Genomic DNA, 53,860 nt, shown 5'->3' on the forward strand with positions numbered 1-53,860 from the left:
CAAAGTCTCAGCCAGAAAAAGAGGAAGCCCACACCAGCCTCAGTCTTTCAGGGTAAGCCACAATATTGATTTTATTTTTCATTCATTTTTACAATTCTGATGTAAAAGAAGCTTAACATTTATTTTCTTGATGTTTATTATCTATTTTTATTAACAATTAGTATCTGTATTTCAAAGCAAACCCCTGCTTTACGAAGTAGCAACAAAGTTAATACAGCTAACACAACATTTCAGTTTGGTTTGTTTGATTACTGCCTCTATGGTTAATAAAACTAACAGTTAACAGATCTTATCTTCTCAGCTGACATCTGCCACTGCAATATGGCACTTTGTGTAAATAAATACAGATAAGTGGCTACAGCAAGGGCTTCTCAAATTTGTGTAGAGTCTTATCTTTTATCTTTATTTTCAATGAACATAAATTAATAGTCTTGAGATAAAAAAAAGTCCAATTCTATTAACATTGAGCATTAAGCATTTCCACCTTGCTTACAACCACAGCAACCAGATTCCACCAGATTATCTCTCTATATACCTGGCACAGCATCAACGACTGGCAGGAAAACCCAAAATAAAATTTGTGGCATTACCTCAAGTCTATCATCTAAAAATATACACCGTAAATCGAGTTTCGACCCTGTTTAATGCGAGGACTACGTTTCCCACAGTTCCGTTGTTCTTGTTTAACTGTCGGAAGCAAACATTTCAAAACAGGAAGTATGTGTTTGTAGTTTGAGAGCGCTTTGGCCGCAGTAGCATGAGGGAAAGCGAGTGCCATCAGGGCTGTCTGGGTAAGTACTAGGCACTGTTAACCTTAATAAATGAGACAGACACCGAAGTGTTCTGATGGTCATCGTAATGGCGTGTTTTCGTCTTTTTTCGTTTCATTTCTAGCTTAATGAACCAACGCCAGCTTTTACAGTGAACATTTAGCTTGTTGTTATACTAACTACTAGCGGGGTGCGTGCTAACCAAGCTCACTGAGCAGGATTGTGACATATTTAGCTGTCTGGCTTTACTGTTTTTCTTTATGGAAATATGAGTCTTTTTCCTCTTTCAAATTTCCCTCTTGAAAAGTAACTGACTGGCAGTCTGCAATGATAATCTGAGTGTAAACTTTGTAGCAAAAACAGGTTGTTATAATAAAGGAAACGTTATTCTTTTATTCTTACTTTTTTGTTTAATGGAGCCAATAGTCAAGTAATTTATAATGGGTTGTAATTAGCTATGAGGAAGCAGTTTTGTAGTTGGAGGTGAAAGTCTGAATCAGTCTGTAAACAACAGCTTTGCCAATTGGCATTGTCTATTCTCCTGCAGAATCATGGGGGTTCAGGGACTCACAAGTTACGTGGAAGGAAACAGGCAGTTTTTTAAGGAGCTGAAGTTAAGAAACACCACGCTGGTCATTGACGGCTGCAGCTTGTACTTCCGCCTGTACTTCACCTCAGGCTTGGACCAGCAGCACGGGGGCGACTACGACTCCTTTGCAGACCTCGTCCGACAGTTTTTCGATGCCCTCTCCGTCTGCGACATACGCGCCGTTGTTGTCCTGGACGGCGGGATCGACTACACTGACAAGAAGTTTGCTACGCTGAAGCAGCGGGCCCAGAGCAAGATCAAGGAGGCCCACGCCCTGTCAAGGGGGGGGCACGGTTCCGTCCTGCCTCTGCTCACCAGAGAGGTCTTCAAGCAGGTCCTCACCAGCCTTCAGGTGCCCTTCATCCAGTGCGTTTCGGAGGCCGACTGGGAGATCGCCTCCCTGGCCAACCAGTGGAACTGCGCCGTGCTGACGATGGACAGCGACTTCTACATTTTCGACCTGAAGGGCGGCTACTTCCCCTTCACGTTCTTCAACTGGCAGAACGTGGGCGTCTGCAAGGGCTCGTCGGAGCGGTACATCCCGGCCTGGCGCTTCTCCGTCAACAAGTTCTGCGCACACTTCAACCACATGAACAAGGAGCTCCTGCCCCTCTTTGCCGTCATCGCCGGGAATGACTACACCAACCTGCGGGCCATGGAGACCTTCTTCAGCCGCGTCCACTTCCCGCCGTCAGCCCGGCCAGCGCACGGGAGGACGCAGGCCCGCATCGACGGCCTGCTCCACTGGCTGGCCCAGTTCCCGGGGCCTGAGGAGGCCCTGGACGAGGTGCTGAGGGTGGTGGGGAGTGGGCCCCGAGGCCCCATCCGGAACCTTCTCTCCTCGGGGATGCGGGAGTACAGGCTCTCTGGCAGCAGCCTGGCCCGCTTCTTCACGGACGGCGCCGCATTGTCCGCGGCGGTCGACCTCCCGGAGCCCGTGAGGGCGCTGCCCGACTGGCTCCTCCAGGCGCTGTCCAGGGGCCAGCTGCCCTCGCTTGTCATCGACGTGCTGGTCCTGCAGAGGGCCCTGCTGATCGTGCAGGTGGAGAACTGCCGGCTTCCCAGCAGCCACGCCGCCTCCCTGCCCCTCCGTCAGGTCCTCTACGGTCTCCTGCTGGAGGGGAGGCCGAAAACGCACCTGGGGCCAGCCGGCAGGGGACCGGGGAGGTCGGGGAGGCCGGCGAACCCGGCGGACAGCGGCTCGGCGCGCTGCGTGCAGGAGTTTGACAGGCATGATCTTGACCTGAGGCAGTCGTCCGTTCAGACAGCTCTGCCAAGATCCCCCCAGCAGCTGTCTCTGGAGACACTGAACAAGGTAACTGACTCCACAGCACTGCAGCTTTTACCACATGCTCAGTCTGCAGTTATTCAAGCACTAGTTGAGCATACTGTTGTCTGAGCATTAACTTATATTGGTATGTATAATTATGTAAATATGTAGAATATCGTGGTGTCACACTAGCTGAGCATTAATGAGCACTTGCAACACAGGTAACTGGAAACAGTTTCACAACATGGGTGGGTGCTGTGTCAGTTGGACTGAGATAAGAGACATAGCATTACTTAAGTGTACTTCATTCATTTCATTTACATTTACATTTATTTATGTAGCAGACGCTTTTATCCAAAGCGACTTACAAAAGTCCGTACAGCAAGTATAGCGACAGTACGGCGACAGTACGGGGACAGGATGTGTACAGTTCCATTTCAGAAGCATGCACGCAGACTGTCATGTGATTGAATGCTTTTGCAGAAATGGCACTCAATTGCATAACAATGCATAGCCATTTGAGTAATTCCAGGTCCTGCTAGGAGCCTGTTAGTGTCCTCAGTGGAAGCTGGTGTCTAGTAAGCTTCTAGTAAGACCTGAATGGCTCACACTCAATTTTTTGAGAGTGTTTCAGTCCCTGGAATGTTACTTTTTCCAACATTCCCCTAAGACTGATCTCATTTAGTGAACCACTTGACCTAAACACAGTGCCAAAAGATCCATTTTATTGATTTGCACCAAGCCCTGTGCACTGGGACTTTATTTAAGGGTTTCCTTGTCTGATTGTTGGAAGTGAGTAAAGGCATGGAGCGTACAGATGCATTGTCTTCAGCCCAGCTCCCAAAGGCAGAACACCTGCTGTTGACACTGTTTTTCCCAGGTCGTTGATTGTGTGTGCGCTCCGCCTCCTGTGTTGCGTTGCAGGTGCCTTTACCGGCGCGGCTCCAGGTTCTCCTGGAGAGTCTGGGAGTGGACGAGCGCGCCGCCGGAGCCGTCCCCCCTCACCTCAGCTTGCCGGCGTGCGTCACCTGCTTCTGGCTGAGCAGCTGCAAGCCCAAACCAGCCCTGCAGCTCCTGCAGGCCCTGCTGCTGTGGATTGTGTTCGGGGAGCTGTGCAGGCTGAGGGGCGGTCAGAGAGGCGCAGCAGGTATCAGCCATAGAAGAGCGCTGTGTCTGTTAGCCATATAAGGGCACCTTGTTCATCATCCATGCCAGGGCACTTTGTCTATCATTCACATAAGGGCACCCTACCTGTTGTCCATGTAAATCCATAATGGCATCCTACCTATTGTCCATATAAATCCATATAAAGATATCCTATCTATCGTCCATATAAACCCATATAAGGGCATCCTGTCTATCAGTCATACAATATGTAACTGCTTGTAATTCATACAAGGGAATATAGTCTGTAATTATAATGCATCACATTGATTGTGTGATGAGCAACAGTGTAGCACAGTGGTTAGGAGCAGGACTCGTAACCAAAAGGTTGCTGGTTCGATTCCCCATTGGGTCAGTAAGTATCCAGCTACATAAATGGACATCATTTAAACTACAACCTATGTAAGTCGCTCTGGGTAAGAGCACCTGCTTACTGACAGTAATGTAATGTAATATAGGAGGGTATACAGGGTATACAGGAGGGTATACCAAGCGCTACTGTGTCATCATTTGTGAAGGTTTTGTCTGACCCTTTCCTCCATGTACTAGGGCCAGCAGCCGGGCATCCAGACATGAGGGCCGTCTATGACAGGCTGTCCAAGCTACGGGTCAACAAGGGCGAGAGGAAGGGGCTGGACCTGGAGGTGGCTCACGCCTACAGCCAGTGGCAGTCCTGCATGTGGATGGGCTTCTACCTGAACCAGCTGCTGTGCTGCCCTCTCCCAGAGCCAGAGTGTGCCTGGTACAGTATCTGCCACCCGCTCCTCCTCCACCAAGGCCTCTTAACCGCAAGCACCCGGTCCTCTGAAAGCTGGAACACGCTGAACATGAAACTTTCAGTAAAGAGAATCGGCCTGGTCAGGAGAAACATGAGTGCACAGCTTGGTGCAGCGGGTGTTCATTCGTTCCTTTCTAACTCCTCACAATCAAATAAAAATGGATAAAATCCCCAAATTCACATGCTCCAGCTTTCATTGGGTAAAGTCCACCTTGCATGACATCGTGGATGTTGCGATCGAGAGTTTCAGGTTACGGGCGGAACTTTCCGTAAAGCCACATGTCTAGGCACTTGTGCGATCGCTGCAGAAGGTGCGACCTTCCTCAGACCCCTGTTTGTTTACTGTTGCTTGCTGACCTTTCTAGAAGGGAACAATTCAGTGAATGCTGTTTTTGGAGGGGGGGGGCGGGGGGCGTGGTAGTCATTGTCTACATGTGGGACGATTCCCTGTTTCTCTGGGACAGGCTGTACAGCGGGACCTTCGTGCACCGCGCCGTGAGGGAGATGAGGGCGGGTAGCAACCCGGAGGCGCTGCTGGCGGGACCCCCTCTTCCCGGTCGCCTCTACAACGACATCCTGGGGGCGGTGGTGAGCTGCGTGGGCGTGGACTTCTTCTCCGCCCCCGCCAAGAAGAACAGGAGAGGGCGGAGGCCGGCGCAGCAGGGCCGGGGGCGGAGGAAGGGGAGCGGGGCCACACCCTCTCACAGAACCCCGCCCACCCAGGACATGGTCAACAGGTTTGGACTGCTGGTGTGTGAGGATGAGGACGAGGAGGAAGACGAAGAAGAGTAAGAGATGTAGCCACAGCATGGATCTGCACTGTGATCAGCACACTAAAATTCCATTTTTAATTAAAGCTCAGGAAACGCTTAGCTTCTGTGTCATACTTCAGAATATATTTTAATAGAACAGTGAGAAAAGATTTTATCTTTTTTTTCTACCTAAACAGATGTATAGTGGAATTGAGCCCTTAAAAGAATTTGTGTCCATTTCTGTTTATAAAGGTTATATTTTAAAACCTTAACTATTGGAACCTTGTGGCAGCTAATTGCAGTACTGCAGGAAACGCCTTGGAAACCACATGTATAAAAAGAGTAAGGCTATTTATAAATCACTGACAAAATGCCTTGCACTAACATGCTGTTAGAAATAGATATTGTACAGGGGACCACGAAATTCAAAGTTTAACAGTAAATTTGGGCTTTTATCACATGTATTTTTGTACTATTTTTTGTATTTGTTGGGGACTGATGCACTTTCCTGTTTAAATGTCATAAGCAGCTTTGCATATAAATGTTTTGATTTTAATGGTAAAAACGTTATAACAGAGCAGAAAAACTGCAAATGTTGCACCTGTTAAATATATTCATGCGGACTGCCAAAGCTGCAGAATTTCTATGAAGCCAGTGTCTTGTCTAATGCATGTGTTTTTTAACCATTGCAATAATGCAATAAAATGCGATGCAGTAAAAAAAATTCCCAAGAAACATTTTTCCATGCTTACACTGTACACATTTTAGATTTTGTTCATCCTGAGAAAGAAAGATGCACATATGATGTTGGTCCTCAACAATATCAAGATACATTTATAGATGAAAAAAGTACAGTCTGCAGTTTGATTTTACTTGCTTTGACAGCAGAGGTTGTACAGAGCAGCTATGAGAGATTCTGTGCCTGGGGACAAGGTCAAGCTCTCAGACAGCCTCATTATTGCTTATTCTGAATAGCACACAACTTCGACACTGAAAGTATCTGAATTATTTGGAAATAAACTCTGGTAAATAAAACCTGGTTCCTTAAATGAAAAAAACAGACAGAAAGACACACCTAAAGTCTGCTGTTTTTTTTTCTTTCTCAAGTGGGATACTGCAAGACACAAGTAAATTGTGGAATTTAAATATAAACAGAAATATTGGAGTGCTGGAGGCTTGGATATTTAAAATGTTATTTTAAAGGACATGTAGGGTGTTCATTTATGTTCAACTATGATCCTTTTAGATGCTGTAGATGCTGTTACTGGGGTGGCAGTGTAGCAGAGTGGTAAGGAGCAGGGTTTGTAACCAAAAGGTTACAAATTAAACTTGTTATAAGTAAGTTGCTCTGGATAATAGTGTCTGCTAAATGACAATAATGTAATGTAACATCTGGGTCCTGGAAAGCATCGTATGTTCAAACCCTAAGAAACATCTTATTATTGGAAAAATGAACTTTGTAGCATTTTATTCCCTGAATCCAACGGCAAGTAGTTGTGTTCAAGATGCAGTGTGTTCCTGTGACTGGATTGAGGCCTGCACTTCGCCATTCAGCAAGGAGTTCTTATAAATGCCCGCTCATTGAAATTGTAGCATTTCTGACACCTGGTGTACAACATGAGAAGCGCGCCCTCAATTACTGCCAGTGCCATCTATATCCTGTGTAATTTTTCTCTGGCTGGTAAGCATTTGATTATTATTTTGTCAATCCTTTTGTCAATCCTTGTTAATCCTTGTTAATTTAAACATCTCCATATAAATTGTACAGGTAGCAAAAGGATGCTTAAAATCAGTTATTGGCATATTGTCTTCATAGGCATGTTACACAGCCTCAAGTCAACCCTTCTGAAGTCACGTTGACACATTAGGTCAGCGTATTGAATCACCAGCTGGCGGCCCACGTCTGATTACTCTGTTGTTGTCATTCCCTGCTATGTTGACATGTCTGTTTTGATGCTGACTCATCTGCTCTGGTTGGCCTGCGTGTGCCTGTTGCCATCGGCTAGGAATTACAGCCTTAATTGGAGTCATAGGACAATTTCAAAAACATCGGCCGCAGCTCAGAGCAGCAGACTCTGTACAGGGAGCTTTCGCAGCTGAGGCTGAGGCCCAGGGGGAGAGAGGTGCGGGAGTGGAAGTGTTCGGGCCTGCAGCCACGGCAGGTGAGCACCAGACGCAGGGGATGAGGACGGCTCATACCTTACAGTGGCTGCTTGCACGGCGTCAGGCATCCCTTTTGCCGCTGCCAGGGACAGATCTAATGAGAGTAACACAGCTGTGAGACGCAGCGGGGCGGATACGCCTAGTCGTTGCACATTCGCACATACCTGTGCTTATTTCACTTCTGTGACACTAACAATAATCCTTTTGGCCCTGCCTTAACAAACCCGTTTTTTATGTATAGAGCTAACTTGGCAGTTTTAAGGACAGTCAGGTACTCCTCCAGTGCTGTGTCCTTTTAAGTTTGTGCAGATGACAGACACACAGATCACAGGGACCAGAAATGATTAAATCCCTCTGTCTAAATTATTAACTGTGAGGGAGGGAATTCTTGTGTTTTTTTTCCCTAGAGACAGAATCCTGTGTCATTAAAAAAAATGTCAAGGCCTCCCCTTTCACTGTGAAACCACAGCTCCCCTGCCTTTGTATTTATGTTTGTTTATTTGCGCTTGGCGGGGCCTGCTGCCTGCCCGTTTTCAGTAAACTCGCTACGCTGCAATCTGCCTCCACAGGGTGCATGCCTACCTCGAGCACGGCACTTAAACCCAAATTGCTTCACTAAAACACCAAGCTACATAAACTGCTGAGAGGTAAAATGCAGGCCATGGGAGTCAACCCGGGTAAAAGTGTCTGTTAAGCGTGTAAATAAAGCGAAGCTCCCATATTACCGTTCCTGGGAAGGGAAATAAAACAAGGTGGGGCGGTGATGCAGTGAAAACCAGTTTATTACTGAGAACAGGGACATAAGTGGCGGAGAGAGTCCACAGTTACCATAACAAGACACTGAAGGGGGGGGGGGTGTATGGGTACAAGTTTGCTCCCTGCTCTCTCAGTAGATCGCAGGAAAGGAACACAGAGGGGGCAGCACGGCACACGGGAACAACCGCGGGACAGGCGGCAGCGTACGACACAGCTGTCCTGACAATGCGAGCTGATGATATGGGCGCCCGGAGAACTGGGCCGCGTAAACGAATGCATTTAACATCAGGTTCCTAGGCAGGAAAAACACAGCGACTCAGTGCTTCACAGCTCAGCCCTGGTCATTTCCTCTGTGCTCGTTTTTAACGTCTGCTCGTGGGTGTGCCTTCCTCCCCAGCGGTCTGCGCAGTTCCCGAGTAAATACTTATTCCACAGCATCGCCGTGCAGCATTCCACGTCTCTTTGTGCTAAAGAGAGCTCCTTGAGCAATCTGCTGTTCTTCCGTTGAATATTGCTTTGTTTAAATAGTGGAGGGGAGGTCTCTCCTTGTGCCGTGGCCCATGGAGGGGTTTGTAAGTGCTGCCCAAACAAAAAAAATGCCCTAACGCCCTTATGTCAGTTTTCATTCCATTATTCCCATAATAGCTGGGCATTATATTGGGAAGGGAGGGGGTCACTTCCGCAGGCCCGAGAGAGAAGGGAACAGGTGGATGGTGATGTGGTGAGTGGGCTGGAAGCTTGTTTATGGACTGAGGAGAGTCCAGGAGTGGGAGTGAGGGCCTCATCGGTCAGTCTGTCATCCCTCCACCCAAACACACACACACATATAAACATACATATACAAACACACACATTCACAAACATATTCACACACACATGCACACACATGAATACACACACACAGGCAAATTCACACTATCAAACACACACACTCTCTCACACACACACTGCATCTTAAAGCTTTTTCTACTGGTAATTAGGAGTGTAGATTTTGTTCATTTAGCTTTGCAGGTGATTAATCAAATGCCTTATTTCATTTCATTTTATCATGGAAGTGAAATGGTTGTGCAAGAGTTCGGGGTAGGGGATGAGTGAGAGGCAATTTTGGCACATAATGTGGTCACCTCAAGAGCTTCAGTCATTCCAGGTGCAAAAGCCCCTTTCCGTCTGCGGAGCCGGGTGTTCATCTCATCTCAGAACGACAGCCGAGAACAACGTTATTTACAGTGAGCGTTCCGACGCGTCGTCCTTTGGATCGAGTCCATGAGTGCGAGGGCGGCTGGCACAGTTCTGCTGCTGGCACACACACGAGGGGGCGAGGGGGGAGGGCGGGAGGGGGGCGGGAGCCGGGGGCGGTGACGGGGGAGTGTCCCGCTCTCAAACCCCGTTGACCAATAGCGCGGGGGGAGCGGGGCGCTGGGCCGCAGAGAAGGTGTCCTGCTCAGAATCTGCAGAATGCTCCAGGGACATGCGACCGAAGCGGCTCTCCAGGTTGGTTCTTTTCTTGGCGGCGTTGCTGGGGCCGTCGCTCTGTTCACCCTCAGCTCCCTCTGCCCGGTCTCCTGAACACACACACACACACACACACACACACACACACACACAGAGGCACAAAGTTATTAAGAGCACACACACACCTTCAGAGCAAGAGCTTTTACATTTGCATTACATTCATTACATTTTTACTCTTATTACTCTGTCGCTATTCTGTTCACAGACTAGTCCGTGGTCTGTATTACAGGTACTTTCCTCTGACCTCCAACAGCCTCTTCCTGTAACTCAAATGGAATGATGTGTTTGCCTGAACTTCTGCTTCACTCAGTCTTTCCCTCTCAGGTGAGGATGCCAATTCCCTTCCGTATCACAGGGTCCTGCTCTCTCACACACATGCATGTGTTTAATCTCATCTCTCTCTGGGTTTCTCTCTCTCACTCACTCACTCACTCACTCACTCACTCACCTCGCTCCAGGTCGCACTCCGGGGACGACGCCCCGCTGCACTCACTCCGTGGGCCCAGGACAGGGGACATGAGCCCGAATGCACACAAGGAGACGGGGCCCGGCAGGTCCAGACTGCTGGGTCGGGGCGAGGAGGAGGGCGAGGTAGAGGGCGAGGCGGGGGCCGAGGCTGGGGGCGAGGCGGGGGGCGAGGCGGGGGAGGACGTGGAAGAGGGACACGGACAGGGCAAGTCCGGGGGGGAGGTGGCAAGCCCCGAGCTGATGCTGCATGTGGACCGGGTCTCATAGTCCTCCTCTGACATGCCACTGTTACAGCTCTCATCCTCGAATGACACCGACACCACTGCAAGACACAAGAGAAACATCCATTCAGAGGACCTGGCAAATCTCTGCAATCTCATTGGTTGAAGGAGGAGCCCCACCGTTACATCACTATAACCTACAAAGACCCACAATTCAGTACTTTTGTGCACAACTTTCAGTACAACAGAGTTTTGCCAAAGTCAAAGACACCACGTCACGAATGGAATAGGTCTCTGGGGTATTTATTACCAAGGTAATTCTCAATACATCTTGTAACACATTTGTTAAGCAAGTGTCCTTCTCCGGAGATGATTCCATAAAATGCTGGTCATAAATCTTATGCATTCTGAACGACTGACCTTCAAGTGAGGAATCATTAACTTTGCTGTGAAGCGGCAAAAATTCACAGAATCGAAGAGCATTACCCTTCAAACCCAGACATAAACAAACAACGCTGTTTCGAATGGCCCTTTCACCACGACATCACTCTCAGCTGTCATCTGCTAGCTGTCAGCTACCATCCACAGAGGCAAATACAGAACCAGTAGCTGCTGAAGCCCGGACGTAGTGACTCAGTATGTCACACATGGTGGAAGGGGCTGGCCGCCCTACTGTCGTGACACTCACTGGATATACCGTCCGACTCCATCTTGAAGTTGGCGATGTCGTCCCCGGAGACGCCGTCGCCCTCGGCGCCCACGCCCCGCCCCCGGGGCCCCATGGCGGAGGAGCGGCGGCGTTCGTGGATCTCGTCGGAGATGGTCTCCAGGTTACGGAGCGCCGTCCGGTACTCGGCCTTGGCCAGGGCCAGCTTGGCCTGTCGCTCGTCCACCTTCTTCTTCAGTTGCTGGAGGAGGGGACGGGGAGGGGGGATCACCACAGAGAACCGCACAAAGAACAGTAATGGATACAAGGGGAACCCGTATTGGGTTAAGACACCACACCCAAGGGGATGCATGGTCAAAGCCCATGTGTGACATCAAGGCGTTTAATGCATACTGTTGCAGTAATGATCCAGATGCATTCCTCTGTGTGTATATGCGTGTGTATGTATGTATGTAAATGTGAACGCACCAGGAATGATATCATTCCATCTCAAAAGACTTGAGCCCAACAACCATCATCTCAGAACTTCTTGCTCCCTCATTTATTATGTTTTGAGGTCTCATTCCCTGAAAACATCTATTTGTACTGTAACCAGGTGTGTCCACTAGATCAGCGTTTCTCAAACCTCTCCTGGAGTACCCCCTGCCCTGCATGTTTTAGATCTCTCCCTGCTCCAACACAGCTGATTCAAATGATCCACTCGTTATGAACTCCTGAAGCTGCTTAATAACAAACTGATCATTTGAATCAGCTGTGTTGGAGCAGGGAGAGATCTAAAACCTGCAGGGCAGGGGGTACTCCAGGAGAGGTTTGAGAAACGCTGCACTCGATGATGCTGCCTGGAATTGGTCATTTGAAAGACAACAAAATGAAGGTATGTAATTCTCTTCACAGATAAGTGTAATCGTGACAGTTTTGGACCCAAACAACATGCCATGTCTTTAGAGTTTAATTTGAGGAGTACAGCTCCATACTAATGGTCAACATGGTCAAAATGATTTACTTGTGTCTATGCAAACATTAAACATTTTCACAAAAAACAGCATAAGATGTCCCCCCCAACCTCGTGATACAATGGCAGAAAGTTCTGAGATGGGTGGTGTCGAAACCTCTTCTCTTTACATCGTTTGCCATAAAACGAGCCTCCTCTTTAATGTAGAGATTACTGTATTATTAGCCTGCTGAAATGATTTAGTACGGTCATGTGTCAGACTCCACCCGAGAAGCAGAGCAGGGCGGATGATGACAAACACAAGGCGGCAGGATGTTCTAATGTCTGCGACCTTCTCGGCACCGCCCGCATCGGTGCACTGACGCAGCTGGTGTTTTCTCTATTACAGGCACATATGATGCAACCATCAGAATCCCCGCGAGGTCAGACACATGTGCACATAATAATTAAGCACCTACCTCAAGCTGCAGATAGTATTTTGCCTTCAGTTCAAAATAGGGCCTAGAGAGAGAGGGGGAGAGAGAGAGAGAGAGAGGGAGAGGGAGAGGGAGAGGGAGAGAGAGAAAATTAGTGTGATTGAAAAAACCCTGGAATAGTACAGTATGCGTCACCATGGCAACCGTGGACCTCGGAAAAAACACGTTCCATCACAGTGAGCCGTCACATTCCCTGGGCTCCCCAGGGGGAAAAACAGGGCCGAGGCTGCCAGAGAGAGCGAGAGAGCTCTCGTTTTCCTCCAGAACCCAGAGGGCCGTCTCACATCTGGCCTGCATTAGTCCCAGGCGCAGCTGGCTGCCAGGGAGCCATTCAAATGTAAACACCCAGCCCTGGCCTCCAGCAACAGCAACAGCAGCCAAACCGCCCAAACCCAGGCCTCCAGCGGAGGAAGGCAGTCAGAGCCCCCGGGGCCTGGAAACAACACTTCTCCTGTTTCAGATACCCACTTCTTCAATCACCCCTACAGCCACACTCCATTTTTCACCCAAACGAGCACCATTGACTATTTCATGTGTGAAAGGAGAACTGAAATGGCATTTACATTATATTATATTATTGTCATTTAGCAAACACTCCTATGCAACTTACATACAGTAGGTTACCAATTTTTATGCATTTATACAGCTAGATATTTACTCAAGCAATTCTGAGCTAAGTACCTTGCCCAAGGGTACAACAGCAGTGCCCTTGCAGGGAATTGAACCAGCAACCTTTTGGTTACGGATAACGCTGTAAATGACATCCAGCGGTCAGCGTCCTTCCGTGGGCGGCGGCCGGCAGACCCGCTCACCTCGACTTGTTGATGGTTCGCTTCAGCTTCTTCTCCAGCTGCTTCATGTGGCCGATGGCGCTGTTGTATTTCGCCGCCGTCTCCTTGTGCACCAGCTCGCTGCGCGCCTTCGTCTGCTCCGCCTCCATCACCTGCAGCAGCCAATGAGGAACAACTGTCAGCCTCTGAGCTGTTTTTTTTTTTTTTTTTGTTTTTAGTCTCTATGGAAGCCTGACACTTTCACCCTCATTCAAGAGGAAGAGGTGAGTCAAAACAGTCATTGAATTTGAATATTACATACTATTATTATTACTGTTACTATTCCTACTGCTAGTCACCTATGCAACAGCAAAGACTAAACTTGCAAAGGATGAAATTCTGAGCACTGGATTATGGGTACTACTGTTGGAGGAACACTTTAAGTGATGCCTAACCGCTACTTACCCTCTGGGTGGCGTGGTTGAGCATCTCCTGCCATGCCGAGTCAAACTGCCGGCTGTCCTCCTCCAGCAGTCTCTGCTCCGCCAGGGATATGGTCTCTTTGGCAGCACGCAGCACCTCTATGGCCCTCTGGTAGTCCTGTGTGGCTCTCTGAGCCTCCAGCTGGGCCTGCACACACAGGGGAGAAACACTGCCTCAGGATGGACGTGCGTCACCCAGGCCCCCGGTCACAGTCAACCAGACACTCGGTCACAGTCAACCAGACATTCAATAACAGACCCTTAGTCACGGTACACCAGACCCTCAGTTCTGAGGCTGAGTGACAACCAAGACAGTCTTCTTGCCAATGTGGGCTGTCAAAGAACCAGTCTGCCACCAACCGCCCCCCCCCCCCAATCCCTCCAAACCCAGCAGCTGTGCTGAACCGAGTGGACAACTCACACAGCCACAAACCGAGCCACAAACACAACAGACAGCATCACCTCAGCACAAATTCCTATTTGAGCAGTAAATATGTCACCAGGGCAGGGAATTTTGGAGCAGGTCGACCTGCAGGTGTGAGAGAAGGAGTAACACCCTCTTCCACCTTGAACATCCATCAACGATGCTTGCGAAACAGAGTGACCTGCTAACACTAGATCTGTCCTCCAGAGCAACGCACAGGACACGCACAGGACACGCAGCTTTCTCAAGGAGTGTGCCAGCTTCGTACACACATGCTAACCAAATATCAGCCTGTTCCTGCCCAAAATAGCTGAACACATGCAGTTGTCATGTGTGTTTTGAAACATTCCTGGGGGAAAAAGCAACTTAAGGAAACAGCAGGTACCAAAGGTCTAAATCGTTGACCATGAATTATGGTATTACATAATGTGCTTGTGTAAGTGAAGGGCTAGTTATGTCAGACCTGACCATTTCACATATCTGGTCAAGTATAAGCTGTGCATGTGAGGTCTTATGCATGGGTCAACAACATTATATAGGACACAAGTGAAGCCCTGGAGGACTGCACAACACCCAGCAAGCTTCAGGGTAAACTACAGATAAACTTAGAAAATTACATTGCTACTCTTCATCGTCCAACCTTGAGACACAGGCATGGTTTAAATGGCTATACCTAGACACATCACCTTCGTGTGCATGTACTACTGAAAGACAAATCTTTGCGATATCACCGTGGATTCCCTGCCATTACAAAAAACAGCTGTGTCACATGACAAATGAGTTTTCGTAGATGAAATGGAGTGTAAATCTAAACATGGTTTTCCCCTTAAATACACTGCAGTACAGACTCAAACCGGTAGTCTTTCCAAGTTTCCCTTTAGCCCATATCTTCAGTTTGCATAGCTGTGAGGAACCACATCAAGAGTTATAGCCCTTTCGGTTTTGTTTTTAACCTTTTCTGTCATTATTAACGACCAGGAGACCTGCTGGTCAACATACATACAAATGCAGACTATTTACTTACTTGTCACCTACTGTATATGAGTAAATAAGATCTGCTTAACCACTTGAAACTGCCTGACAGCCCAAATCATAGGGTGTTTGAGGTTAATAATAATACAGGCTAATATGAAATTATGAAGAGCTTTTTTTAGATCAGTGAAATTTCATGCTGTGAGATACATGCTTAAAATGCATTTTACAAGGATGAGTACTCCTGGATAAGTTTTGAAACTGAAATCCTCCTCCACGTGGATAAACTAGACAACAATATCACACAAAGGGGTAAGTGAACAGGCTACACAACCGAGTTTCTTCTACATACAGTTTAATCCATGGGCTTCATTCATCCTCAAGCGCATGCACAAATTTGAGGTTCAGATGAGTGTACACACACAGAAAGCCCACATCTCACTTGTGTCACTTCCAGTTGCTTATTTTAACACTGAGAGTCGGTGTAACGGCCATCGTGTGTTGCCATGGGGTTCCTTAGTCAGGGCATTACTCATCCACCCCGCCCTGCCCAGAGTAACGGCAATTTCAGCGTTTTGCCATGGGAGAAAGCTCAAATTTGATTACGCCTGCCAGCGCAGCACATTCCTCCAACAGCTCGTCCCTTGTTCTCTTCACATGACGGGAGCCTCATACAGTACGTTGAAGACACTGTCCTGTTTGTGACATCTCATTCCATTGTAGCCACACGCAATCTCATCCGGGTGTTTACATGCGAAAATCGGCTACATCCCCCACCGTAGTGGACCGTGGGGGAACCATTCAGCATTGTGGGAGTGCATGTGCACAACAGAAATTCTACCCAGCAGGATCGTCCCTTGAGAATCTTCAACAAAGATGTCGGTCGCATGGGGAGAGCAGACACTGACGCTAAAAGGACACACTTATGGTACAATGGATACACTTATGTTCTACTGGGCTGGAAGTCGCTCTGGATAAGAGCATCTGCTTAATGAATAATGTAAATGTAAAATGATGCTTCAGACAAAAGGCATACAGTCTCCTCATGTGCATAATAAAGAGTTTAATATGATAAAATGACACATGACACTCAATGTAGTTGCACCCACACCTAATAGATGATGGACACCCCACCAGGACTCCTCCAACTTCCTTCCTCCTTCATATAAAGCCAGGGACTCACGGCACATATAAGATGCCACACTTCTTTTTTTATCTGGGACTGCTATTTTTAACTTTGCTTCAAAGATAAAGAAAACATCAAAGTGTGGTACTTCTTCCCAGCTGTCTGATAAGAAGCTGCATCTGAACAAAGGAATGTGGGCAAAGAGGGGTTGAGTCAGTCAGTGAGTCCGAGCCCGACAAAGCGTGGAGTGTTTCAGAATTCTGGGTATTTCCGTGCCACTATGTGAAACACAGTCAGTGCCTTCTCAATAATTCAACCTTCTTGTTGGAAATATGTCCACATCTGCAGACCAGGACTCAGGCTAAGGTTAGAACACAGGGCTTTCTGATCACCAGCCCCATTTAAAAACCCACCTCTACAAGTCAACACAGTTTCCTCTCCTTCCATGTATCTACTCCAATTCTGGGAAGAACATTGACTGCGAGGCCTTCTGAGCATCAGGCTGTGGCCTGACTGGACAGCATTCTCAGCCCAACCAAGACCAAAGAGCAAACCATACGTCAGAACGAAGAACGCAGCCACAGTGATGTCTTTGTGACTTTGCAGAAACGCACCCCAAAACAAATATCTTGACCTGACTGCTGTCGTTTTCTTTTTTCCATGCCCTACTTTTCTGTTTAAAACCCACGGAGGAAACTTTGTGAGCCTGTTTATGACTGTTAACGGAGCCATTAGAGGCCGGCCAGGAGACATGACTCACAGCTTGGACAGCGGGACTTCCACTCAGAGCTCCCACTGAGAGCCTCCACCAGGAGGCCCATCATATAAAAACATTCAATAACGGAACAAGAATGCAATAATGTTGTGGAGTTTGAGTTCACTTTAAATCCCATTTGATAAAACAGGAGATTAATATCAAAAGATTTTGATATAAGTACTGCTTGTGAAACTGCTTGTGTCACAGGTTGACACAGATATCAGTTCACAGAAGATTACAGGCTATAGTGTATCTCCCTGCTAGACTATTAGATTTGTATGATAGATTTTTCCAGTTGCCAGGGACAAACATTTTCTTTGGTCACAAGAGGGAAGGCCAAAATGGTCCCCCATGGGGAGAGAGAGAGAAGTAACCAGATCCTAACCAGTCTTCTCACTCCACACATTCATCACTGTGTGGCAAAGCTGGCTACAGACGTGCCCGGAGACTTCTCAAGGGAGAATGACGCCATAACATGACTTCATTCAAGCTCGTATACCGTGGCCCCTGACCCACAGGCCGTGCCATCAGCTGTGGGAGTCTGAGAATGGAGGTGATGAAATGTTACTGTTGGCCGTGACCAATATGTTCTGTGAGGTAGGAAAACAGGCCTGACTTCACCAACAACAGTGAGTCTCAGTTATGGCAGCAACAAAATCCAAATTTGCATTTAATCCACTCAGATGTTACAGCTGTTCATTAAAATGCATAATGAGCTTAACAGTGAGACAGTGTGAGATGAAATTAATTAATAACCATGTTTTTATTGACCTCATATCTGAGAGCCAGTAAGATTTAACCCCAAATTAAAGTTGAGAGGCAAGTTTCAGTACCACACAGAATACATACAGACCCTTTTTGTTTTTAGTTTTCTGTTGTGAATTCAAAAAGAATAACTCATGGTTACCTTTTGTGTCACCTGACTAGATCTCACTGACATTCCCACTGACACTGACTGTTATTCTTGAGCTCCATAACAAAACTGCAGCCCAAATCTCAAATTTTAAATCAGTCAAAAATTAATTGCCCACAAATGTCCTCACAAAACTGCTGTGACACATGCACCATTACATAAACACTATGGAGACAAAAGCCAAAAGTATCAGATGGCCTCACAGGAGCAAAGGACCCCTGGCTCTCTGCTTCAACTCAAACGCCAGTCTGACGCGGACACAGCGCCAGCCCTGACGTGTCATATATCCCACCGCAGCTGCTAGAGTCCTGATCTGTGACGCTATGGTTTTGGAAGGGGGGAAAGGGGGGGGAAAGGATGCAAAGCTGCTTAGCAATCCCCCGCCCAGCACCCTCAGCACAGCCATACTGTGTCATCGCTGTGGCGGGATGTTGAATAATGGCGCCTGGCGCCATTCGCTGCCGCGTTTGCGTAACTCTGCTGACCGGAGTGCCCGCAGATCACCGGAGCATGGTGAAGTATCTCAACAGCCCGCAACGAGCAGCTCCACACGCTGCGCCCTGACCCGCCGGTCTCTGGTGGCTCTGAGCTTCCCAAGATGGCCCCCATGGGGGAAAATGCCAAATTTTATGGCGTCGTTTTGGAAATGACGCTGGTTCCAATTCCCGGTAATCCCTGGATGCTTCTGTCTTTATTCTGTTTCTCATAGAGCTTATTTGTGAGGGACTGCTTTAACCATTAACCAGATTTGTAGCACATCACCACCACAATCCCTCATTCCCCCTTCACCCAACCCCACCCCAATCTTTGGCCACTTTTTAAACTTTTTTCTAACTTTCTAAGTATTGTGAGTGCCCTGTACAAGAACCACCAAATAAAAATATTGGCATTAGTATTGGTATTGGTATCAGTATCTGTATTAGTATTCCCTTCGTAACATTTCTGTTTTAGTATGGCCCATATGAACCCCTCTGACCAGTGGCTGCTGTACAGTGGCTGCTCTACAGAAATAACTCCCCAGGTGGATTTGTGCCCAATTCGTAGAGTCATCCCACCTGCCTACAAAACAGTAACGGCAGTCGACTCAGAGGTGGCTGTGCTGTTCTATGAACTGGGTCTTACGGAGCTGCTCAGGCAAAGCGCAGCACTCTGCAGTCCTGGGGAAGCTCGGGCAGGGCAGCCAGCGCAGCACAGCTTGAATTTTAAATTGGGCGTTGTCCTCCAAAAAAACAACAGCAGACTGCCTGACCTACTTCATTCAAGTCCCTTGCTTTCGATGACGTGAGGGAAAACAAGGTAACAATGTATATTTAATGAGAAGGAAGGATACAAAAACCCAGCTCGCACTCTATACTGAAAAAGACTAACTGCACAACAAACTCCAGTGACCCCACACCTATTTCTGACCCACGATCTCTGACCTATTTCCTCCTCAGCTAAAGACAGCAAGAATGACCTCACAAAAGAGGTAGTTTGCCTGAAAACCCTTCACCCTGAGAGTCATATCTGTTGTAATGTGATATTATAAACACTGTGAGCTGTAAAGCTTGCTTTTATGGCACATATTTGGAGTGCCCGGATCAAAACAACCATTTAGTTCCTCAGCCCTTCCTTAGCGCTGATCACGTTATATTATATGATTACAGACATTCGTCAAGTCTCCTGTTTACCCCAGAGGTAGTTATACGCTCACAGTGTCTTCTACTTTCAAAATCCCATCTATCATAAATATGACACAGCTGTTCATAAAACCACATGGGAAAGTACAAATGCTGCCAAAGATTCCTTAGCCACAGCAACTAAATGCATGATTAAATGTTTAAAGTGAATTAAAGTTGAGTTTCAGCCCCTCCTTTAGACAAAAGGCTGGTATGTTTTGGTACAATGGAAACCACATAGGAGTTCCCTACATCTCCCTGAAAGTCCCCCTCATTGGAGGACAGCAAACAGCAAACCGCCAGCAAACAGAGACAATTATCATGTTGCATAATTCATTTCAGACTGGCTTTTTAAATCTCCCCCGTCACCATCCAGGGAACCCAGCACAAGCACCAGCAATTAAGTTGATCCAGTCCTGCCTGGACCAACGTTCAATAGCAGCACTCCATGTTCAACAGTCCTGTGTTTGAATGAGCGGTATTAGGTAATACTAGCGTGCAGTGTCAGTCCAAATGTCCTGGAGAACCTTAACATACATGCCCTACTTTCTGTACATATAACATTTCATCACGGAAAGATTGTCTAGATTGGCAGGGGAAACCTTTCCAATAGGATGAAAATGACTGGAGATTAAATGTTATTTTAACATAGGCTATATTTATGTTACTTAAACAACACAATTAATTCAAAGGTATTTTCTGGTATTGCACTATCCAGTGACATACACAAGAGGTGGATGTCAGGACTGATGCTGGATATGGAGTCTGAGGGAAGGCTATGAGGTTGTTGACTCCTCATTCCCACCAATCACAGAGCAGGACAGTGCAGAGGGAAGAGAGCTTTACAGATGGGAACCAGGAGGCATATGGAGGACAGCTGACAGGAAAAGCTGCAGGTATGTGGTCCGCTAGAAAAACAGGTATAACCGGGAACCATACAGGAACTTCCCAACCCCCCCCCCCGAAAGTTCAATGAAATCTCTATCATGTTATCACTTCCGTGTATATATTAAAGTTGCAGTAAATTCTACATTAGTAATTTGACAATGTATTATGAAAAATGGTAAAATTTTTTCGTAAGGTCTGCCTCGCCAAATGCTTTGAAAGCACTTACGTTGTGTTGCCATGGAGAAAACCACTTCACAGAAATGGAACTGTTAGCAATTTCCCAGCAGACGGCTTGATGGGAAAAGTGTCACTAACATCTGTGCTAAAATAGTCCACCGCAGCCAAAACACTGGTTTAATGGGGAGCAGGAGAGCAGCTTCTGTCCTGGGCACACACAGCAAGAGAGGATTGTGGGATTGATTCGGAGACTCCCAGGAATACCCCACAGGATCGCTCCCCGTTTCTCAGCCCTGGGGGAATGAGACTATCAGGAGAGGGTACAGGGGGTGGGTATAGTTTTTTGAACTGGGAGGCTGTTGCAGGGCTTTCTCCTCCTAAATGACCAGTCACTCTTGTTTGTTTGAGGCAAATACTTCAGCCACTGTTTCTCATTGGTGGATTATCAACTGGATTATTTCAGGGCCCGGTTCCTTCTTAAACACTCTTAACTCTCTTACTTAATACAAGGAGCACTACCTACAAAGGAACAGTTAAGCCCTGCTCACGCCCGAGTCCCTTCCATCCTATTAGCAATCACACTCACATGCTGTGACCTCACAGGGCTTGGGACAGCTCTCTTCACTGGCAGTGAAAACGCAGCGCTGCCTATAACAGAATGGCATTCATATCATCTATTCTTATCTCGTTTCCATGCCCGTGCCCACTCACACTCCCCCCACCCCACCCCGTCCCCACCTCCCCAGCTAAAATAAGCAGTTTAATTAGCAGGTTAATTCAGGTTCGTCCGGTGTGAGAAATGTGGGCCGTGCCTTGCGGCCACCCAAAATGCTGATCCAGCGCGGGCCTGTGGATTGCGGGAAGGACGCGTGCGCCCATGACCCTGGCAGCTGGCAGCCCCCGCAGGTCACGCTGTGTCGGCGACGAATCAGCACAGAGAATGCGGTGGGCGGACCTCCAGTGGGCATGCCAGCTGGGAAGTCAACCCGATCCTTTGTCTGCAGACTGGGCACGTGCGGGGCACAGCGTGTTGAGCAAGTCTCGTCTTTACAGGAATCCAGACAGAGACAATCGCGCGCGGTCACACGGGCCCCCTCTCGGTGCCGCTCGCAACAAACCAGACTGTTGACTGTCCCCAACACAGCCTGCGCCCTCACAAAGAGTCTCTTCAGGGGCGAAGAGCTGAAGAGGGGGCGAAAACAGTATGGGGAAATGATGACAATAGCCTGGGACTGACCCTGTGAATGGGATCTATTTTTCCCATTCCCATAATGGGAATGCAGACTCAAAGCTTTGTGCATGACAAAGTGCCTACTCAACAATGGCTGTCCAGCTAGCTGGGTTACAATGAGTCTGTGCACAGGGGATGTAGCATGTAATGTGGCATTGAATTTTTAAAAATAGGACTCAGAGTCACCTTCCTCAATCTGCTGGTGACACAAATGCAACATTTTCAACTCTATCAGGTGGCCATGACAGCAGTGGTGATTTCCAGACAAGTAACTCTCCGGGATTCATTCAAAACCAGCGGGCATTTTAAGAGTCGCCTCACTTAGCAGCAGTTCATTTAACTCCATACAGTAAGACTGTCTGTGCATGGCAGACTTGAAATACAATAGGTAAACAAGAGTATCTTAAGAGGAATTGCTATTCAGTAAAAAAAATAATAAATCAGGTGCCATATTATGACTTCTTCCAATTACAATGGCTTGATGGTCAATTGCCTCACTTATGAACACTTACTTCACACTCGGCTGAAGCAGAATCTACACTGGATTTATTGTTGTGATTGTAAATAATAATTATGACATCATTATGATTTCATCAAAATGTCCCTGCTCCATATTAGTCATCTACAATCCTGCTAGTGCTACTACTATTTTTGCTACCGTTACCATTTCTGTTGCTACCACAGTCATGCACAGATGACAATATGTAGCAAGATATATGACACAAGGTGAGGTAGTTAGAAAAAACCATGAAATAACACAAATGGCACTCTAAAATAGCTAAAAATATTGTTAATAAATATATATAATATATAATATTGTTTAAAAATATTATTTTTTTTGAAAGAAATTCATACCTAGGCATCAAAGTCACTGTGAGTATTTATCTAAGAAACAAATTTCAAGGATTTAAGCATTAGTCTTTACATCAAAAAGGCTTTGTATGCATGTTTCTCATTATCTGAATCAGGAGTGTACAAACTTTTGACTGGTACTGTATATGCATTTCCATGCTGGGTTTGAATATAGTTTACACATCCAGTATGACATTGACAGACTAGCTAGCCTAGGGCCTGCCTTCAGTGCCTAGTCTAAGACTTGTGCCAAGAGCGGGGGTTTTTACAGGATCTGTATCATAACCGCTGGTGACTTGTGTAGGGATTGTGAAGGTTTTCGGTTCAAATCTCACGTGCGGCTCTCCCGCTGAGAAAGCAACATTCCCCGAGTGGCCCCTGCAAACATCCAGCTGTGTAAATGGATGATACATTACAATGCAAGCTATGCGAGTCTCCCCGGGTACAGGAATCTGCTGAGCAAATGACAAACGCAATGTAACTCTACCCTGCCCTAATGAGAGACCGGTTGCTTCACTACAGCCATGTTCTAATAATACTAATAAATGGGGACATTTATGCAGACAAGAGGGAGAAACAGCTCTGCTTCTGAAGCAGCATTCCAGACCATAACAGATGTATCAAAGAGCGGAGGGCTCTTTCAAAAAGATACGCCCAGAAAGCAACTTCTTTTCGCAACTGACTCACTAGCTATTCCCGAGGGACTGGTACATATGTTTGCAAACAAGCAAACAGGCACACCCCCTCAAACTACACTGAGCCGCAAACAGAAGGTTAACACCTTGTTATTTGAATTGCTCTTAAACTGATTACATGCAACCTCACCAAAGATGGAAAAAAGGCTAGAAAGTGTCTCCACTCAAAGTTTCAAGTAATTTGCAAATACAGAGTCAAGGGTCTATTTTGGTTTTCCGCTCAACACTTTGAATTAAGGAAGCAAAAACATCTAGTTTGTGTATGACAAATCATGTTGAGAACACCAGAAGCCTACATTCAGATTAGGAGAGGCTGTTATTGGTTCCTCTAAATCGGAGATCTTTCCATTATAGCATAACAGATATGCTTCACAGTGGTTAAATATACCAGGCATTTAGAATGAGGAACTGAAAAAAGTGTAATAATTGGCTTTACTTGCAGTTAGTGTGATCAGAATGAGCTGTGCTTGGGGCCAGAAATGCTTACATATCCATAAGCTTATCGCCACATATGCTTCCTCACACAACCCAGCACATGCAGTGTATTAGCCCCACACCGCAATACACCACATGCACTCCATTTCACACACAGACACAGGCACGGGCGCACACACACACACACACACACACACACACACGCGCGCACACACACACACAAACATCCTCACTCACTCCTTCTCTCTCACACACACACACACACACACACACACACACCAACACCACCACACTAATTCCCCAATGTCTGTTTCTTGGTTCAGCTGAGAGGCTTTGGAAGAGACTTTAATTCAGTCACTTTTACCCTAGCTCAACAACTTGTAAATAAGTAGCTGAATGAGCACTAACTTGCAGGGTAAAAAGTCAACTCCACTCTTGAAAAAAATGAGGGAATCTGTTTGGTTCCGTGTACCATGCATGTGGAAATCAGCCTTGCAAAGGCTGTCAACATGGTGTCTTCTTGCTACACTCAGCTTAACCTAAGTTTATTCTCAGATTCACATGTTAGCCAATGATGAAGGTAGAGAGCAGTCAAAGGTGCTTCTTAATCAACTGTCTGGGTCATCAAGTCTGCCTTGGCAATAAAAAAGTGCTTGAACTCTTCACCCTGCCTGCCTAAGGCAGAGGTGTGCACAGTGGTAAGGAGCAGAGCTTGTAACTCAAAGGTTAGCAGTTTGACTGATTTGATGTAGGCTACTGTTTTACCCTTGGGCAAGGTACTTAACCTGAATTGCCTGAGTAAATATCCAGCTGTATAAATGGATAACATCTCAGAAAAATTGAGGTTAAGGTCTGTAACTCGTTATCAATAACACGTGTCTGCTAAGCAAACGTAACATAGCATAATGCAATTTCTATGCCATCTAAATACAAAAAAGGGAGATTTCATTAAGATTTTCACTAATGCTACAATAGCCCTGTGTTTGGGCTATGATGTCTTCTGATCTAAACATTAAAATCAACTGTAAACTCAAATATGTCAGTATGTCACATGCCATTATAATCAAAAATTTCATTACTGTGAATCCACTGCAGAGACTACACTGCAGACATCTGTTTGTAATTGAATATGGGATTCTGAAAGGACCCATTAAAGGAAAAAGCTATATGTCATTCTGGAACCAAAGCAGATTAAATGGTGGGTATGAAATAGCATTGCATGTCAATAGAGCAATCCCTATCCAACACGGCTGGCTCCAGCATGCCTCAGTTTGATTGTCCTGTCACAGCACAGGTTGGCCCAGAAGTCTGAGGCAGAGAAGCAGTGGGCGTGGCCTCCTGGGCCCTCCCACAGGTCGTGTCAATCTTTACCTGCCGGGCTATTCGCCGGGCCTCCCAGTAGGGCTTTGAGTCCTCCACCGGCTTTCCAATCTTCTTCACCAGCTCGTCCAGCTTGACCGTGGCCTCCACTAACACAGCGCGGAACCTCTGCCGTGCATCCTGGAGGGGGGAGAGGAACCAGAACCAGTAATGTGACCGTTACACCATTTGGTCAAGCTGTCAGGGGGGAAAGCACCATATAATCTCATAGAAGAAAGTACACAAAGACCATCTCTATGCACGCCCATCCTCGGTCAGAGTCGCCAGCTGCAGCACAAGACCCATGTTTATAGGGCCGAGTTTGGAATGTGGCTCTTGTCTAAAGAGCGTGCTTGTGTGCTCATCCACTTCACTTCAGTTCTGGCACTTAAAAAAAGCACGGTAGTCACAGAGTAGAGCGGTCTCCTCTAACTGCATTTAGATGTGATCACGTTAATAGGGTGTCTACGACAAAAAGGCCTCAGACACAAACAAGCAGGAAGTCAAAACAGAGATCTTCACCAAGCAAGCAAACATCTGCTTTCAGCAGTCTGCACTGTCAAAGCTGAGCATCTTACCAACAAATAACTTACTGTGGGGTTTTCATTTTTTGTAGGTCAAATATCTGCACTATTAAATCTGTAAACCACACGAAGAGCATCAAGAAATCATCTTGGAAGTCACTGACAGATTAATGCAAACAGCAGCCAGCTGAAATGGCAAATATATCACCTTAACGTCTTAATTCCTTTTCTGGTAACACTTGCTGCAAACCCTCAATTCCACCCTGGTAATTGTACCTGGATCTCTACGGACACCAGCCTGCCAGTCAGCTAGGTCTTCATATCTAAAATTAGACTGTAAGATCTGTCACCTGGTCAGAGTGCAATGCAAACTTAAAATATGAATTTGAGACTGACTATAACAATCTCCCCACTTACAACAGTGCTGTGGGCAAAGATAATGGGCGTGAAATGGGCAAGAGGAAATAGACTTCCTCTGACATCACACATCCTGCTTAGTGCCAGCAACAGAGGGGAACTGCAAACAATTCCGGAGAGTGTTGTGTTGTGGGTTACTGTCGAGGAATGGCAAACCCAGGGAAAATGTTTGGTTGGACATACAAAGCTATATAAGTTCATAATGCATCACCTTGCAAGGACCATTTATTTAATGACAGCTTTCCTTAGGGTTCATTATGTTCATTAAGTTCATTATGTAAAACCTACCACTCTAATACCACCTCATATCTTACAGGGAATGTTAAACTATTATATATAGTATATACATGTACAATAATGATAATAATGGTAGGATAAACTACTGATTCTATGACGGATTACTGATATTCATTTAAAGGTGAAGTTAATAGGATCAGCCTGGCTGGGAGCTAAAATGCGCCTTCTCTCCCTGTTCTCTCCCATTTCTGCCAGTCTCACAGGATGGAAGCTGTTCCAGGACAGGGGCCTATTCTGTTGCCCCACTTTGTGTTGAACTTAATATAATATAATATTTCAGCTGGGGGAGTATGGACAAGAACTGACAGCATGTGTGAGAACTGATGTTCATTTTGACCGATTTTGTCATTTCAGATAAGAGGATATGGAGAAAAAATGGGAGCATTTTTCTCTCTGTCTGTTTTATCTGATAGTGGTTTTGGATGATGCCTGAAACTGGATGCGTGTAAGTATTTAAAGGTACAGAAAAGTTTTAGAGGTCTGAACAAAGAAGTAAAGCAGACATAAAGCTGAACCCTTCAAAGGATCAGGGATATCCTAATATGGACACTGCATGAGTGGCCCATCGTGACTCTCATTGTGCACATACTTTGGCATAGCAGAGTGGCAGAGTGGGAAAGCCTGTCAGATGGTCAGTGAAGGGAATATAACATATCAAACATATTATAATACATAATATCAGATGAAGCAGATGTGTCATTGTTATAGTCAAGAGCAAAATTCCTTGTACTTTCCTTCACATGTTTTTGGGTTGCTCCGTTATGGCCAGTCTTTAGAAATATGCTAACAATGTGTTATCTAAACAGATTAGGTTACAGATTGTGCCTGTCTATGCCTGCTTACTGATGATTCTGATCTCAAGATGAACTCAGCATAAATTCCTACGTGCTGGGGTTTACATCTCCTAAGACGACCACTGAACAGGTACTGGCTTTAAACCCTTCAGAATAGTTTATTTAGAATGCACTACTACAAGACTGAGTAGAGCACAGCCTTCCACAGCGCAGGCATCAGCTGAGACTGATCAAAAAGCTATGCCAGCTATAACTGGACAAATATGTCACAAGAATGCCTTCACACCAGCTCTATTGGTCAGAAAAACAAATCAAAATGGCATGCGATAATATTTCCAAAGAACTGATAAAGTCTGGTGCTTTATGCTCTGATCTTCATGCGAGCTATCAACTTACTTTTGGTTATTTTTCAAAATACAGTTGTCTTCAAGAAGATATATGAGGGCCTCTGAATCCTTAGCTGTGTGCCAATTCTTAGATTATGCCGTTTGAAAACCTTATAAAAACTCCCTCTTACTCCACTGAAAGTTGTGGCACTTTACTGTCACTTAACAGCATCCAAAGATCAGCCAGGAGAATACAGTTTGTTCACCTGCAAAGAGGTCATACTTCACAGTGTCACATGAGCAATATTTGAAATTCATATCCAGCGCCACCCACAACTCAGATTTTGGGAGTTATTTGCAATCTTCATAATGAAAATATGCTCATGTTATATTACACATTCTTTCCCAAGGCTATTCAAAACAAAAAGCCGGGGCTGAATCAACTGAATCAACAAAGACAAATACTGAATGGTCATAGGGCAAAACGCCATCTGCAGATAGGATATGGTTTACAATATACCAGCAATGAAACAGACAATTAAACTGTTTGTATAAAAGCAGGATGTGATGATGTTTTTTTGTTAGGTCACTATCAGTGCAATATTTTTCCAAATTGTAACTTACTCTGCTTTGAAATTCATAGACAAACAGATTGTTTGATTCACAAGCATAACTTAGCTCCTGGCCCATTACTCAACTCTGACCATTCACATTAAGACAACTAAAACATCTTAATTTCAAGATGTGTTACATAATGTGGGCAGTCAGCATTTTTATTTAAGAGAGTCATCTTACTGGAACCCACTGCCTAAGAGTATCAAGATTTAAAACATGGCTACATACACACAAACATGCACACACTGCAACTTTCTTGTGCTATACCAAAACACAGGGTATTCTTTCCCAGGAATTTCATCCAGCTGACCAAAAAAAAAAAAAAAAAAAAAAACAGCTACAGTCTCACCGCCCCTCAAAAACTTAACAAAATGCAGTCAGCCTACCTCCAGTTCTGTCTCCCATCTATTGATGTCATCTGTGGACTGATTCAATTTCTCTAGTTCACCCTGTTCAGAGAAAATGGAGAAAACACAGGAGAGAGCAGGGAGAGAGGGACAGGGAGAGTAGGGAGGGGGGGATGAGGCAAGTCAGCAACATCTGGAGCTTGTTAAGCTTTGTGAAGAAAGTCTTTTTTTTTTTTTTGAAGAAAAACAGCCATCTTTATATGCGTGACCCACCCGGGCCTACTTCCACTCTTGAGGTTTCATAGGAAACAAATTACTTATGTATGAGAATAATTGTGTTCTTTTCAAAACACTACTTAAACCCCCCCAAAAAATCCAAACCACAAGTAATTTGAAACAAACCAACAACAATGAGCCAAATAGCTTCACAGTGAATATGCTGTGCAGATATTATTATGGAGATAAGTGCATGCGCCAAACCATGGAAGAAGGATTTTGTTTATTCACTTCACTTGAACAAGAAGGTGTGATGTTTAATTTGCTTCCCTTTAAACTATAAAAATATGCAGACGCTAAAAGATATGTGGGGGGAATGGTGATACGTGATGTAGAGCTCAAATTCAGACCACCGGGGACACAAGACTTTCTTTATGCTATATATAATTCTTCATCTGACATCCGCAACATGACATATACATCTATACACCAACATTCATAATAACTGTTTCTTAACCTGCTGCTGCTAGTCACTATCACCTAACTTTGGTAGACTACGAAACGCCAATCATCTGAAACTGCCGCCCTGAGGGTCTATGCCACCAGATAACCTTGGCTGCGCCCACATGATCACGTTCACACTCCGGCAGACCGTGGAAGCTACGCAGCCATCTACACACACTCTAGCAGCCAAAATGTACAGAAAACCAGTGGCTAGATGTCCGACTAGGCTGCCTAAAAAGTCCTCAGCGGTAATGTAATGCAGAAATGTAGCTGACTAGACGGCGCACACACACTTTCCCCTTCAAGTGCACTTCGCGTTTCATTGTTTAATCTGTAGTCGTTTTCCCTCGGTTGCTCGCTTTTACCTGTATTCTGGGATCCACCTCTTCTTCCTCCGGTAATTCACAGTCTTCGTCCGATTTATTTCCCTTTTCTAAATTGTCCATTTTGGGCAGTTTATGTCAAATGATGTTGCCTGCTCGGAACAAAAGCTAAGTCCGTCTGCGCTGCAGCCTCAGTGTATTCTGACCGATTCTTTCCCGATTCCACATGAAATGCGTTGCTCCGTTGATGAAGTAGCGTGAATCCACTGCGAGTCTCGGGAGGATATTTACTGCGACGTTTGATCAAACGATTGATGAAAATAACAGACCATAGTCAGGTCGCAATAACACGAGCCCCTGGCGCAACAGACGGCCTCGGTTGCAACTCCTCTACGATCAATGCGACTACGAAGGGGTAGGATGGAGTGCGGTGGGAAGTCGCTCGTTAAGCCCGCCCCCTTAAGTGGAAAAAAATCACCTCGAATTGTTTATTTATTTATGTTCTTATTTATTTACAAAACTGCACTTTGCATTACAGCAGCTGTCGCGTGTTTATTTAATATGTGAGTATTATATACTAGAAAATTAAAAATAAAATATATGTATGACAATATACATTGTGGTACTATGCTTGTCGACCAAGTTTTCGTTCATTTTTAGCTCCACAAGAAGCTGCATTTCGTAAAGGTGAACGAACAAGTCCACTTTGCCAACCCAACGAACGGAATTCATGAAAACATCCTTAATGGTGATTTCTTTATTTAATGATTGTCTGTACATCTTCGCACTCTGACTCTCTTTTGGGGAGGGGCTGGGATAGAATTCATTTCCAAATCACAAATTAAACAGCAAATTTCACAGAAAATTACGTACTTAACTGAAAGCGTTTTGGTGATTATGCGGAGTTTATTTATTCGGAGTAATTCATACAGTATTCTGTCATAATTTAAATTTTCTACCTCATTGTGTGTGTTATCTAGGCCTACCTCATTGTGTGTGTTTCTGTAAATTATGTATGTCTTTTGTAATTATGTGAATTGTTACTGTAACACTGGAATTTCCCCTTGGGGATTAATAAAGTACTCTATCTATCTATCTATCTATCTATCTATATATCTATCTATCTATGTTCATTTTTCCCCAGATATAAATCATGCATAATATAGGCGCGGTAATTTTCACGGTGAGATTTACTAGTTTGTCATAAGCGGCCTTGCATGAGGCTGTTGAAAAAAGAGGACATATGTATTCAGTTGATTGTAAACGAGTAAAGCAGTTGGCAGTAAAATTGTACTGGAAATAACTGGACTGCGATAAATCAAGATCGCGTGTCAGATTATCGCGTGTTCCGCCTGATAACTGCTCTGTTTTTCTTATTACCACGTGAATACATGCGATACTACTTTTAGTGCAAATATTTCCACTAAAATCGATAAACTGATTATCTTATCCAGCCATAAATTACCCCGAAACGATCTGCAACCTTTGACTCGTGCAGGATAGACTCAACTATAGGCTATATGAGCCTGTTTAGCAAGCGGCATTGGACTCCAAGGTATAGTGCGAAAATGGATTTCGTGTCAGTCGACTGCAGTGGATGGGAGCCCACGGGAGTGACATCTGATGGATTACCGGGGGATTAGAAGTGAGCCGTCATCACGTGTCGACATTCGCTCTGGACCTCAGCCTGGGTTGGAGCACCGCAACGCTGGTCTCCTCCTATGCCGGTGTGAAAACCGCGCTGCTTTACTGGCCACACTTGTCGTCTGGCTCCCAGCATCATTACGTTTCCCTAACGGTGTTTGTCTAGCAAATAACCGCCCTTATGGAAACTTTCACTGGTCACCTTGAATAGAATAATGAAACAAAGCAAACAGTAAGGATACCCTCTAGGAATGTGTTGGCATTTCAAGAAAATAATGTCCTGGTACCTTGTTTCAGGCAATTCTTTTCATTGCTGTATATACACAGAAATCGTTTAAAACATGCTTTCTTTAAAAGGAAGAGCCCTATCAAGGATGTGATATTAAGGATGTGGCTCTGGCCTGGCAGGAAGAGGAAGGGGGAGCCTCTGGCCTTTCAGGATGTTGGGACAACTGCGCACAACACCAGCACTCTAAACAGCAGAGCCCTGGCGCCAAGTGACAGGGGCTGTCAACTGACCAGGAAAGAGAATGTCACTGTCCACAGGAACGGCCAGGCCTTCAAAGTGTGTGTGCGTGTGTGTGTTCTCTGTGTTTGCACAATCAGGAAGGAAGAAGGTGTGTGTTAAAACACCCCTCAGAGACCCTATACTTTGAAGTATTATTAGATGATAATTAGGGATGGATGTAAGACTGGACCAGTGGGATTGGACCCTCTGTGTTCCTTTGGGCTTTTTTGGACCAAATGGATTCAGCATGTTTTTGCCTTTGCTGACAGAAACAAGCTGGGTTCAGAATAATAACAGAAATATACATGTTGCAACTGGGAGCGCACAGAGTTTGGTAAATTCCAGCAAAACCGAAGCAGAGCTGTTGAGAGCAGGGACTGCATATGAATAGCAAATGATTCAGTGTACCCTCCATCTGAAAGCGTTTATCAGGCCATTGAAAAAACATGTGGGGATGTCCTGTGCTTTCCCAGAAATCCAAGGGAACATTTCCACAGCTTTGACTGATCTTACGCTGGTGATGAAACAACACATTGTTGTTCAATTGGGAAAATGAAACATGTTCTACCAGGTGTCCAAAAGCAAGCTGAAAGTGATATTAGCGTCAGACCATGAGAATAAGAGAGGTGAGACCTTTGAAGAAAAGGTTTTGATGCCCCCTGTGGACATTGGTGGTACATATAGCCTGAAGAATCAGATACCCATCTATAACTCCTGCTTCACCTCGACCTGGACAGGGGCAAATCCATTAAGATAAAGAATTAATCATTGTGGCTGATATGTTTTCCATTACAGATCAAATGGAAACAACAAGGATGAAAAGAATACTATATTTATTGTTTAAATAAATTATGTTTTCGGTGACTAATTCAGTGTTCCTGTCAAACTGAGTCATTACATCAGTTCTCTTGATACAGAGATCCATCTCATCACACATGAGATTATATAACACCATCATCTCTTATATTGTACATTTCTTTAGAGAAGAAAAACAACAATGTAGTTGTGCCCCCTCAGTCCAACACTAAAATGACCCTGATGGTAACACTGAAAGGATGATTGAGGACATGTCAGTACAACAGACATAAAAATATGAGGAAATTAAATCATTATTTTCATCCTTTCATATTTTTTCTTTAAATGTTGTTTTCATCTGAATGTTGTTTGTGAAAAGCATACCCATTAATTTAATTGTTTTCAATACAAAGATGCTTGTTAAATGAGACTGTGAGGTAGATATCTTGAAAAATCAATCCTATTCACCCTCATTACTGTGCATTATTTGTGAATAGAAGTGGTTCATCTGTCATCTCCCTTTATCCTTGAGCTGGCATTCAACACGCTTGTGAAATGAGATAAACAAAATCTCACCCGCCTAATTAAAAATAGAAATGGTTATTGAAAAATGAGACGCTGACACTTTCCCCGCTAATTCAATTAAATTTTCATAAAATGGAGGCTGTGTCTAAGCTGGATGGCTCACAGGGTGAGAGCTTGTTCTAATCCCTTTGGTGTAAAAGAAACTATTTTATGACACAATTAAAACGGGCTGAGCTTCATTTGAACCTTTTTAATCTTATGCAGCGCTGGGTGGTCTTAGTTCTGGATTGTGATGGTGAAGACCAAAATGCTGCCCATAAAAACAGCAGAATTTAACAACCAAAATCATTTACTTTAAAACCTCAGCTGCAAACCAAGATCCAGGACACTGAAAAAGTCACAACGAAACAACTAACTCTTCAAACTGCTGCAACATATCTGAATTTAAGCCGTTTAACAGGTGTGGCTCATTAGCCAATAGCTGGGAATGGGATCCACTATACACACGAATTCCTTGCCCTCACAAACAAATGTACAGTCAGATATTAAGCTGACAGAACAGAACTGTTACTGTTAAAATGGTAAGTGGAAAGAGACATCCTCAAAAAAAGATTTTCAAAAGACACAACTAAACAAATGCATTCACCACACGCACTCATGTTAATATGCAAATAAAACCAGTATTGACCAGATTGAAAACACATTTTAAATCAGCACAGTGGCGTGTTTTTTAATATGAGGTGATGGCTTCTTCTTCACTTGGATATTAAACCCACTCCTTCCAAAGGTCGATCATTGATATATGACACCCAAGGTGCTCCTCTTTTGGCTGTCATTGTGAATGTTTTGTTGATGCAAAAATATGCCTCAATGTCAAAAAATTCCCTTCCCTGTGGAATTTCTATAGGGGAATTATCTGGATGCAGCATTTTGCTGAGAAATACTGCCTGTGCAACGTCAGTAACTGCTGACCAAATTTTTCTTTCCAATTCCCATGGTTACCATTGTCTTACTGTGAAGAGACAGAGCACAGCTTTAACTTCAATGGTCATACATTCATATGTGCCCCTTATCTGTATGTCACATATGTCCACTCAAGAGGAAAACATTTTTGTTGTGTATGTACGATGATGGAGAAATTCAGACTTCAGTTTAACTAATTTCATTGTGACTCACAAACAATTTGCATGGGCATTTTTCTTGTGTTTATGGACGACCTGGAGAGTTATTCAAAGCAAAAAAAAGGTTCATGCCAAAGAATATGACTGAGATTGTAGATGAAAGTGCATTGATTTTCTTTTTCCCATACTTAATATGCAATATCTTAGAATATGTAATACTTCTTTGTGATCTCTCAAGAATCTTCTTTCAAACAGTACCAGCACTATACAGATATACTGCATCATACATTTGAATTTCTATGCTGTTTAGAAGAAGGGGAAATATGCAAGAACTGCAGAAGATTGGGTTGGATCTTAATACAGCTTAATATTTATGTGTTATACTCTCCAAAAGTGCTTCTTTATGTGGGATTCAAACCCCGATCCATGGTGTTCAGACAGATGGCGCAGTACTTTACATAGATGTGTCTTTTAGTTTGCAGGTAGAGTACTCATGGGAAAAAGAAAGAAAGTCTGGCTTCAATATGCCTTGGCTGAAGGCATACAGTAACAGCTGCTGTCATCACTGATCTTCAGCTGATGCACTTATACATTACCACCACACAGTGCTTAATCTTCTTCTTCTGTTTCAGCAACACCCAAAAAAACTGACAAGCTGTAAATTGAGACCACTGCAGGCTTGATTTGTAAGGAGTGCGATCACTGATTTAACCACACATGCACCAGCGCTCGGCATTAAGAAGCTATTTTGTGTGTGGAAATAGAAAAATATATGATTTCACTTATGAGTTCAATGAATTCTTTCACAGACAGGGGTATCATCAAGGTATGCTGTCTGCCAGAGACGCTGACCCAAGTCTCTGTTCAAAGCATTACACCCATTCACAAGAATCAAGGTGTCATGAACTCCATTTTGCATGGAGCTACCATGTGCTGTGCCATAACACACGTCTGTGAACCAATCAGAAGACTTTGCTCGTAACAGAGAAGGCACACTGGTTCAGATCAGTGAGTCACTGGTTGCACATGGTAACTCCACCCAGTTTTGGGTTCCTGAAGTCTCACTCCCCCATCACTGCATATATTTGGCATGGGCCATATTCTCCAAAAATACTGTCAGAGATAGGGTTTGAATCCATACCTCCAATCAGAGACCACAAGAAGCTTCACATTGATCCTGACACGTATAGAGCTAATGGTAATGGTTAGCACTGAACTGAAAAACAGATACGTTTTGGAAAAGTTACATGGCTGACACAGAACATTGGAATTCTGACACCAGAACAAGGTTCACGCAAACTGTGTTCTTTTTGCAGTACACTTGGGATTCCATGGCGTCCCTACCTACCTGTAATGCATGACTGGTGTCAGAGTGGATTGCGTTTTTTTAATCCACTTATTGCAAATAATAATATTATGACGTAATTGTAAAAAAGAAATGAAAAACAGATATACTCAGAACTCTGTCTACATGGATTTATATTCATTTCAGCACATAACGATAAGACATCTACATTTCCGTATTAGCGATACTTCTCTATTGCCCAGTATTATAATAAATAGAGGGACTGTGGCAATTATCCAGGGAAGTAATTGGAAGCGAGTGCGAGGGAGGAGGAAGGTCTCTTATCAAACTAGGTTAATCCTCTGCTATTCCAGGTGTCCTTTGTTATTGTAAGACAAACGCAGCAGAGACTATTGAATTTCACTGGATGAATGTCAAAAGTAGACCTTTTATCGTAGTCGATAACCTGCTAAAATATTTAACTCTACTTGGTTTTTCTTCAAGGTGTAACAATGATACCACAGGTTGTGAAAATCTCGGAGATACACTTGACATGCCAACTTGCAGCTGTGTGTGTGAATTGGTTATCCCAAATATGACTTTGGTCGTGATTCTTTAATGCTCATTTGTGAGCTATATAAAAGGACTGTCGTAGTCGTAATAATACCCGAATAGATAATTATGATCATCTGTGACACCTTCCCTGTTTCTTGGGATACAGAAATACGCAACGTCTGTTATATGAATGGAAGGGAAGCAAGAGAGATTTTAAGACACCATTTTAATACTGTTAATTTTTAAAACGGTCTTTGCCATTACCAGTAGCCAGTGTGGCCCGTTCGATATCGCTGTGTGTGCTTGTGTTGGCTTGGTCTCCATGAGGTAGCAGTAACATTTGCCCTCGGAATGAAAGGAAAATTTAAATGTATCCAAGGTCAATACTGTGAATACTATTGAATAATGCAATTTGACCTGCCATTCGGAAGGCTGAGCTAAAATGATTTACAATATATGCACGTTATAATCAAAGAGTCATGATCATCTAAAATCAGAACAAAGACGATCGCTTAATAAACGACTTCATCCTTTCATACGTTGCCTGCCTATCGGTACGAGTCAAAAACAGCGCTGCAGAAAAATAAAACATTGGCCCGTTGGTAAAGCCACAAAGTCTCCTGTTTCCGACTGGACGGTGTTTTTGTCCTTTCGTCATCGCGTTTGGAGAGGGACGTTACGTTACATATCTGAGCGCTGTGTGCTTATGATGCCCGGAAAATCAGCACGGCGCATCTCTGCACGTCTAGCGAGTTGGAGAAAACATCGTCGAGAGACCGATGTGCGACGCTGCTAACTAGTATATTTCACCATGCGGACGGGGTGGTAGTGCTCAGGAGCGCTGTCAGCTGTTCTTACGTTGAACATCACCGAGGGTGCGAGGAAGATACTCCCGGCGCAGCGGCTCCGCTTCGATCACTCAGGTGCACAAAACAGCTGACAAAGGATGGAATTCAAGCAGCTGGTGGACACGGCAGAGAAATGGTGCTCCGGCAACCCATTCGATCTCATATTTGCGGAGGAGATTGACGAGAGACGGTTGGATTTCTATGCTGAACCGGGGATCTCGTTCTACGTCCTGTGCCCAGATAATATGAATGGTGGCACTGACAATTTTGTAAGTATGACAAAACTGTGTATGTGGGGTGTTTGCGAGCGTGTGTGTGGTGGACAGGGGCTGTTGACGTGTCGGGCTCGGGTTCTTAGTCAAAAGGATCCAATAAGATGCGCGAATGGATCCATTTGCTTTATGGCGAATGAAATGATGTCATACATGGGGTAACCGCAGTTTGGTGCACCCACAGTGGCTTGCAGCAGCTTAACGATAAGGTTCCTGACGAATTATGAAAAGTAATATTGAGTGTCAGGGCTAGTAATTATTCACCGTTATTGCTGTTTACTTTAGCTTGGATTATTTCTTCATGAATGTAAACGTTTTCTACGTGCACGCCGGTCCTGCATACTGAGGGCGGAGGGTGTGGGAGCAGGATTCTGTTGTATCCATTTTCAGACTCTTTGGCCTTCCGAGAGATAAAACATCATGTCAGCAGCAGGGCTTGAAAGCCAACACAGTCCCTGCTGTATGCAGCATTTCTTTGCATTCCGGCATGTTGGTGTAGGTGCAAAGGTATATAAAATATTCTACTCACAGTCCAGTGTGCTCCATGTTGTTGTGTCAGGTGTGTTATGCAGTGTATCAGCTTGCTAGTTCAGCCAAGAGTCAGAACCTGTGGGTCTTTCTGAAGTGTGTGATAATGACATCACCCGCATGTTCACTTGGCTGCTACATCCACTACCAAGCTGTTACTCCAGCTCCTTTTTCCAGCTTGACACTTGGTTTAAAATTACACATGTACTTAAAAATCTTATTAGTTAAAATACATACACACAGGACATTTTTCGATATTGTATTGCACTGTATCAGTCCTAACATTTGAGGTTTGATGGACACATTAGGTTTGTGCTTATGACAGCATCATCCTTCTCTTCTAGACTGCCAGTCAGTCAATCAATCAGGTCTAATTAGGTATGCCATTGCTCAATGAGGTCTTTTCAAAGTGAGCGCTGAGAGAGGATTGCAAGAAACTGAATGGAATTAAAAATAGACTGACACCTGGTAGACTGCAGACCAAGGACACCTTTAAACATTGTCAAAGCAGCCCTAAAATCAGCTCCTTCCTGTCCTACAGAACTGCTGCGAAGTTTCTTCCAAATGTATCTGGAATGTTTTTAGTCTTCTAATCTTTTTCACAGCCAAGCACATGAGGCAGTTGCATAGGTTTTGCTCCCGTTGCCAGTGGTGGTGGTAATTAGTTGGCATTTACTACAGATTGAAATATATAGATAGATACATGCACAGCAAAAAAAAAATGCAGTCTAAATTAAAGTTTGACAGAATGAGGCAGCAGTAAAAGAAAAGAGCAACATCAAAACAGGATCGAGAGTCAATAAATCAATCGATTTTACCCATACAGCGCATTGACTCAGTTTTGTCACAAAGCACTTCACAAGGCAAATCTGAGAGGGTGTGAGAGCGTGGAAAAGTTCAATGCAATTAGCAAACATAATAATGGCAGCTAAAATAAAATCAAGATCAACAAAAGAAACTGTTACAAGCTGCATGAAAATTTCACTAACCCATTGACGTATTAAACAGTCAAAGTGAAAGTAAAGCTAATTAAAAAGTTGACAGGAGACTGGCAAAAATTGAGAAAAACATCAAGGCACATTAAATATCAATCAGCACATCACAACAGCAATAAAGAGAGTAGAATCATCATTTATAATATGAGAGGTAAAAATAAAACATTTTAATCTAGATTTGAAGGAAGCAACGAAAGTCACAGATTTTGGAAAGCTTTTACCAAGCTTTTGGGCTTTGCAGTTAAAAGCTCTGTCTGTACTTCTGTTAGCTTTTTATAGCAGGCCAGATAGTCAGCCATCAAAAACAAACTGGCCAAGAAGGATTGGAATGGGTTAGAATATACAGCAAAAATTGGGGTGCTTAACCATTCAAGGCATTGTAAGTTAGGAACAGGACCTTGAAATCAATTCATCAGTTGAGTTAATGGAGCATCTATCTAGATTTAAAACCAAGTCTGACATCTTGTCACCAATGCTTCGGATAGACAGTAGGACCAACGATTGTGACAATGTTTTTTTTTTTTTTGTTGTTTGTTTGCTTTAGGGGTACAGATATAGTTGAGTAGTCATCTGGTGTTTACTGCATAAGGTTGGAGAGGCCTGTCTGAGGCCTGTCAGAGTTTCACATGTGGCTTCTGCAAGTGAGTGTGAATTAAAAAAAACTGGTATGAACTGTCGTAATTAAGTGTTTTATTGTTGGGTCCTGTGAAATGTGTAAAATGCTATTCCAATCGAGAGCCAAACATGAGTGCATATTTCAGTGATGTTGAGGTTATCTGTCATCTCACTACAATCATAAAACCAGTGCAATTGCAGTGTATGTTTGGCAAAGTATTCATTCTCTTACCCTCCCCTCATGTAAAGCATAAAATAAAACAAAAAATTCACAATCTGATACATGAATAACTAATTAAAAAACATTCAACACTTCTTAGTACAATAAATGAGTTGAACATCGAAATTTTAAACAATGGCCTATGGACAATGAGAGGTAAATCCTGTCTCCGCTACTGGTCAAAAGCAATTGCTTTCCAGACTATTCGAGACTCTAAGAATGATGTCATTTTCAGGATGGGTTGGGGCTTTAACTCTGTACAGCATCTGCCCTATCTGCAGCTGACCCCTCATCATCCGAGGCATTGTGACATCAGCGCAGTTTTTGCCTGCTGTTTGACCAATCAGGTGTGGAGTCCTGGAGCTCTCAGAGTTGAGCACTGAGGAGCCTGATATGTGGAGGAGTGGGAGGAGCTCACATCCTCACTGTGGGCACGCTGCCTAACTGTTGAAACTCAGAACATGTGAAGTGTGCCATGTATGTGCTACTGCTAATGACCGGCATGCCACAGATACCGTGCGACACTCCCAGCACAAGGGAGGAGGCTCACAGCACAAGGGAGGAGGTAGCGGCGTAGAGGCCTTTAGGAGTGACCCCACAATGAGTGCGGGGTGCCCTCTCTGACGTCACTTCCTGCCCGGTTTTACGGCTGACTCGCAGCGGGGCTCTGAGAGAATGCTCATCATTGCGCGGCCAACCTACATTACCCTGCGTCGCCGATCCCAAGGGCAGAAACCGTCACCCAAAAATAACTCCCTGAAAAGGCAAGGTCTCGGGAGCCGGAGGGGGACGGATCCAGTTACCAGGCCAGATCAATACTAATGACAAGCAGGGCAGCACACTGTCCTAGTAAGGCCAGGAGCCTCGCCCCGCCCTCCGTCCCAGCAGAGGAAATGTAAATCGTGCTGCAGTGAAAGCAGACGACACCGGGCGAGCGTGCGAGAGCACTCCGCTACAAAAAATTTGACGTCACCCCCCTAGAGCCACAATTATTACAGTTGCTGTTGCCGTCCCCGGCATTGTTAATTGTGTTACTTTGGCAGTAGCTCCTTGCCTCCGCACCACACCACACTGCTGCCCTTTGTGTTTGAATCTGCATCTGAATTTTGAGTGTGACCAGCTCCCTGGGCTGTAGACCTTTGTCTTTAGATCATGCAGCTAATTGCAGGTCTTGCGCAGCGCAGATGGCAGGGGTCCACGGCTTGAAAGATACAGCAGACCTCAGCTTCATCGGTGCCAGTGACTCGGATAACGTTGACTGATGCCTATCGGTCGACTGGAGGCTGCTGCCAGAGTTCGCAGGCGAGGGGGGGGGGGGGCGTCGTGTCTGGGAGTTATGCTGCGTATGGGAGTACTCCACCAGAAACAAGGTGACATCATGCACACAGAGCCTAAAGAAGAGCGTGATTAGGTCACTGGGTGGGGGGAATCTTGGTTTTTAGCTCGCTGCTGTGCTGCGCAGAGGGTGAGGGCCACGCTTTGAGCTCTGCAGCAGGCCTCTGTTACACCCGGTCCTCAGGATCTTGTTGTCATTTCACTGGAATGGAGGCTTAGCAGGTCATGTGGTGGACAGGCAGCCAGGAAGCTGTCAGACGTGCTCTGGGGTCGGTTGCTGTGTGGTCCTGTCACTGTTTATGAAACGGTTCGGTTTTATAAGTACCCACACATAGCAGAGCAGCGTGCAGTGTGCCTGACTGGGAAGGCCCACTTTTTTAAATTTGGACAAGACTCATCTCCTAATTTCAAAAGGAAAATAGAGAACAATGAAAAGGGCTGTTGCAGTAATACCAACATGGTTCAGTTCCAATGTTCATCTACCTACCTACTCCGACCCCCCCCCCAAGTTGTTTTGTATTATCATCCACAAAACAGAAATTCCCCATATCTCCCCCAGAGAATCGCTGTCCTGGTCCCATGTCTCAGAGTCAAGTATTGATTGTACTGCCATTTCTGTGGAATACTGTTGAGCAAAATTCTGGGAAAAGTGAATTTAAAATGAGTCAACATTACAGAGGAAAATAAAGAAAAATAAATGGACCCCCAGAACAGAACTCCTACACATCCCTATAACAAATTTCAGTATATCAATCTCAGCATCAAGGTCACTAATCCTTAAGCTTTAAAATCATGTTCACTGTTAGATGGAGTCTGTGAAGAGTAAATCTCACTTCCGTTTTCCATTCATTTTTGCTCCAGTGAAAACTCTACTGTAATTTAACATGCAGCTCAAAGCACAGTTAATTCAGCTGTGCACAACACACAGTTTTATCAAACCGCCTCTCAAGGTCACTTTTTTCAAAGCTATATTAAATTCTATTTTCAAGCTTTTCCTTACCTTACATTTTGTTCGGCGTGCAAATGAAATGTGCTAAATCGTCTTGGGAGCAGACAAGTCTCCCACTGGTTTCTCAGTTTCCTCTCGCGAAGTGTCAGCACCCTGCATCTCTCCTTTCTATGAAGTGAGAAGTGAATAGATTCTGAGATTCTGGCTGCCTGAAACTTATAATCTCAGTATAAGCCCTATCACCGAAATGCATTCTGGCATTTATATGGGACTTAAACTACCATGGATTTTGTCATTAAAATACAAAAGAGGTTCAGATTATCTGATTTTATTGCTCAGGGAGAAAGGCTCTGTGCTACAGATTCATTCTAAGGATGGGAAATAACACAGAGTTTGTTCCTGATGTTCCAAGAGGGCTCAGAGGTCATCTGATGATGATGACATCATTGCCGCTGGTGGTGGCAGGGGCGAGGCAGGTGGTCGGTGTTTGGGGCGGGGCGCAGTGAACCCACACTCTGCACTGTAATGTTTACATTAACGTCTCTATGTGTAATTGCTTTGGAGCAGAGGGATCGCTGCGTCAGTGGAAAGAGGAAGCCTCAGGGGAAGTAATCTGTCTGGATGATGAGAGTGTAGTTTTTAGGTGATGGAGAATGGGGGCTACCATGTACCGTCAATCACTTTTGTGAACCAATCAAAAGATTTTACTCTCCACAACAAAACCCTCTGATTGGGTGTAGTTAGTGAGTAGCTGATAGCATGATAGCTGCTCCGCCCATTATGGGGCTATTCCATCACTCCCTAGCAGCACCTAGCAACCCCCCCCCCCCCCCCACCACCACCACCACCCCTACCCCTTATAGGAGTATTCACAAGCAAAATACACCCTGCTGTTCTGGACACTAGGGGGCGCCAGCATACTTGACATACTCCATCAGTAACTCTTAGGGGTGGTTAAAGGATAGCTTGGAAGATGATAAGCTACCGTATTACATTTTGGTATTGCTGTACTGATGTCACAAGAACATTATGAGAGGGGGGGAAAGAAGCAGTCAGGAAAAAAATGCTTTTCACAACAGGTATTAACGCTTGTCATTTCCAGTGTCCTGTTTCATCTGAAAGTCAGACTGCCTCCGAAGCTATTCGTTTTATCTGCAAGGCCACCCTTATCACGCTTTGAAGGGTCTATTAACAACCAGAATGAATGGAGTGTGTCTAGTGCATAGCTTTAATATGATGAGTTACACATTGATAAAAAAAAAACTATATTAGTCCAACTTGTTTGAAAGATTAATGATCTGAGCTTCTGTAGATCTGCTAACGATACCAAGTTAACATCTGCAGTGGCCGTTTCAGACATACTTATGCCTCTCTGATCATACTACTAAAACTGGCTACACAGTAAAATCGACAGTATGTTGGTGTGGGTTGCCACATTTGAAACCTGTAAACAACAGGCCTTTAAGACCATTGCGAAGTGGCTTCTGAAGTAGACAAATTTTGTGGGAACAAGTGACTAGTTGAAGAACAAAACTAACATGTTGTTGCCATTTTGTGTGTGCTCACAGGTGGTATTCCGACATAACATTCTGGCTAATGGAATGAGCAATCCATGATTATTACAATCGCGCTACAGCTTTTGAATTCATTCAGTCTGTGTGTATCATAAAAGTATCTTTTTCAACCAGCTGTCTTTGTATATTGTAATTTCCATAAAAGTGGAGGTTTTAAGCATAGAGGATGTTAGCTTACTCAGGTATAAGGTACTTATTCTCTATAAGTCAGTGGAGTCCCTAGCAAAAATAGGAGGTGCTATTAAAATGGCAGATAAGAAACTGATGCCCAGTTAAACCAAATAATTTGTGTCACATTGCTTCAAACAAACCAATCAAGCACTCTTTCAAAACAGTGCTGCTCAGTATCTCCAAAATTCTGTCATGTGACTAGCAATGGCGGCGGGTGAGCTGGAAACAGGGGAAGTGGCAAGTAATCCCAAAGCTTTCTCTTAAATGTTTCACATTATTGCTATCTTGTGTTACAAAATTCAAATTACAAAACAGAGCTAAATTTTGTTAAATCCATTTAAATTACTGAGAATTAACTTTTAGGCTAGGTTGAGTGCAATGAACAAAAAAGTTTAGAACACAGACCTTACAAAAACTGTGATGTGTCATTAGCATTTAACGTAAATCGATAAATGCCATCTTTGTTAATTAAACAATCTCACGTTGTAGCTTTCGCAAGCACACAAACTACAGACAATCTGCGGTGTTTCGTGAGCATAATCATTTATTCTAATTACGCGATTGGTGTCGATTATCCTGTGAATTATTTGTTTTATTGTTAATCAAGGACGATAAAGGGAAACAGGTTGAAAGTAATGATAGATTTAAAGGTAATGTTTGGGCTTCCCCTGTTTCCAGCTCACCCGCCATCACTGGTGACTAGCAAAAGGGGCTTTTATTGTATGGCCCTTTGAAATTATATGTGACTTCTGTGTGATTGCGTGAGGTTAGACAGTACAAGAGTAAATGTTTGTGTGGAGTCAAGAGGTCTGGGTTGTTGTGGCCATTTTTGTAGGAAGCCCCAAAAAGACACAGTTCCTGGTGTTGTAGGTATGGAGTATGCCCCACCAGCCTATTACATGACAGGTGGCAACCCCCCTTCCAATAACATGCATCTTTTGTAGCAAGTGATCTGTATGTATTATAATATCATTACAGCTTTTGGAGCCAGTAGCTATTGTCATAGTTTTTTGAGCTGGGTGTTAATGGTTAAAGGACCACTTTATGATTGGTCAGAATTAGCTGTCAGTCAAGTTTAATGCATGTTGGTTGGTCTATGCCCCTCTCAGCACGTGTGGAGTGAGAGTGAGGACTGCCTGCCATTCCTACAGCTGGCCCAGGACTACATCTCCTCTTGCGGCAAGAAGACGCTGCTGGAGATCCTGGACAAGGTCTTCAGATCCTTCAGGCCAGTAAGTTGACCGGTATCCACTGCCTCTCTCACTATACTAATGTGTATAATTAGTCACCACTCTTTCTTACTGCACTGCAGTATATAAAACAGTCTCCACTCCCTCTCCCTTACCTCCTAAGGCTTCCACTGTACTGCACAGTGTGCAAGTCAAACAGATTTCTATGCCTTTTAACTGTTCTCCCTGCAATACACTGATACTGACTTCCTGTTCTCTGAACAGGCCTGGGAGAAGTTGGGGGTGCCATGTGGGTTTATGTGATGATGGAAAAAACTGAGCTTGATCTTGGTTTTTTTTTTTTTTTTTGCTCTGAAATGGAAATGAGTTACCTCTGAGTGTCGAGGATATTCTATAAGCTTTCAGGTAGAAAAACAACTCATGAGACGAAATGTAATAGTTTAGTTCTGTAGACCCAAAGAGTCTTTTCATCATACTTAAATATGAATACCTGAAGAGCTGAACTGTACCAGAACAATAGTTTTTAGAGAAGGCAATCTGACACAGCTCTGATCCCTGGTGATGAAGGTGTGGGGTTGTGGTTACTCTGACCCCAGTTTCATACCGCGTAGGGCGGCAGCGTAGCATAGTATTAAGGAGCAGGACCCTTAACTGAAAGGTTGCTGGTTCACTTCCACACTGGGGCACTGCTGTTGTACCCTTGGGCAGGTTACTTAACCCAGATTTGCCTCAGGTAATATCCAGCTATATAAACGGGCAACATGTAAAAAAATGTAACCTGTGTAAGTTGCTCTGGATAAGAGTGTCTGCTAAATGACAATAATGTAACGTAACAGTGCCCCTCCTTTCTGCAGCTCCTAGGTCTTCCAGACATAGACGATGACACCTTCGAGGAGTACCATGCGGACGTGGAGGAGGAGCCCGAGGCCGACCACCAGCAGATGGGCGTCAGCCAGCAGTAACGCCTTCCAGCAGGGGCTGAGGGGGGCCGAGACAGCCTCCGCTGCCCTACTTTTCCACTCCTCCTCCACACACATTCACGTACACACACACACACACACACACACACACACATACGCATACATACTCACATGGGACAGCCAGCTGAACTACACCACATCGCCCTTTAACTACTCAACAAGCTAAGCTTTCCAAAGTAGCACATTCAGCAGGCTTCTTACTCCTTATGTCCATCTTCCAAAAAAGGGTGGTTGCTAGGATATTGTCAGAGGAACCATTCATGCAATTAAGCTCCCCCGTACACACACACGCACACCAACACACACAGACATACACCTCCATTTATCGACCCGTTTGTGACTTTAGCTGACATTGCTTTATAAAAGATTGAATACCTGGTGATGTGCCCAAGCGCCTCATTGGTGCGCTCTGAAACTGAGTATTTGATTGGTTTGCTGTCTTTTTATGTTCAGGAGAGGGCAGTGAAACCAGCACTGAGGAGAGATAAACAGAAATTTTAGGGCTAACCCGAGTCAGAGCAACGTGTGTCATAGCCAGTGTTTGATATGTTATAAAGGAATGTTATCACAAATGGTCTGCATTGAGGATTTACAGTGCACTGAAGGAGAATTACCTGTCCATCCAAAAGCGTTGGTCATGTCGTAATTTTGGCTATAAACTAAATGTGTGTATGGGTTTAAAGACACGTGCATGGCAATAAATCCCTTTGAACATTGAAGTGAATCAAAACAACATGCTTAATTTAATCTTCTCAAATTATTTACTCGGGTTATTGTGTTTTCAAATCCTTGAAAACTGTTTTGAAGAGCCACCAGACATGTTCTGCATTGTTTCACTGGATGACATGCGTACATTCAGAGAGGAATCTCGCTGTGCTTGATTGAACATCATTACGTCTTGCTCACGATAAGTGAAGTGTACTATTCAATTAAACTTTTTGAAAAGAGCAGCACTTTAATGAGATTGTGTCGGTCTCCCCATGCATTCAAAGAACAATGCAAGTTAATGACTCATAATTATCATTAATTATAGGGAGAGGGTGCAAAAATGTATGATGATAACATCTCTGCCTTCGCGCTGGCCCAGCAGCACCTTTTCTGATGCTTCAGAAATAATAATATCATTTATGCCATATCTTTCATCTCGAAAGGATCTAAAAGTACTGTATAAGGAGGACGTAGTTAGCTTCTTTCACCATGAAGTTGAGGAACCTTCCTGGGTGAAGCATGGCAGCCATTTTGTGGCAGAATATTCAACACACATGGCCCACTATGAAGGGGCAGGTGTCTGGTCAAATCGATAAAGGAGGCTAGCATGGGAAGGACAGAAAGGAAATGCACTGGTGTGCCATGGTGGCATTGTGATTAAGGACCTGGCTTGTGAACCAAAGGGTGCAGGCTCAATGCCCAAATGCAGTCCTCTTGTTGTCTCTTTGATATTAGTTTGGGTGACTTGAACATAGTTGCTTTCCTAAATACCATCCATGTGTGCAGATATATGTTAAAAAAAAAAAAAAACAGGGAGCCCTGAAAAACAAGTGTCTAAGCAAACAATGTGTTGTAATTTGTCCCTTTTCATTATAATAAGTGTCATGAGGGCTTGATGACCCCTCTGGGTGGAGGTCACAGTTGACCACCCCCTCATGAAGACTGGGTCCCCCAACAGCTATACAGTCTATGGAGAGGAGCAGATCTCAGCCTGATTTTGGACATACAGTATCAATCCTGGTCTCTTATTTAGGTGTGATGGCTCAGAATACAGGGCCCTTTGTCCTGGAGTCTTAATTGAATTAGCAGCCCTGGGATGGGAGGACGGTTGAGTGGTGCTTGACTCTGTAATCACGATCATCACTCTCTCTCTGTGCGATAGCCTTGTCTGGGAAAACACACCGCAAAGGCAGAACAAAGGGAGAAGCAATGCTTTTAGAGAGGGCCCTGTGTTAGTGTGAGCTGATGGGCTCTTACGAGGGCCGTGTGATTGAGCTTAATAGACGCGTGTGATTGTGTGAGTTGATGAGTTAGAGATCTGTGTGACAACACTGAATAGGCACGAGTGAATTACAAAGCACAGGGCTGTTTGATTGCACTGACTGGAGGTGTGTGATAATGTAGGTTGATGAGTTAGAGGGCTGTTCGATTGCACTGAATGCAGGTGTGCTAGTGTAAGCTGGTGAGTCAGAGGGATGTTTGATTGCACTGACTGAAAGTGTGTGACAGTGATGGCTGAGTTGTAGGGCTGTGCGATCACACTGAATGTAGGTGTGTGATAGTGTAAGTTGATGAGTTAGAGGGCTGTTCGATTGCACTGAGTGGGACTGTGTGCTGGTGCGCCTCGGTGAGATGAAGCTGAGTTGTGTGATTGTGAATGTGTGGACAGGAATTAAGGCAGGGCTGTAGAGCAGGGTTTAGGGTTAAATCAGCCTGCACACTGGCTTATAGAGGAACCTTAAGTGCTGCATCCATACCTTTTAACTTTGCTCTCTGCATGAAAGCAATGTCTTGAGAAGATCACTAATATTGCCTTTCGCCTTTCTGTGTAGTTTTCTGATGAAGGAGATGATGATGATGATGATTATTGCTGTCTTTGCCACTTCCAGGGCAACATGTATAAGTAAATAATGTAATGCTTGTCTTATATGTGTCTTTTTACATAACATCCATTTGTACAATTGCGATTACATACTTTGATGATCATGGATTGCATTGCCCAGCCCCACTTAGCTTCAGCCTTTAGGAGGTAGGCAGTTCCAGGATGGAATGGCTACTGGGTCACATAGACAGCAGCAGGACCCCAGCTGCAATTTGAGCCTGCAACCTTCTGGTTCTGACAAGCCAATAAAGAGACCTAGACCCTATACCCCTCATCACTCTTCGCAACACCACAGGTTACCTGTAGGGAGGAGGCTGCGTTTTTACATAATGATAGATTCTTTTATCATGGCAGTTATACTCCTTTTTTATCTGATGTATCAGAGACCAGCTATGATGCAGCCCTCACAGTTTACGTATTTTATTTATATATCCTTTTCATAGTATGTTGCTGGATCAGATGTTCTTATTTCACTGAAAGCACTTGAAGATGGTACTGGGAAGCACCCTTCCATAAAATGCACACATGCTCTGCAAGCTAATATCTGTTCTCTGTTCCTCTGATAACACCCAACAATGCAGAACTCGGCCACCGTAACTACTCCTGCCAAATCACAAGTTGTCACAGTTGTAGCAACATTTTTACTCTGGCAAACCATCGCAGCACTACTGTGGGCACAGTACCTATTACCCGGAGTCAAGCCTTAACGAACAAACCAATAAAAAAATAAAGATTTATTGGCTGAATGTTGTGATTCAACTCCTCCTTGCCTTGAGCGACGCTGCACCCCAGGGAGTATTCGAAAGTAGGGCAACATTTTGGACCCAGATGTTCCTCGTTGCCTGACAAAATACTACAGATTGTGACGCAACTGTTGACCATATGCCAGCTTCTGCAGAACATCCATACAATGTTCATATAATGGTATGACATTGTCATAACGACACCACAGTGTTGCCAAAAACACCCACCCCCTCCGACCAACTCCCCTCATGGAGGCTGTGAGGACCTCCAGCAAACCCCGTTTGATTCACACTAGCTTTTTACGCTCTTTTATCTTATTTTAACTCTGATTAAGTTCGCTGAAAATTGGCTTCCTGTCCACAGAGGTGTGCTGCAAGTGTAGTAGCGATCCATATCAACTAGTCTGTTGTGGGATTAGTCCAAGCTGCTGTCTTTGATTTTGAATCTTTATTGCTTTATTATTTTTTTTCTTTTACTTACAGTGCACTCAAATGCCCTTGGTCTGGGTCAGACCAGTGGGCTTTTAATGACCTGGCATTATCTTTTGTATTAATTGATTTTTGTTTTGTTCTGTTTTTTTTTTTATATGTTTTTTATTGTCCCCACCTTCCCCTGTGTGTTTTACATTTATATTCCAATGGTTGTAAAATTCTGATTGAAAATACATGTTGAAAGGATGTCAAATCTCTCTATTTTTTGCTTGGAGACTCAGTTCTTTACTCCTTGGCAGGCAAGACTAAGCCTCTAATGAAATCAAAATGTCAAGCCCATCCGCTAATTCAATCCTCGCAGTGTTGGTGCTTCTTACATTTTAGAAGAGTCGCAACGCTACCTTAAAAGGGCTTCTGCCCTGACTCATGTCTCCATGCCAACTTGCTGACAGACAGCCACATCAGTGTGACAAACACACAGTAAATGACATTGCCTGCTTGGGTCATTTCCAACTACAACATTGTGCTAACACTGAGAGAATGTTAGGGCTTTAGCCCCATGAAAACTGACCATGACTAGTGCAGACTTGTTCTGATACTACTGTTAAACTGATTAATGGTCAGATATCCTCTAATTCATTCTAAACAGATTCACTGCACAGATGCTGTATGTGAAGGTTTTACATGGCAACTGGTTCATCAAAATTATTATTTTAGACACTAGAGGGCAGTGGTAGTATTTCAGAGTAGACCTGCCCGACTGAATATTTCATTGTGAGTATGGAATATGCCTTAAGCATGATCATAGAAATATTTTCTTCAAGAGTAATATGAAAATCCAGTTTAAACTAATATGCCATGCACAGTGCTAGACAGATACACAGTAAGAGGGCACCTGTTATATGAACAAAATGAGACAGGACAATAAACACACTGACTACAAGCAATACTTGGTTGTATGATTTTTACATACTTCAGTGTTAGGTGCGGTAAGTCACATCCTTTCTGCAACAAAACAGCATGCTACAGAAAGCCTCTGTCTGGTCTTTATCATCTAAGCCATTCAGGAAGCAAAAATGGCAGCTTTCCTCCATAAATAGTCACGCTGTGGTTTACTGTGAAAAGTAGTCAGTCACATGCTTTTGGTTCTCAGGTAAATGTTCTTAACCACTTCCTGTTTTTGTAATCCCTTCTTCCCGACTCTTCGACAAGACATTTCATGACATGCAACAATGAGGGCCGGAGAGATGTTTGGCTCTTTTCAGCTCAATAACACCAATCTGAGAAACTAGTTAATAACACTTATTTGTGGAAAGAAAAAAGTCATCCCTCTTCCTTTCAAAGCCAGTTCTTTGGTGGTATGGTGGAACCCCCTTTCTGTTGTCTGAGGAATTCCTCACGCCGATTTGAGGAACGCACCTCGGACAGCGTGCGAAAAGTAGCACCGAAAAGAAGGGCACCTGGCACGTTGTCAGTCCCTGCATCCCTTACAGTTATTTATTAGATTTCTTTATTTGATAGGAACAAAGACAGTTTAACATTGATACAATAACCATATGCATCATGTAAAATATTTTTTGCCATGGCTAGTTTCCAGTCCCAGTGCCTAGATAGGCTTCTTAAATGCAAGGAAAAGAGAAGAGGGGAAGAGACAGGAAAAGAGAAGAAAGGCAAAAAAAAAAGAGTGGAATAAATAACAACTAAAGCCAGAATATGAATTAATTTGAATAAACTGGATTAGTTATGCATGTACACATGTAAACAAGAAAGCAGGTAAAAATTCACAGACGATTCCAAGTTTGGTGGTTTCTCAGGCCATGGCTTTGCAGTGTCAGGGGTGCACTGACCAACACTGACACACAATCCTCAGCGAGAATAGCAGTGCAGTAAATGAGCCAATCCGCTAAGTCAACATGACATGTTTTCTTTCTGTTTTCTTGGTGCTTATTATTTGCTGCATTCCACGAATTCAATGGCATGTGGTGCAGCTCCAGGAGACATTTTATTGCTGTTACTATATCATTTCACGATGATATTATTTGGCATGTATTTGTTATTCCTGTCATTCAAGATCATCCAGTCTATCCTGTATTCTCCTTGGGTTTATTGTGTTATTAAACAATACTGTTATGGGTGCTGTGCTACATAATATGTGTTTTACTGTTTTATGTGTTATTAACTTAAAACATGCTGACTATCCTGTAATCACCTTGATACAGTATGCGCCCCCTTATTTACCAGAAATAACTGTTTTTAAACCCATACCTTCATATGAAACTATATCCCTACTCCATCTGACTGAAGAGTGATGCTGTCACTAAAATCATACTCTGAGATCAGTGACTGTGTCCCTAAAATCATACTCTAATAAGCTCAGTGACTCTTAAAATCATAGTCTAAGATCACTGACTCTCTCCCTAAAAACATACTCTAAGTTGCCTATCACCATCAATCATCACCCACACACTGTTTCTGCCATTAATGTTTGTGGTTGTCATTATTATTGTTGTTATTATTATTGAGTATTATTAAGACATAAGAAATTTACTCACTGAGAAATTCAGTTCAGCGTCAAAGTGGACAAAGAGAGAAACCAGCTGTCTTACAAAAGGGACTGGGGCCAGTGAAGGAAGAAGGGTGAAAAAGTGAACTGCTTTAACTTCAGAGGAAACTCAGGAGGAAACCAGCTACCTTACTGAGAAATACATGAGTCAATGCTACTGTGGAGCCAGGCTCATTAAATCACTTTCGCAGCTCTATTTACATATTAAAGAGATGACAAAAGACTCCCGCACTCCAATTTACATTTATTGGGAATGATAAGAAACGGCGTGGAACCAGCTCTTATCATGGCGTGCAGGGGAGAGTGTGACCGCTTTCATCTTATGACGAGCTAATCGACCAGCCCGCAGCACTGAAAGATGCACCCTCCTTCTCTTCAGTGCTATTTACATAAACACACACACACACACACACACAGGAACATTTCGATCAAAGTGACTTCACATGCACCCAGGGTCACTTGACAGAAACACTACTATGTTCGTGTGCATTTCTGTAAATAAAACTTGAAAAGTTACAAGAACAGGTGCTGTTTTTTTCCCTTAGAGACAGCAGAACATTTTTTGTCTGAGAAATCCTGTGGGCAACACCCAGGCGTTAATTGTGTGGCTTTAGACAAAAATGCGTAACTTTGAGGTCTTGAGGTTACTTTCCCTTTCTGCATTGGCAAAGAGACATGCGTTTCATACATGATATTTGTCGCAAATGCTTGCCTTTGTTAGGTCAGGCAGCTTCACTTAACTGTAAATTAAATGCATGGCTGGGTTTTCACCTCAGCCATGAGGGTCACAGTGAAGTGCTGTTACACGTTTGTGTATGCCTGTGTGCGAGTTTGTGCCCGTCTTCGTTCTGTTTCCTTAGTTTCTCAGATTCAGCAAAAACAGAGAAGTATAACAGGAAACAGCCCTAAAACATTCCGGTGATTAAATCTTACAAGGAACAGAAATGCACTTGAGAGTGTTTGAATGTGCCTGTTTACTGAGCCTTATCTTTGCAGTGCATGGCTTGACTTTCACACCTGCAACACATTTTGAAATGAACAAGAAAATTAATAGCATATACCTATAAGACTGTAAAGACTCTACCGGCGTCCAAGCTGTAATAGTGCACCATGGTCAAACATTTAGCTGGGCATGACAGTTGCATGGTTACCATTGATAAGGTATATTGTGTATGCTTGGGTCAACTAACGCAGTGCTCATTGTTCTTATTGTCAAACTGGCGAGTTCTCTGCTTAGTATGGTACAACCTCTATTGCCATGTACACTCTGGAAAACAATCACTTTGAGTAACAGTAGCCACTCTTTACATTTCTCTACATACTTTTTCCTTTGTGTATTCCAGGTCCAAAACAACACAGTCGTTAAACCAACAGTAAATCCAGAAAGAAAGGTGAAAAGAACAATCGTCATGTGTTACCGCGCCAGTCACCTCCAGTTCATATTGGTACGCTCACCAGCGCGAACATGTTCACATTTAATGTTAAACTGAAGAGTTTAGAAATGAACGCCCGCCTGCCAACGACAGTGGCAATTAACGACTGATCGATGTGACCCTGATAGCGCAGAATTCACCTGGGACATTTTACGTTTTGTTTTTGGATTAAAATAAGTAAATAGGGAGAAACTAGCCCAGTGAGCTGAAAGTATGAACCATCTACATCACATTATTATCAGTCAACCTGTGAGGCATCTGCGTGACACTGTTCAGAAAATCTCTGCCGTTCTTATCAAGCAATGAACTTTGACCTATTTATTTCAGAACCAATAAACAAAATGGTCTT

The 53,860-nt window shown here is 44.2% G+C and overlaps 3 protein-coding genes across 3 annotated transcripts; 2 read left to right on the plus strand and 1 right to left on the minus strand.

Annotated features, from left to right (window-relative positions):
• Positions 1-723: 723 nt before the first annotated feature.
• On the plus strand, positions 724-5,994 carry aste1b (asteroid homolog 1b). Its single transcript, XM_036515770.1, has 5 exons — positions 724-791; positions 1,318-2,674; positions 3,554-3,776; positions 4,343-4,535; positions 5,036-5,994. The coding sequence occupies exons 2-5, from the start codon at positions 1,322-1,324 to the stop codon at positions 5,361-5,363; spliced, it is 2,097 nt and encodes a 698-aa protein (XP_036371663.1). The 5' UTR covers positions 724-791; positions 1,318-1,321; the 3' UTR covers positions 5,364-5,994.
• A 3,578-nt stretch (positions 5,995-9,572) lies between these two features.
• LOC118796580 (SH3 domain-binding protein 5-like) lies at positions 9,573-30,029 on the minus strand. Its single transcript, XM_036555550.1, has 9 exons — positions 29,683-30,029; positions 28,637-28,699; positions 25,290-25,418; positions 13,774-13,938; positions 13,351-13,481; positions 12,521-12,563; positions 11,132-11,351; positions 10,203-10,544; positions 9,573-9,804 (listed from the first exon to the last, which is right to left on the minus strand). Exons 1-9 carry the CDS (start codon positions 29,761-29,763, stop codon positions 9,620-9,622), a joined length of 1,359 nt encoding a protein of 452 aa, XP_036411443.1. The 5' UTR covers positions 29,764-30,029; the 3' UTR covers positions 9,573-9,619.
• Positions 30,030-36,643: 6,614 nt separating this feature from the next.
• mturn (maturin, neural progenitor differentiation regulator homolog (Xenopus)) lies at positions 36,644-49,835 on the plus strand. The gene is made up of 3 exons (XM_036555067.1): positions 36,644-37,190; positions 44,690-44,812; positions 45,625-49,835. Exons 1-3 carry the CDS (start codon positions 37,020-37,022, stop codon positions 45,730-45,732), a joined length of 402 nt encoding a protein of 133 aa, XP_036410960.1. The 5' UTR covers positions 36,644-37,019; the 3' UTR covers positions 45,733-49,835.
• The last annotated feature ends 4,025 nt before the right edge of the window (positions 49,836-53,860 follow it).

Source organism: Megalops cyprinoides, chromosome 21, assembly GCF_013368585.1.
Source record: "Megalops cyprinoides isolate fMegCyp1 chromosome 21, fMegCyp1.pri, whole genome shotgun sequence".
In the NCBI taxonomy this organism is placed as follows: domain Eukaryota; kingdom Metazoa; phylum Chordata; class Actinopteri; order Elopiformes; family Megalopidae; genus Megalops; species Megalops cyprinoides.

Excerpts from the sequence above, each read along its gene's own strand:
- aste1b (XM_036515770.1), top strand. The coding sequence starts at position 1,322 with ATGGGGGTTCAGGGACTCACAAGTTACGTGGAAGGAAACAGGCAGTTT. Across the intron at positions 2,675-3,553 it reads CTCTGGAGACACTGAACAAG|GTGCCTTTACCGGCGCGGCT; the intron begins GTAACTGACTCC and ends GTTGCGTTGCAG. Across the intron at positions 4,536-5,035 it reads CCAGAGCCAGAGTGTGCCTG|GCTGTACAGCGGGACCTTCG; the intron begins GTACAGTATCTG and ends TCTCTGGGACAG.
- mturn (XM_036555067.1), top strand. The coding sequence starts at position 37,020 with ATGGAATTCAAGCAGCTGGTGGACACGGCAGAGAAATGGTGCTCCGGC. Across the intron at positions 37,191-44,689 it reads ATGGTGGCACTGACAATTTT|CACGTGTGGAGTGAGAGTGA; the intron begins GTAAGTATGACA and ends TGCCCCTCTCAG. Across the intron at positions 44,813-45,624 it reads TCTTCAGATCCTTCAGGCCA|CTCCTAGGTCTTCCAGACAT; the intron begins GTAAGTTGACCG and ends TCCTTTCTGCAG.
- LOC118796580 (XM_036555550.1), bottom strand. The coding sequence starts at position 29,763 with ATGGACAATTTAGAAAAGGGAAATAAATCGGACGAAGACTGTGAATTA. Across the intron at positions 10,545-11,131 it reads GGAGTCGGACGGTATATCCA|TGGTGTCGGTGTCATTCGAG; the intron begins GTGAGTGTCACG and ends TGTGTCTTGCAG. Across the intron at positions 9,805-10,202 it reads GGAGTGCGACCTGGAGCGAG|GAGACCGGGCAGAGGGAGCT; the intron begins GTGAGTGAGTGA and ends GTGTGTGTTCAG.